The 72,089-nt window shown below is 36.7% G+C and overlaps 5 protein-coding genes across 12 annotated transcripts; 1 reads left to right on the forward strand and 4 right to left on the reverse strand.

Annotated features, from left to right (window-relative positions):
• Positions 1 to 10,038: 10,038 nt before the first annotated feature.
• Positions 10,039 to 17,723, reverse strand: LOC113740302 (uncharacterized). 6 transcript variants are annotated; one of them, XM_072045999.1, is made up of 5 exons: positions 14,523 to 17,723; positions 13,883 to 14,004; positions 12,534 to 12,609; positions 11,503 to 11,569; positions 10,039 to 10,405 (listed from the first exon to the last, which is right to left on the reverse strand). In XM_072045999.1, the coding sequence occupies exon 1, from the start codon at positions 17,487 to 17,489 to the stop codon at positions 14,727 to 14,729; it is 2,763 nt and encodes a 920-aa protein (XP_071902100.1). In that variant the 5' UTR covers positions 17,490 to 17,723; the 3' UTR covers positions 10,039 to 10,405; positions 11,503 to 11,569; positions 12,534 to 12,609; positions 13,883 to 14,004; positions 14,523 to 14,726. The 6 variants fall into 6 exon arrangements, with proteins under 6 accessions (XP_071902100.1, XP_071902101.1, XP_071902098.1 ...); XM_072046000.1 differs by having other exon boundaries at positions 12,525 to 12,609; XM_072045997.1 differs by having other exon boundaries at positions 12,534 to 12,617.
• A 548-nt stretch (positions 17,724 to 18,271) lies between these two features.
• Positions 18,272 to 20,992, forward strand: LOC113739505 (pentatricopeptide repeat-containing protein At1g08070, chloroplastic-like). Its single transcript, XM_027266728.2, has one exon. It carries the CDS (start codon positions 18,624 to 18,626, stop codon positions 20,730 to 20,732), a length of 2,109 nt encoding a protein of 702 aa, XP_027122529.1. The 5' UTR covers positions 18,272 to 18,623; the 3' UTR covers positions 20,733 to 20,992.
• A 2,044-nt stretch (positions 20,993 to 23,036) lies between these two features.
• On the reverse strand, positions 23,037 to 27,552 carry LOC113739868 (protein JOKA2-like). 3 transcript variants are annotated; one of them, XM_072046001.1, is made up of 8 exons: positions 27,457 to 27,552; positions 27,128 to 27,237; positions 25,039 to 26,324; positions 24,831 to 24,960; positions 24,461 to 24,709; positions 24,187 to 24,336; positions 23,500 to 24,102; positions 23,037 to 23,310 (listed from the first exon to the last, which is right to left on the reverse strand). In XM_072046001.1, exons 2-8 carry the CDS (start codon positions 27,149 to 27,151, stop codon positions 23,215 to 23,217), a joined length of 2,538 nt encoding a protein of 845 aa, XP_071902102.1. In that variant the 5' UTR covers positions 27,152 to 27,237; positions 27,457 to 27,552; the 3' UTR covers positions 23,037 to 23,214. The 3 variants fall into 3 exon arrangements, with proteins under 3 accessions (XP_071902102.1, XP_071902103.1, XP_027123061.1); XM_072046002.1 differs by having other exon boundaries at positions 27,128 to 27,218; positions 27,457 to 27,511; XM_027267260.2 differs by having other exon boundaries at positions 23,535 to 24,102; positions 27,128 to 27,543.
• Positions 27,553 to 41,095: 13,543 nt separating this feature from the next.
• On the reverse strand, positions 41,096 to 43,595 carry LOC113738940 (uncharacterized). The gene is made up of 4 exons (XM_027266205.1): positions 43,109 to 43,595; positions 41,908 to 42,958; positions 41,534 to 41,804; positions 41,096 to 41,233 (listed from the first exon to the last, which is right to left on the reverse strand). Exons 1-4 carry the CDS (start codon positions 43,593 to 43,595, stop codon positions 41,096 to 41,098), a joined length of 1,947 nt encoding a protein of 648 aa, XP_027122006.1.
• A 96-nt stretch (positions 43,596 to 43,691) lies between these two features.
• On the reverse strand, positions 43,692 to 44,318 carry LOC113738941 (uncharacterized). The gene has a single exon (XM_027266206.1). It carries the CDS (start codon positions 44,316 to 44,318, stop codon positions 43,692 to 43,694), a length of 627 nt encoding a protein of 208 aa, XP_027122007.1.
• Between the last annotated feature and the right edge of the window lie 27,771 nt (positions 44,319 to 72,089).

Genomic DNA, 72,089 nt, shown 5'->3' on the forward strand with positions numbered 1-72,089 from the left:
AAATCCAAATTCACAACTAGCAATAACAGCAACAGACGATTGATCGAAATTAATCTTATAGATTAAAGAGCATAGTACTACTATAGCATGACAAGAACCTTAGCTCACATGAAAGAATACATTAGCCAAGAATTAAAAGTTTCAGATTCAAATCCCTCTACCCTTCTCCGTTTCTTAATTTACATCCTTCCCTTGTTGGGGAAAAAAATAGAGAATACATTGGCCAGCCGAAACATTAAATTCACAGATTATAAGGGTGAATTTCAATTAATTAGTCCCATTTGCAACCAATCACAGTTAATCCTCCATCAACAGCTATAACCTGTCCAGTGATGCAAGAAGCAGCAGGGAGACAAAGGAAAGCAACCAGGGATATATGAAACTTCTTCTGGTTCTCCAACTCGCCTGAACGGAGTTTTCGACTCTATCTTCTTCAAGAACTCTGGCTCATTGATCAAATATTCAACCATTAAGGTTCTAACAAACCAAGGTGCAACAGAATTGACACGAATATTATCTTTAGCCCATTCCCAAGCCAAATTCTTCGTGAGGTGATTTGTTGCAGCTTTAGTTTCTTCATAAACTGACCATCATTGCAGACTTACTATACCTGCAACAGATGAAATGAACATAATTCCAGCCCCAGATGCTTCCAGAAGGGGATAAGCAAGTTGGGAGAAATGGAAACTAGGTTCAGGATTGGTGGAAATGTGCCAAAAAGATTCTTGTGCTGTATAATCAACTGCTGGCTTCCCTGTGCATGGTGCAACATTGTTTACAGAATGTTTAGCTTGCCATTGAAGATCAAAGATAGCTTTTTGATCAGCCGAATTCTTTCCTCTCCTGAAGATACGTCATAGATAGAACCCGTGGCTTTGAACGCTTTTGAAGACCATTCTTGCAATATTTGATTGAGATGTTTCATTCCTGGAACACATGTGGTAGTGTAGCACCAAAGGAGCAAGTTCTTCGGCGATTGCTCGGCCTATTCCGCGAGTACCACCTCTCACAAGAGCAGTGGTACCTGCAAGAGACCATTTTTAAACTGTTTGCTGCCACCTTTGCCATGGATCAAAATTGATACTTTGATCACTAACACTAACAGGGTGCCCTTATATCGAAACCTGCCAAGTTTAATTAACTTCTGTAATTGGCTACAAGTTGAGAGCCAATAAACAGGCTGAGGTAAGGTGTGAGAAAAGGACAAAGTCCAGTGTGTGGACATTAATTCTTTAAATGATTCCGTTGGAATTTGGATGATCCTTCCATTGGAAACAGATAGATTGACATTTTGGTGCTTTGGCCGTTTGTTCGATTTGGTGACTTGAGATTCTAAAGAATTTGTGATAGCTGAGGGCCTGCAGCTATGCAAAATTAATCTCTCGAGTTTCTTTGTGTTAAAAAATTTCAGGATTTTAAAGATAGAGAAGTAACATTACATTTTAAGTTCAGCTGGTAGTTAAAATTTCATGATAGACAATCTGTAAGAATCACTATAAATCGTCCGGTGCTCCAACTTTAAAACGGGATTTGTCTTCGCTTTTTCTAAACTTTTTCTGACTGGAAAAAGAGAATTTTCCTAGATGCTACATGTGTATTATTGATTAAAATGTCCTGTGCAGTTGTTGTTATGTAAAATATGCATTTTTGGGAATTACATGTCTCTTAGAAAAGTTTTTACAGTATCAGCAGGGCACTTTTTCTTTTTTCCCCTGCCCTTATTCCCTCAACCTTTTCAGGTAGATATACATGCTATGAATGGGGCAGCCAGAAAATCACACTCCTGGACTAGGGCAATTGCTGTTATAATTAATGTACGATCTTCTGAGGGGCTAATCTTTCCCGAAAATATCCATATTTAGTCTTGTATTTTTTTTTTGAAAAAATAATAATAATATTATAAAACACAAGGAAGAGATTTTCTTGGATGCTACAAGTAAATTTTTGTTTCTTATTATTACTTAATTTCTAAAAGTCATCCGACAAAATTGTCTTTATACTTCAATTAAATTTAATTACGAGCATGAAAGGAACTTTCTTTTTCACTTTTTTTAAGGAAACACCATATACCGATAGAAAAATAATGGACTAAGCCACCCATTTTTGTGATGCTCATTAAAACTTCATCACCATTACAATCTCTTATGTTGGAAAAGAGGGTTTTGCCAAGCAAATATAAAAGATGTCCACTTGAATACTAATTCTACTGTCAGGAAAAAAAAAAACAACCTGCAGCCACCCAAAATTCTTCAATTGAAATTCCAAGAATCTACACTAACGTTATTTATATTTCAGTAGCTTCATTCCAAACCTATTTCTATTTCCTACACGTTTGCTTCTTTAGTTGTTATTGTTTAGTTTCCTTTTCTTTTAAAATTAACTCCAATCCAATTCTATTTAATTTGTTTCATAAGGAAACTTAATCCAATAAATTTCTTCCCAGAATAACACCTCAATGCCATCATTGCACAAATACCCTAAATAATTTTAGAAAGGGCATTCCAATTTGGAGACAAAATATAGTCTTAACTTTTTTATGGTAAAGATGTAATTGAAAAATAAAGCTAAACCAGTAAATGAAACTTGCATTTTACACTAGTTATAGTATAGGTGTAGATTAGCATTTTACTAATAAAGTGAATGTTTTTCTAAACACCTAAATCACACATTTGTTACCAAATAAATACACAAAAAAAAAGAAAGATAAATACACACAGAGCAAAATACAGCTTCTGCACAACCAACTCCGTCAATCATCCATCCAGTCTCAACCCCCCATGCTCTTAATATGCAAACTATCATCTATACCTGCAAACAACGGATCCGATACTGTCCTATTCAAAACTCAGCTAAACGTGCTCATCAGGTGATCCCTTCCTCATCAAAGGCCTGGCTGAAGATTTTTTGATCAAACATCCAACCCAAACTAAGTTCCCAATTTTCCCTACCCGTCAATATGTATCTCCAACCATTTACCACTAGCAGGATCACATAAACTATGAATTTCATAAGATTTTCTGCACTCCAAGGGTTATTAAATGTGTATGCGAGGTGTTTGGAAGTTTAAAACCATATTGCTAAAAAATAATCCCAGTTGAACGTTAGTAATCCAGGCCAATGCAAGGCATCTAATTGTCCTTCTCTGCTGCAGTTTTTGTAGATGTAGATACATTTTTCCTGCAAGGTATTCCCTCGGAATTCTAGATAATGGGTTTGAAAACTAACTTTTCGTCCCCTGTATAAAGACCTTTACAAAATTCTCAGCCTAGCTGGTAACCGAAATATGATATTGTGGTACAACTGCAATTCAGAGTGTGATGCTCTAATTCCAGCAGATGAACCAAAGTTGATGAGTTATTGTTGAGTTATGCCAGCTTTTCCTACAGATTTTATCAAATTGAGTTTGATATAAAAAATTAGTTATTAGAAAAATAAGGATATTTGTTAACAAAAGATCATGTTGGTTTGTTAACAGATATTTTAGATAAGATTTGCTAGTAGAAGGAGATTATATTTTGTTGAGATTTCTAGGATAATTGTTAGTTGGATATTTTGTTAGTTTGTTTCATGTAATCACTATAAATAGTGAGTTGATGAATGTAGAACTATAAGCTGATTTTTCACCTTCAACACAAGTCTCTTATAAGCTTTTTGCAACACTAAGGTGTTGTTTCTTAGTTTATGCCCCAAAAAACCAACAAAGTGGTATCAGAGCCTAAATCTTAAGGGTCTGTTTCTTTGAGAGTTAGTGAACCTAGTGAGAATCCCTTTTTCACACTTAAGCCTTCAACGTCAAAATGCCAGGAAACAACTTCTTATCCAATCCTCCAAATTTCAATGGTGAAAACTACCAAATCTGGGCTGTCAAAATGAAGTCCTATTTGATGGCTAATGATCTTTGGGATATGGTAGAAACAGATCATGTTCCTGAATTGTCGGAAGATCCAACTATTGCAGAGATGAGAGCCTATAGGGATGCAGTCAAAATGAGATCAAAAGCTATGACATGCATTCATTCAGCAGTTTCCGATACAGTATTTACAAAAATTATGACTTGTGAAACTGCAAAGGAAGCTTGGGATGCTCTCAAAGTGGATTTTCAAGGCAATGATAGAACAAAACAGATGCAAGTTTTGAACCTTAGGAGAGAATTTGAACTCCTTAGGATGAAAGACAAAGAAAACATTAAAGAGTACTCTGACAGACTCTTAAATGTTGTGAACAAAATCAGATTGATTGGAGAACAACTTCCAGATAGCAGAGTTGTGGAGAAAGTCTTGGTGAGTTTACCAGAAAGGTTTGAAGCCAAGATTTCCTCTCTTGAAGATTCAAGGGATCTATCTCAGATGACCTTGCCAGAATTGATCAATGCTTTAGAGGCACAAGAACAAAGACGAGCCATAAGAACTGAAGAAGTCGTTGAAGGTGCTTTTCAAGCAACAAATGAGGATCAAATTCGACAAGGTGAGAGAAATGATCAAAAAAAAATTTAGCAAAGATGAGAAGAAAAATGGCAGAAATCCTCCGTGTCCACACTGTAAGAAAACCTCACATCTTTCAATATTTTGTTGGTTTAGACCTGATGTTCAATGTAGGTTTTGTAAGCAAATGGGACATATGGAGAGAGTTTGCAAAAATAAAGGAAAAAGAGAACATCATGCTCAGATGGTTGATGAACAAGATAAGGAGCAACTTTTCGTAGCCACTTGTTTTGCAAGCAATAATTTCAGTACTGAAACTTGGCTAATAGACAGTGGTTGCACTCATCACATGGCTTATGATGAATCTATATTTAGGAAACTTGATAAATCGCAAATCTCCAAAGTCAGAATTGGAAATGGAGATTATATTGAGGTGAAAGGCAAAGGTAGTGTTGCTATTGATTATGGTTCAGGTACCAAAATTATTTCTGATGTTTTGTATGTGCCTGAAATTAATCAAAATCTATTAAGTGTTGGACAGTTATTGGAGAAGAATTATTCTGTCATCTTCAAAAACAGGACTTGTGTTATACATGATCCAGTTGGGAATGAACTTTTCTCAGTGAAAATGAGAGGCAAAAATTTTGCTTTGAATTTGTCAGAAATTGACAATTCTAAGGTGCAGTATTATGAACCAAAAAATTTAGATGATGCTAAAATTCAGGAGGAGATCATTGATGAGACAATCGAAGGAGGCTACATTGTGGAAATTCATGAAAAGTTACCCAAGGATGATGGTAGTGACAAAGCTGATGAAAGGCCATACAAAAATTTGAATGATTGTTTTATGTCTCTCATAGCAATCTTTTTTTGTATTGCGAATTTCTGTTTCAGGTTCATCTATTGCGTATGGGAGTTTCACTTTCAAGTTGCAAAGAAGTCATTTGAATACATCAGAAAATTTGATATTGGTTTTGAAGGTTGTCTCAAGAAACATTGCAAGACTGAAGACCAGATTGCAGACATTTTTATGAAAGCCTTGTCCAAAACAAGGTTCAAAGATTTGAGAAGAAAATTAAAAATCTGCAGCAAAAGTGGCAAGGAGGAGTGTTGAGTTATGCCATCTTTTCCTACAGATTTTATCAAATTGAGTTTGATATCAAAAATTAGTTATTAGAAAAATAAGGATATTTGTTAACAAAAGATCATGTTGGTTTGTTAACAGATATTTTAGATAAGATTTGCTAGTAGAAGGAGATTATATTTTGTTGAGATTTCTAGGATAATTGTTAGTTGGATATTTTGCTAGTTTGTTTCATGTAATCACTATAAATAGTGAGTTGATGAATGTAGAACTATAAGCTGATTTTCCACCTTCAACACAAGTCTCTTATAAGCTTTTTGCAACACTAAGGTGTTGTTTCTTAGTTTATGCCCCAAAAAACCAACAGTTATGAATAATGTACCAAAGTATTCCTGATTGGTAGTGTTATTGGTCCAGTTTTTACATGCAATAGGCACTCAATTTTATCAAAGAAAGCATGCGAACTGATTAAGAAGTAACTTCCTGCAAAACATCCATGTCCAACTATGCGTGTTCATCCAAACTTCTTTGAAGGTTGCCCAGTAGTAGAGCCTTGAAGTTTCCCCTCTCTTTCTCTTTCATGAACCCATATGATTCAGTATCAACATGTTGTCCATCATTACTGATTTCCTCATGATCCTACATATTAAACCTTATCCTGCAAATGATGAACTTCATTTTCTAGATGATTTGAGATCACTATGGAACCAAAGCCGTGTTAGCCTACTTCTTTCACTTAAACTTACTAGTAATAACTCAGTGCTTTGCATGTGAATATATTTTTTCAAGATATAAAATCTTTAATATATGAACTTTTTGTGCAAAACTTTGATTATTGGCATAAAATAAACTAGGAATTATATAATGAACAAAATTAACAATTGGTGATTGTACAAAATGTTTATTGTGTACAAAGCAATTAAAAGTTTATTGTGCATTCTACAATTATAAAAACTCTCAAGATGGAAGATTATCATATTTAAACTAAGTTGTTGATATAATATTGATTAAGAAACTATATAATAAACAAAATTAAGCAATTGCTTGTTGTAGAAAACATTTATCAGATACAAAGTAATTAAAAGTTTATTAAACTTTGAAGATAGAAGATTATCAATTTTAAACTAAGTTGTTGCATATTCTACTTCTATTGTAAAATAAGAAGAGGATTTTCTATGTTTTGTCAAACCAGTGTATACAACAAAGCCTAAGCAAAATGCATACTAAAACATTATGATTTGGATACAACGAATTTTATCAATTTTAGTAGTTGTAAACCTTTTCTGTTATATTTTTATAATTATCGATAATTTTTTTAAAGTTTTCTTAGTCAATATGACATAACATAGTGAAGTTAATCATCAATTTAACCTTTTGTTTTCTGATCATTAACTGTTTATAACCTTTTGAATTCTTGTTAATTGTGATTTTCTTCTAAACCGATATGTATATAAAATATAGTTAGCTTTAATTATCACATATAAGAATATAATAATTGGAGATAATTTTAACACATACAACAATTGGAGATGATGAAAATGATTGGTGAATATAGTTGTAAGTGGGCAGTTTTTAATTGTAATTACCAACATTTTTTAGATGTAATTTATTGAAACTTTCCATTTTCATATTAGTGTCATGATTGAAATGCAATAATTCTAATTAAAAGGTATGAGGGTAATTTAGGCATAACAAAAACTAAGATCAAAATAAGCTTATACTTGTACTCCCTATTGCCAAGACTCATTATGCTTTTTATGTAGCAATGATAACTATAATGATGAATCCTTCTTACAAAATGATGAATGTAGCATGCGGGGGAGAGATGGGTTGGGTGGTATGAGAAGGGTAGTGTAAGTGAGAGGTCCTGGATTCGAGACCTTCTACTTACACTAAAAAAAAAAAAAAAAAGAAGAAAATGAACGTAGCGGGCAACAGATGCTTGAGTCCTTGCCCGCCGTGGGAAATACTGCATGTTGTTCTGTTTATTAGCTATGCCTACCATTCATGCTAATAACCTTCAGTGTAAGAGTCAGGCCCTTCATTAATGTAGTTTGTTTTCTTAAAAAGACTATAATTGAACATCTAAAAGGTTGCTTCATCTTCATTTCAAGAACCCAGGGAATATTTGCTCCTCCTACTGGTTAAGTAAAAGCTTAAAATGAGTATAAATCGAGTTCCATGCTTTATCACTGCTGTAGGGTTGGACTCTGTATGCTTACCATTTCAGATAACTGGTCCTATTCAAATATGCATTACCATATAGGGATCCAAAGAATGAGGGAAACATCACATCCTTAGGTTCCTTTCACCTTCAAGCTTTCATCAAATTGGCAAGATATATGCACTAGTAGTACTCCCTCGGAAAAAAAAAACAGAAATGACATCACTGCAATCTATTTAAGATATTAGCATATATATCTATTTCAAGTTATAATACAAACCATCATAGTTTACTCAGTTATATATCAAACACACTATTTGTATTGGTTTAAATAGCAGATAAAACAGGCACGTTATTCATATTCAGCTTCTAATAGCTTCAATAAGATGCTCTCATACTGTCCTGCCAGATAGTCTGATCCAAGATCCAATCTTTAACTTGCTTTAAATGACCTCCACTTGAACAACTCGAAGTTGCCGTGCTCCTTTTTGATGAATCCATCAGCTTCCTGGTTGATATCTTCTTTTGCACGAACCTCGTCTTTGGCATTCTTAACAACTTCAGTAGTTTTCTCACTTTCACTGAAATGGACTTTCTTTTGTGCCTCTGGTGCCTGATGCTTATGATGATCCACTTGCTGGCGATGATTCCCAGATTCTCCCTCAGAGATGGCTTTATTTTGGAAGGGCTGATAGGTGGCTTTATTTTGGAAGGCCAAGTGAACATTTGGGTGGGGAGGGACATCAGTTATCACACTCGGCGTTCTTTGCATCCGATTAACGTGTTCAAGATAATCGGGGGAAGTGGTATTCCAACCATACTGTGGATTGGAGTAGTAATCATAGCCTCTATACATTCTTCCTCTTGTTTTTCCTGTATGGCCTGCAGATGTACTGCTAGCTGAAGCTAACCATTTATAGAAGAAACTTGTCTGAATGCTACAACAACAACTAAAGTTGTGGTTGCACTGTTGCATTTGAATCTGATACCGCTTTTAGTCACTGTCGCTGAAAGCTAATGTTTCAGAAAGAAGGCTCAGAAAGGATCCCATAAAGCCGACATGATTGAGGCCTGGTGGATGCATATTTATCCTTTTGATTTTAATTTCCCGGCGCAGAATTTACAGTTTCATTTGTCGACTATAACAGCGATCCTGATTAATCCTTTCTTGAACAATTTCTGTTGTGATTTATACAGATGAAACAGTGTTGTAGGATTATTTTACTTCACAGAGTTCCAATATTGTTCTACAAGAGATTCAGCTTTAGTTTAATGCTTGTCACATTCTTATCAGGTCTAGGATTAGGACCATGGAACCATATACCCCTAAGATCAGATAAAGATGGAGTTCCCATTGTATACACGCTATAGAACACTATGAGAGAATTACTTATCACAGAATCAGATTACACGCTAGTATAAGGAATCTGATAGATTTTCTCTACAATGTATAGCAGCACCTTCCCTGTAATATCACCAAGATTATACTCTGCAAAATATCAAGAAGAATATGCCCTGTAAATTATCATGAAGAATTTATCCTAAACTACTGAACATCTCTTCAATTGAAACACTCTTCTTTCACATAGTTTTTGCTGATTCAGAATGGCATTTCTGAGTAGCAAACTTCAAATTAATGCAGGTAGGCATTAGTCACTTCTATACAAGCCATGTTATAAGCTAGTATAGCTTCACCTTCCATTTGATCAGGGGTCAAGAAGAACATTTATTTTTACTTAACCAGTACAGACACCTAATTCACGTTATTTTTTCACCATAGCTGTGGAAATTATGGATCATTATGCACAATATTTTCCTGAACATTTAATGACATCAAATCACGAAACCAGAAATTGACTGTAGATTTTATTCTGTCGTAAAGTAAAAGACAGAGAGATGCTAATTTGTAACTTACCAGAACTAGAAAGGCTTCTCGTTCAGTAAAAAGTCCCACCTTATCACGAAAATGGTCACCAGGAATCCTGTAACTACGTTTTTTTTTTCTCTGAAAAATTTTCTGTTTATTCGTGGAACCTTTTTCTTAGAAAATAAATTTGGTGTACGTGAATTTAGAAAAAAGTAAAGAGATATGGGAAACAAAACCATACATGGCAAAATAATTCATTGACTGATTATTTACAACTAAAAGAGATAAGATAAAAAAAAAAAAAAAAAGTTTACTCAGGCAGACCACATTAATGTAGTACATAATCTTTAATATATTATTTTAAATCGAACTATTAAATCGAACTGGACTCCTTTTTTATTATTAGTTTAATTGCATAAATATAAACAAAAAAGGACGAACTCCAAAAGACAATATATGGCAATATATGGTAAAAAAAATTAACTATTCTAGAAGACGATAATTAGTTAAATCTGACTTGTCCTCTTGCCTTACATTCTTATCAGTACTCAATTTAATTGCATGGATAGTCGAAAAATCCACAAACTCCAAAAGCCATTCCACTGAAATTGGAAGTTCAAATTAGGAATAAAAGAACCAAGACTAGAAGCTGCTTGGTGAACCCTTCTACTAACAGTAACCATATAATGCAAGATGCAGATACAGATGTAGATGAAGGATCTCAACTTAGATAAACACACAACTCATCAACCTAAATCTCTTGAGGCATACTGCATCAACCTACTCGAACCGATTTGGTCGAAATCCCATCTCCACAAGATCTTGGAGAGCTCCTCATTACATTTGTCCGTGAAATGTAGAGCAGAAATCTGAGAAAGAGAAACAGAATATGGTAGGATAAGCAACTGATAAGTACCAAGATCAACTGAGATATGCAACTGAAGGACGATCGGCAATCTGGTAGAATAAACAGTAAAAGGTGAATCCTTCATGAAAGCCATTCAATCTCCTAACCTCTATAACCATGGTTCAAAATTGGTTCTCAGTTCATGCCTGCCTACCATTCTCCAACCAGAAAACATCTTTTAGCAACAATCATCAAATTATTTCTAATAAACATATAATTAGTAGAAAACCAGAGACTTAAAAAAGAATTGATGAATAAACTGGCCCCAGGGCTTCTGGTGGTAGAGGACATCAAAGGGAAGGCGTAGTATCTAAGGAGGCTTGGACCATGGATGAAGCACTCAAATCATGCAGACAGGAATACCATAGACTGCAGGAGGAATGTAGCCACCTAGAGGGGCCATAGGCTGATATTAACACAATAAAGAGATGGAAATATTCCTCCAAATTAGCCATCTTTTTATCCAATTCAATCTTATTCTGACTAGTCTGAGTTAGTCACCTTACATAGCTAAGATGTACATTGGTAATACATGATCAAACCTTTTCCAAAGAAAGAATATTTAGTGAGTAAGGAGATCAAAATCCCACTAGACTTTTTACTGTGCAAATGTGTCAAAAATATAAACTTTCTGCCATAACAAAAGTCAATTTTTCAAAGTCTACTCTCACAAGAAGGTGCAAAAACTGATAAAAGCTAAAAACCAAAATAATTAACTCAGCAAGAACTTTATAGCACGCTGGCAGTAGTAAACAGGGGACAACACCAAAATCTTATTTATCCTTGCGTAGTGAACTATGTTCAGCCAAATAGTTCAAAATAGAAAAGAAACTTGTAGTTTTGCTTCTTTCAGAGAGATGAGAGGAAAAATGTAGCACAGCTGCTGTAGACAGAATGTAATGACTAGAGGAAAAAAATATTTTAGAAAAGAAATACTCAAAGAGGATGGAACACTTGCAAAAAAAATGCAGGACCTATAGATAGCAGACGAATATGAGGATGAGCAACAATATCAAAAAGCAAGGAGTTCAATGGTGCATTCAGTTACCAGACTATTACCTGTGCTCTCAGTCATCTTGCGTCATAAAATGCATTCTGGCAACTGAATTTGCAATATCAATCATACCTGGAGAAGAAAACAGTACACTAAGAAATAAAAAAACCAAATAGAAGGTAAATATAGAAATATTAAATAAAAAATGTGATGCAGGAAAATTTGCTTTTCAGTTAGTGTCGTTTGCATCAATTAATAACTGAACAAAGCAACAAATCAAGAAAAAAATCTTGAGTAAATAAAATCAAGTTCTTCTCGGTTCAATTACAATATTCAATCTATATACTCCATCCAAATGGACCACTTTAAGCCATATAGCCTTAACATAAGTACCCCTTAAAAATCACAGATAAAAGTCCATGACAAACAGAAACTCAGAGCATAAGACAGGATGTTGAACCACAAAAATACAAAATTGTACCACCAAACAACTGTAAACTAACAGCATACAATAGGAAAGCATAAATCAAACCATGCTTTCTGCTTGTATTCGTAAAGCTACTACTTCCAATTAGCACAAAGAAGAGGATGGGATTTGATATGCTTTTTTTTCTTGAAAGTGAAAGCAGTTGGTTATAACAGACCATCTGACAGAATCTTCCAATCTCTTGAAAGATACTTAAAATCATCCCCAAGAAATAGTAGACAAAAAGCCAGATGGCTGATAACACAATTTTGTCTGTCTGCCTGTGTGTGTTTGCTTAAAGTTTTAAGTGCAATAGCACCAGCAGTCAGAAATTTCATGCTACAAAAGAAATAAGCTTGTTATCATATTAAAAAAAATGAAAGTAAAACATTCTGGCTTTCAAAAACTATATCTGAGAGAAAAAAACCAGGTGTGAACATGTAGAATTGAGAAGAAAGATAAATAAGAGCCAAAAAAAAGAATCTGATGATGATTGACAAGAATTTTATTCTCATACAACTGAATGCGGGTTCTAAATCAAGCAGAAACCAAATACTAAATCAGAAGGTAACTAATCATAGAATTATATCATAATAAGAAAGAAAACCAACAGAATAGAACCTGCTTCACCTGGAAGGAGCAATAAAATCAACAGCAAATGAAAAAGCTCCGGGTCCACAAGCATACAGGTGGTGGTGGAAGTAATCTGGCGCACTTGGAGAAAATAAGCTTTGTTATTGAACTGCACAAAATCAGATGATGAAATGCAAGGCCAACAATCAGCAATATGGGAAAGGATGCAGACAAAAGAAACTGAAGAAAGAGGAGGAAAATTGAACAAGACGAGTAACTGCCATTTCACTGTCCACCTCTTCCTCAACACAAAATGTGTCACTTAGTTTATTAAGTTATATTTGCCAGGGTAATGAGGAAGAAGCGGCCACACAACAGAACCGCCATTCATCATCCACCAAAACCTGGTAAACGGGGCCATGATGGCACTATGCTCTAAATTCACATAGTGAATGAGACTGCTGTCTACCCAGGTACCACATCCCAACCTGAAGGCCAATGTTCGTGATAGAGGATTCACCAGAGTATGGTGGTGCATGGTTGCATCAGTTGAAAAATGAAGTTTACAGCAGTTAATACAATGAAATCAAAATAAAAAACCCTCCCCATAATCATAACCCTGCCTTCCTTCCCCTTCCCGTCCCATTTCCCCCTGCCAATGAGTAAATTCCAGAAAAATGGGACTTTTTGAAAGAAAAAAAAAAATCCCAGAAGGTGAAAAACGCATTCACTAAATGAATGTTTCTATAAAAGATGCATTGACAGAATGCGTTCTTTATTGTCTAGCATTTATTTCTTAAACAACACATCCAGTGAATTCATTTTTTAAGAAAATACATATTTCGAATACATTTTCTCAAAACTCACCATTTGGGAACTTCTTTCAAAAACCACAACATTTTGATATTGACTCCCGCCCACCCTTCCCAACCCCCATCTCCTCTCCCCCCTCCCCCCCCCACCACCCCCTAAATAATGACTATCAGGACTCTGATAAAGATACGTATTTGGTCATATATCCCACGAAATAAAATGAGTGGCAACAGGTTAGGCATAATTTTATTCCTTGTCATTTTCATACCACAATTTTTTCATAGGTGCACAGCTTGCAATCTTCTTACATCCAGGCACAGAAACAGAGATTACCTGCAGATCTTACTTTTTATCTGACAGCTATGTCAACCAAATAAATTGTCCTTAGATTCTTTCCCATAGCCAAAAAAACAAACTAACAAACTATTCTTTCCCATAGCCACTGCCACAAAATATGATCATAGGAAATAATCCTAAAGTTCTTTCTTGACTGGACCAGACAGCAGTGAAGTATTGAGCATACAGTGAGTCAATTCTTAGATGTAACTGAGAGAATGGATACTTGTTAATGGTGCATAGAACAAGATTTCAACCTGAACTCCTGAAGACTCCCAATCCTTTCTGAAACACATTCCTGGCTGGCAGTAGCATCAGTATCTGACAATTCAGGTTGACCACATCATATTCCCAAGGAAAATGGGAAAGCATTGATACCCTGCGATTTAATAAACTCAAAAAGTGAGTCGCCTTCTTGCTATCACCACGTATTTATAACAGGAGGAGCAGTCATTGACTATAAGTTCACAAAGTTCCCACTTGGACTACATTTAGTGGACTAGCTAACCTTTTTCTTCCCACCAACATCAATCTGACATGTAGCAGCTCATTCAGGATTCAAGCATCATTAATGGAACTTTAAATGTATATATCAATTACAGTATGATATGAATATGAAAATGAAAAGAGTATAAGAAAATCTAACTATCAGCATAAAAAAAATGTTCAAACAATGAAGTTAGCTCAATGAACTCTATTCTTGAGTTAAAATTACTTTGCTCCAAATCTTTTGAAAGTCTCAAGTTTTTTAAAGTTTTGACTCTTTGTTAACCACTGAAGAAGAAAATGAGAGGACCAGATATGTAGAAAATACATATAACTTTCAGAGATCCTTTTAGAGCTATAATAGCATAATCACCAGGCAATATAATAGATAAAATAGCATCATTCACTTACTTTTAACCTTTTTCTTCAGAAGCCACAGCTGGCATTCATGTTCCTGGAGGAAAACGTGCAACCTGTGGTGGTCAATCATTCAAAAATTTCCCCTGGGAAATGGTTGAAACTTGAAACACAATCCACAACCTTGATCCACTTGGCCTCGTGCAGCAAATCTACTCTATTTCACTCACTTTTTTATCTCCAAAAATGCCCACTTCTTCAGCACTCTGATTTTTTATCTGCCGGCCTGCCTAATTTGGACAACTCTCTTGCTAAACTTGTACGTGTCTGGTAAGTAAAAGTGCAATTCTTGACATCCATTGCATGAAGAAGCTTCATGGAAGTGTCTGCTTCCCCCTCCTTGATTAGCCCATCTATTAATATGGACCAGACAATCTCATCATTGTTCCACTGTTTCTCAAGCATGCTTTCAAATAAAGCCTCAGCCTCTTTAGCCCGGCTTAGTTTGCATAAAGTGCAGATAAGTGCTCTATAAATTGATAGAGGGGGCTCAAAACCACTGATGATCAGTGAGTTAAATATATCTAGAGCAGAATTAACTCTCAAGTCCCTGCAATAAGAGCCTATGAAAGAGCAAAGTAATGCACTGTTAGGAGTCAAGCCTTTCCCTTTCATATGTTTTACCAACTGTTCTGCCTCATAACTTTTGCCTTCTCTACATAGTCCAACAACTAGGGTAGTATATGTGCTGAGACCAGGTTCACACCCATATTCTGACATCCTATCCAAGAGACTATACAAATTTTCAATTCTCAAATCTTTCTCAACTGAACTACGCGTGCAAACTGTTTGATGTTGGGTTGCAACTTTTTCCTCAGGTAACTGGCACTCCTTTTGTAAACCTTTAACCAGCACATTGTAGGTTCGATAATTTGGCTGACAGCCTGCACTAATCATCTGGAAAAGAAGCAAAAATGCATGATTTAGCCTACCGACCCTTACAAACCCATCAATTATTGATGTATAAATCACCACATCAGGTGCCAATCCTTTTCTCTCCATTTCCCTAAGCAATAATTCAGCCTCATCAGACTGACCTGCCAAGCATAAGCCATGGATGAGTGAACTATAAGTGTACAAATTTGGCAAGCAATCTCTTTTTCCCATTTCATGAAATATCTTTAAAGCAAGGTCTGTCCTCTGGCTTTTGCAGAGTCCATCAATTAATGTTGAGTAGGTAATTACATTGGGCAATAGCCCACTTTCGAGCAGTTTATCATGGAGTTTTTTTGCTTCAGAGAGCATACCACTCTTAGACAAGCCATTCAAAACTGCATTATAAGTTTCAATGGCCGGATTACACCCACTGCCCTGCATCCTTTTCAACAAAGCCAATGCAGCATCTACTTTCCCATCTTTACAAAGGCCGTCTATCAAAGTAGTGTAGTTAACTTGGTTTGGACTCAAATGTTTCCTAATCATATCCTCGAAAAGAGTTGAAGCTAAGTCAAACTTTCCCCCTTTGCACAACCCAGAAACAAGAATCGCATAAGTCCATTCATCTGGCTGACATCCATTCCCTTTCATAATATCAAACAATCTCAGAGCATTGTTCAGGGAATGCTGTTGGAGATATCCATTAATCAAAGTATTGTATGTTATTCTCGTTGGAGGTGGACCGACCCTCAACATCTGTTGAAATAGGACCATTGATCTCTCCATATTTCCGACCATACAAAATCCCTTTATAGCTGCATTGAAGGTCTCTGTATTTGGTGAATAACCATGTCCCTCCAACCAGCTAAAAATATTTAAAGCAGTTTCCAGTTTGCCTGCTTCGCAGAATCCACTGATCAGTGCATTATAAGTGACCACGGTTGGGACCAGGCCTTCCTTCAGCATCCTGTGGTACAATCCTATTGCCAACTCAAGTTGACCAACTACAGCCAACCCACTAATAAGGGCTGTATAATTTTGTGCATTCGGCTTACAACCCCTTTTCATCATGGTAGACATAAGACCAATAGCGTCCTTGGCACGTCCAACATCACATAATACATTAAGGGGAACTGTATACGTGTATACAGTAGGTTCAACACCTTTCTCAATCATTTCGTCAAGCATGTCCAATACCTCATCAACCCTCCCCTCGTCGCACAGCCCATTAATGAGGGTCGAATAAGTAACCGAATTCGGGTCAATTCCATCCTTTAACATCCTATCAAAAACCTCATATGCCTTGTCCAACTTCCTATTCCGACAGTGGCCAAGAATCAAAGACGTATAAGTGAATACATCAGGGGAAAATTCACACTGATAAATCCTGCACAAAACCAACTCTGCCTCCTGAACTTTTCCATTCTTGCAAAAAATATTAATCATAGTATTAAAAGTCAATAGACTTGGTACAATTTCACTACTCAAAATTTCATGATACACATTTTGAGCTGCCTCAACCATATCAAACTTCCCTAACTGAATCAACAAAGTATTAAAACTATACAAACTATACGGAAAACCCTGTTTGCTGATTTCATTCAAAAATCCCAAAACCCATTTCATCTCTTCCTCATTCCTACAAGCTTTAATCATCAAAATCCTAACATGATCAGCAGGTGCAAAATTTTTATCAAAAAGAAGCCTATTCAACATTGCCACATAACAGTTCACATCGTGTTTGTAGAATTGCCTCTTAGAAACCCAGTAAAAGAATTGCAAAACAGACTCACTGCTTATTTTGTAATTATCTATAATCTTCGCCACGTGATGGGGCTTGATTTTGGGGCTCAAAGCCTTGAGCTGAGCGCTTTTCTGCCATGGCAAGGACTTATTGGACAAAATATCACAAATTGTGAACACCAAGCTTGGATGATGTGGCTGCCTTTCCGATAATGCTGGAGAAAGATTTAATTTTGACGAGAAATAACGAGAACCCAGATGGGGAAATTGCCTAAAAAGATCGATATTCTTGAGGTGGATGAGATTTGGAAGACACTGGCAATTGAGGGGCTTAATAACCATTTCTTGATATGATGCTGATGAAAGGGCTCATGGGCTCATCCGCTTCACCTGCTGCTTATTATAGTTGCTGAAGCGATGATTCTTATGGTGAAAAGTTGGCAGATTGAGGCGTTTGAATAAGATGGAGCCCTGGAGGCGGAAGGGAAGAAGGCGTGTGGTTTCTGAGACCACATATTGCTCAGTGTGGGAGCGAGTATTGAGTCATTCAACCATCGTGCTAACGACTTTTGGTATTTTGGTGGTATCAATAGTCATATTGGCTGATTTTATTCTAACATACATATATTGACGAAAAAACATTTATAACCCTCAAAAAAAAAATACAGTTATATGGAGTAATATTTTTATTGGAGATATAAGTTTTATATAGAGCAAATTTTTGGGCAACATTCAGAATTTTTGAACATAAGCTTCAAGTGCGTATCAAATGGTTGACTAGATTCGAATTGAGTTCAAGTAATTTAAAGTTTTTATATATAAATTTCAAATTTTATATTAATTGAGTCAAACTTTAATCCAAGTTTGATATTTTGCCGAATACAAAGTTGTACTCATAGTTAACTTAATTAGTCAGTGAACGAAACTTAAACACTAATCAAGTTTAATTCGAGGTTAATCTGTCTTGCAATTCTGCCTGAATAATCTATCTATTAATATAAAAAAAATGAAACATATGTTTTTTAAGTACTTCTTGTTCTTTCAACTAGCATATTATTCTTTCAACTAGCATATTATTCAATGCATCTTACGAAGTGCTAAACCATTCAATAAAGTGCCCAAGTTTTATTGTGAAAATTAGGCTTAAATGAAATAGCAGAAAACTAAACACAAGCTGGATTTTGGAACACAAGGGGTGATTGCCCCTTACAGTTTTGTGGAAATCAGCCTGAAAGAAAGCACTTTCGAGAAACCTGAAAGAAAGCTAGAAAACCTTTTACAGCAAACTTTTGTATTACTACGTAGGCCATAAAAGTGAAGGAAAAAGGAGCTTTATAAGTTGACATCCTCTTGCATTTAGAGCCTACTGTCTGAATATATCAATCGAACCCTCCACTCCATTGCCAAAACTCTCACGTAGAGATTTGTACAATTTCCAACTTTCCAACCCCAATTAACCAAAAAAAGAAAATACCAATGGCGTTTACACTTCCAGATTTTCCCGCCAAAACCATAGCTACCAAAACTACCACCATTTTACAAGTTCCAGACAATCCCAAAACCTTAATTCTTGAAAAATGCAGGACTACTAGGGATCTCAACCAAGTCCATGCCCACCTGATCAAGACCCGCCTCCTTCACAACCCAAATGTAGCCAATCCCCTTCTAGAATCAGCCGCACTTCTCCTCCCAAATCCCTCTATCAACTATGCGCTTAACATCTTTCGTGATCTTGAAAAACCCGACTCAGCGGCCTACAATGCCATGATCAGGGGCTTGACGTTGAAACAATCTTCTAATGAGGCCATCCTTTTTTTCAGGCAAATGATCGAACACTTAGTGAAACCTGATAAATTTAGTTTTTCTAGTGTCTTGAAGGCCTGTTCCAGGCTTAAAGCTTTGATGGAAGGTCAACAGATTCATGCCCAGATTTTCAAATGTCAGTGGAGTTGCAAGCATGAAGAGCTTGTCAACAATGCGTTGGTTTATATGTATGCCAGTTGCGGTGAGATGGTGCTTGCGCGTCGGGTGTTTGATGGTATGAGTGAGAGAAGCACGATCACGTGGAATTCGATGTTTTCTGGGTATGTTAAAAGTGGATTCTGGGAAGAAGTTACACGGTTGTTTAGGGAAATGTTGGATATGGAAGTTCAGTTTGATGGGGTTACACTGATTAGCGTTTTGACTGCCTGCAGGAAGTTGGGGGACTTGGAATTGGGACAGTGGATAGATGACTATGTAGAAGTAAATGGACTAATGGGAAATGCTAATTTAGTTACCTCACTTTTTGACATGTATGCAAAGTGCGGTTGTGTGGATGCAGCCAGGAGATTATTTGATAGGATGCCTCGGAAGGATGTTGTCGCATGGAGTGCCATGATTGCTGGCTATAGCCAGGCAAATCGAGGCAAGGATGCACTTTCTCTGTTCCATGAGATGCAAAAGGCCAATGTGGAACCAAATGAGGTTACTATGGTTACTGTGCTTTCGTCCTGTGCTCTTCTTGGAGCTTTAGAAACTGGAAAATGGGTACATTCCTATATTAAGAAAAAGAAGTGGAAGCTCACTGTCACTCTTGGGACTGCATTAGTGGATTTCTATGCCAAGTGTGGTTGTGTTGATAGTGCAGTGGAAGTGTTCCAAGAGATGCCTTCAACAAATGTATTGTCATGGACAGCGCTAATTCAAGGTCTTGCTAGTAATGGACAAGGGATAAGGGCTATGGAGTACTACAGTTTGATGCAGCAACAGAACATTGCACCAAATGATGTCACATTCATTGGTGTTCTGTGTGCCTGTAGTCATGCAGGCTTAGTTGATCAGGGTTGGGCTTTCTTTACAAGTATGACTAGAGATTTTGGCTTTGAACCAAGGATTGAACACTGTGGTTGCATGGTTGATATTCTTGGTCGGGCAGGAAGGATTGAAGAAGCCTACAACTTTATCAAAAGCATGACTACCAAGCCCAATGCTGTAGTATGGAGGACATTGTTGGCTTCATGTAGATTTCATAAGAATGTTGAAATTGCTGAGGAATCACTGAAGCAAGTTGTGAGATTGGAGCCTGCGCATGCTGGTGATTACATACTTCTTTCCAATGTCTATGCTTCAGTTGGTAGACTGGAAGATGCTTTAAGGGTAAGGAGTCAGATGAAAGAAATTGGAGTAAAGAAAAGTCCTGGATGTAGCTTGATTGAACTAGATGGGGTCATTCACGAGTTTTTGGCTGAAGACAGTTTACATCCTGATTTAGAGGATATTTACACGGCAATAGATCACATCATGAAGCGGATAAAATTGGCAGGGTATGTCCCAAACACGGCTGAGGGGAGGTTAGATGCAGAGGAAGATGGTAAGGAAGCTTCCATATCTCACCATAGCGAAAAGCTGGCCATTGCTTTTGGCCTTCTTAAAACTACTCCTGGGGCTACGATTAGAATATCCAAGAATCTTAGGATATGTACAGATTGTCATAATGCAGCAAAATTGATATCAACGGTTTTCGATAGAGTACTTGTCATTAGGGACAGGAACCGTTTCCACCATTTTGTAGGGGGGACATGTTCCTGCAATGATTTTTGGTAGGATATTTAACAAACAGGGACTCAAATCAATCCTTTTATGGAGAGATTAAGCCAGTAGATTTAGCACAGTGACAACTGTCTTCTTAACTTTTTTTTTCTTCCCTCCTCTTGTTTGTGCATTGTGGAAAACTGTGCAGAAAAGCAGAACAGCACAAGAAAAAGTGATTCTGAAACTTGAATTGTAAAGCAAAATAGAGTATCTTTCTGAAAACTTTGCACGAGTTTGTGCTTCTAAGCTTTCTGAGAATTTCATCTTCTAAAGATTTATGAGTTAGAGCTCCTGAAGATTTACATGGACACTCGACCTTTGCGATGAGAATGGAAGTCCATTTACTTCCATGTATGAATTTACATGAACCATCGATTAAATTCAGGTAGTATAACTGACTAGGTTCAGGTAGAGCATGAATTCTTTTTTTTTTTCCTTTCTTCAATTGTGAGACCAGAGGCAGTTGATTGATTAGCGTCAGGCATCGTTTGAATCTTTTGTTTCTTGCTTCAATTCTGAGGCCAGCAGTTTGTTTTGCATTTACCAATTTGCTGGTCATAACTGAAAGTTGCATTCACGTGGTTTGCTTGTTCTGGTGTTGATGCCTTTCATTTAGAATTAAGGGCTGTAAATTTTTTTAATATAAGTAAGCGAGCTTAGTGGTTTGTGGTTAGTTATGATTGTGATAGATGTTGATGAAAGCTTAGTTTTGGTGGTTTTGTGAAGTGATTTTCTTGTTCTGCTCTTCATGTTTTCCTGTTTATAATTAAGGGCTATATTTAACATAAGTAGTTGAGGTTACTTGTTTCTGTTCAGTTGTGATTGTGATAAATATTCATGAAACCTTAGGCCTGGTGCTTTTGTAAGGTGAACTCCTTTCTCTGCTTCTGCCTTGATCTTATTTTGTCTGCTGCACTGCTGTTTTCTTGCCACATGTGGATTGCCTCTGGCTCTTAAATCTGTTCATTTGTAACGAGATTCTGTGTGCGAGGTTCATTATAGACTATTGGTGTTAAATTTGTTGATCTGTCATTAGAAAAGCAATTGGATTTATTTGCCTGAATCAGAGGGCAAGCTTCTGTTCAAATCTGATTTGCAGAGGTAGTAGTGGATGTACATGGGTTATAGTTAAACGCCAAAATTGCTCCTTTTTTCCTGGAGTCTGCTTGAGTTATAACATAAAAGCTACCTTCCATAATCCTGGAGGAAAAGAAACATGCGAAAGGATGTTTGTAGCATCCATCAAGATCAATGTGTAGGTTTTGTTTCCAATAAAACAATTTTCCATCCCAGTGCCTTGAACGAGTAAGCCACTCCTTCTGGAAGTCATTGTTCAGTGCTTGTAATCATCTTGTAGTTTCTCTGAGATTGGGATAGCCCATTAATCCTGTACTAGATTGTACAAAACCTCTTTTACCATTTTATCAGAGCCTGGCAAAGGAGTGTAACTTGTGACTATCTTAGCAATGCGTGCTTCAACTTGCTTTTCATTTCCTTAGGACTGAGTTCATGTGATACAAATGGTTTATGTTTCAGATTATATTAGCTGGAAACATTCATCTTTATTCATGACTAATTGAGGTGCATAATTGATTGATAAAATTGTTGTTAATGTTTCAATTTGTTATTAAGGTGATAAGGTAAAATATGCTACACATTGCATGTTTGAAAAATTACTAAAAGAAACAACACCCACCAGGATAATAATTTCGACTATAATTACTCGAGGCATATTTTTTTACCATACTACAAATAATTCTCAATTTATTGATTTTTTTTATTATGTAGAAATGTGATTGATGAGTGTTCTTTTCAAATTATTGGCACCACCAATGTATTTATTCACAATAGCTTTCAGAAGGCTTTTTACTTGTTTACAGTTAATTTCATTCTTGCCTGTATACAGATAGCATGAGCATATTTTTAAGTGTTTAATATCCACCATATTTCTTATATTTATATGTTCTTGTATTGTTCAAATGAATGCATCATTTACTTGTAATATCAAGAACTTGCAAAAAAAGACCTTGAGCCATTCATTGACCATGTGGACAAATTACAAACCAAATGAGTGAATGAATAAGCAGGAATCCAAATCGCCTAAAATCAAATGTCCCACGGTTACTAACACCTATCATATGTATCAAGTATTTAAGCATTTTACACTAAATTACTTCCCTTCATTGATCCTCGATTAACACAGATATCCCTGCGCGATATTTTAAAAAAAAAAAAAAACAAAAAGAATAGTGTGATAAAGTGCACAATAAACTTGAATGATTACAAGTTATAGATAAACATCCAGAACAGAAGCACTTCATAATAGTTCATAATGTATATATAAACAAGATAGCAGCACCAAGCAGGTTTTACAGAGCCATAGAAAACCAAATAAAAGGACCAATATTCACACAACTAAGTTCAAAACACCAAAGGAGACGCTACGACAATATTTATTTATCCATAACATGACTCGTCCTCAAGCTGACTAGAATCACTTCTCTCCAGCAATAAGATCCATGACTACACGCTTGATGCTTCCATTGTTCTTCTTCAGCAATTTATGGTTTGTTGCTTTATCACAGAAACCCTGCATGCACAGTTTGTATATATCATAAACCAATAAGCTGACCTAAAACAGTGCATACTCAAAAAAATGAAATAAAATAAAATAAGATATATGAACTATTAACCCCCCCCCCCCCCCAAAAAAAAACACACTCTCAGACAGAGGGAACATTAAATATCCGAACCATTATCCTTCCCAAGTAGAAATTACCATATCACGGAGCTCCTCAAGGATAGGATCCCAACCTGACACGCCACAAAGATCATCAACTGATTTCTCCAAGTTATACCCATTGAGCCTCAGGATCTCCTTGTTCAAGTCAACTTGTTTAAAACCCATGTCTTCAAGTTCTTTAAGGAGGGCCTCCTCCACATCAGACCGTTTGACATATTTAATGAGGCTCTCTTCTGCCTTGGCGGCATTTTCTTTCACATCTTGAGCAGAAGTCTCCCCAATAATAGCTGGTAAAGGAGTGAGCTCAGGTGGTGCAACCTCAGACAGATCAATGATGGGATAGGAACCTAAAGAGGCAGGGACTGCTGAAACAGGGGTTAATGCAGCACCACCAACCAGCAAGGAGTCATTTATGGGAAAGTTCACCTCCTGTTCTTTCTCTGGTGAGGCATCAACAACTGGTTCCACCAGGTGCATGCCTCCACTAGAATTATTGACCTGAGGCAGGCTGTCCACCACCAAAGGCTCGGGATTAACATTAATAATTTCAGGGCCTGATATACCACTGTTAATAGGTGGCAAATTCAGATTAAAGCCTCGAAAACCTTCCTGCTGCAGCTCCTTCGAGGAAGCATTGACCTGTTGTACCATTATGGATACACTTAAACAGAATTAACAATAACACTATAAAAGAAAAGAGTTATAATAAAGATGTTAACTGACATGGATAAGAACCCAAACACGCTGGCCAAACTTCTGACCAGATGGAGAAGCCATCCTCCAGTATGAAATGTACCGACCCGGACGATCCGGAGCAACAAAATCAACTGCAATGTCAAGTTCCTGTTCAACGGGTAAACCAGCAGAAGCAATCTGGTAGAGTATGCAGACAAGCAATACACCAAATGAGGTCCTCAAAACAGACATCAAATAACGCTAACAATGCAAATCAACAGGAGTATTGAACTGAAGGAGAAAAAGTCAAATCATTTCCAACCTCTGTGTCAACAGAAAATATATCACTCAGCTTATCTCCTCCAATCCAAACCAGCTGTGTTCCTTGAGGCCACACCACAGAACCATTGTTCCTCATCTTCCAAATCTTGGTGAATGAAGTTGATGGGGCCATAATCGTACCATCAAGGATATTGACATCCTGAATGAAACGACTGTCTAGCTTATGCCGACTGGCCTTCCCACCACACCTGAAGGCTGGTGGCTGTAGTGGAGCATGCACCCGATTATTCTGGAACCAACAGCAGAAAAACAATTCAAGTAGAATACGATGAATATAATGAAGGTAAAATGGCATCACACACAGAAGTAGAACCTAATAAAAAAAATTCCAGGAGCATTAAAAAACATACGAGATCATAAAATCCCCTGAAAGAATGGGGGTGGTGGTGACGATAGGATATAGGACGATCCATTCTGATGTAATCACTTTCATTACCCATTTGGGCAAAGCAGATACTGCAAAGATCATAATCATCTTTCCTGCATAAATAGGAAGCATCATAAGAATCATATGCTTTCTTACAGCAAAACCAACCAAACAGATTCATCCTTTCTTACACTTTGGACTTGAAGCGAGGGCCAGTAATTGGATGCACCCCACAGCCATCACATTGAACACCACGATGGAAAGCAATTCCAGAGTCATCAGAGAGTCCATGATTCCTTCTAGGCTGGACAACACAAGGAGGAGGCTGTGGAGGAAGAACTGGGCTGTTACCCAAAGGTACTCCTGAGAATGGACACTCATTCACTGGAATTGCATTTGAGCCTAAAGAGCTACCAAAACCTGTCTGCAACACATTCTTGGCCCCACCAATAGTGTCTCTAAGGTGAGAACTCAGGTTAGACCACACTGCATTGGGAGGGTAGCTTGGGAAAGCAAGTGCACCAAGAGGCTTCATTGCCATTAACTCATTAGGATCGCCAGAGGCCTCCTTGTTATCACCAGTAACTGTATTTGAAGTGGGTGGAACACTTGTTGATGAAAACGGCACAAACTTGCCAAATAAAGGTTGCTCATCAGACTGACGATCAACCTCCTCCTTACCCGCATCAATCTCAGTTGCATGAGGTGGCTTATGATTAGCTGATTCAAGAGCAGCCTTAAGAACCTCCAATCCAGGAAGTTCTCTAGCTAAGGCCTTCACACCTCCACTGCCATTGATAGCATTCTCCTTTCCATTTGCTGGACCTTTTGATTCGATGGAAGGATAGACCTCCTTATTTCTTGCAGATGGATTTTCAGGTCCAAATGCAGCAGAAACATGTGCTTCTTGAGAAGATGCTGGAACATTTGTGGTGCATCCAGAAGCCCCATCCTGCTTACTAACATTAGCAGCAGCCTGCAGATCTGATAGTTGATTCAGATAGGGCAACCCCATCTCTGAAAAAGTTCGCACCAAATCAGTAAGAGTTTGAGCAGAGGGAGTGCCTGTAGATGCCAAGTCATCGCATATCTTTACAATGATCTGACGGATCGACACAGGTACAGATTTTAACAAAGAATTAGAGCTGAGGTTCTGCAACAGCTGCGGCATTTGAGGAGATCTCAGAGGTGTAGAGCTTCCACTAGTTCTAGCAGAAGACATGCCACTGCTTTCAGTACTCAACTTCACAGTAACCCTCAAAGGATTCAGGGATTGCCTAACCACATCACGCAGATCTTCATTGTCACCAAGTGTTACTATGTCACCATCCTCATCCACATAAGTCAGAGTGAGTTCAGCATCAGGGGTGAACTTGAAAAGGCCAATGATCTTCTCTCTCAGCCCATTAAAATCAAGGTCAAGTTCCCCATTCAAAATCCGACAACTGAAACGCCTTAGTGTTTCTCCATGCTTAACCTGCAGCAAATAAATGGGTTAAACAATAGTGAGCAAGGAGTCAAGGACCAACAAAAACTGGTCCTTGGAATGCCGAAAAGAAAAATTACTAGTATTATTGCACGAATCTACTTCTACATGGCCTTTAGAAAATTCCCTCAATCTGAATTACAGGGGGTGTACTACAGGGTCAGAAAATAGTTTAGTCATGCATTCCTTGTCAGAAAGAATACACCTTTCTAATATAGGGTCAGAAAAACCATCAATTAAAGAGCTAAACCCATCAGAGTAAATGTATAAACATTAGTATACTTTCAACACATAAAATTCACAATCCGATATATTAACAGCACAAAAGCATCGCCTCAATGAACGTTATTTCTGATCTAATATATATCATATCCCGGCAACACAAGCGTCATATTGGTTACTAACGCTCAATCCACAAAAGCCAATGAGAATTTAACCACCACAAATTGCCAGTCACCACTCCCCCTTCAGGATTGGACTTCTAAACCCACTAGGGGAGGGAAGAAAAAAGAGAGCAAACGAAACCTTCCGTTATGATTCAGGGAAACAAACCCAATTCGTGAACGTGAGTAAACTTTCATCAATCACTCTCACCAAGTATCAAAAACCCTAATAATCAGTTAATCCACTGAATAATTATCAAAACCCCCAATCAGTAAAAACAAATTAACCACAAAATCCATCCAAAAAAAAAACAAATTAAGAACCGAAGAAACCAAAATATAGCTGTAAAGGTAACCCCATAACAAGAGAATATAAATTTAAAACAAAAAAGGATAAAAGAACCAACAAACCTTGATCACTTTAGTAGACTCCATAGTCGCAGTAAGAAAGCGTTCCAGGTAAGCCGCAAAAGCGCCGCTTTATATCTCTACCTCTTCTTCCCTAATTTTCCAAATTTTTTCTACGGTTATAAATATAATCGATAATCAGCAGCGATATTAACAGACCATTTACACTTTGATACAGAGAATAAAACTCCAAATCCCAAAATCAGAAATTTTTGGCAGAAGCAAGAAAAATTCAAAGCAATCGTTAAGATTTAGGCGAAAAAGTAGTGAAACTACTCGAATTTAGATTTTCTACAACTTTTTCACGATTTTATCAGACAATATTCGCGTACCAGTGAGCCGCGACTGTATTTCTAAATTATTTGTTACTCTCTCTACAATTCTATCAGAAGCAGACCTCTCATTCTATCAGCGGCCCTATATATATAGACGGAGTTGTATGTATTTTGTATTTAGATTTCAGCGTATATTTTATTGTTATTTTATTATTCTTATTATTATCTTGTTCCCAAAGAAAACCACTAGGCGAAGGAAACTAGTACTAACAAGCTTGCGCAAAAAGAGTCCGAGACTTTGACTTTTGAGTTAAATGCGAGACCAAGACTTTTTAGGCAAAAATCTGAGTAGTCCTGGTCTACGGGCCCACATCTAGACCGTGCGGTCCACATTTTGCTCACTTGCTCCTCCTGTGCCACCACTGGCACCTCTTACTAGCTCGTTTCTCCTCAATCAATAGATTCTCCTCACCACGATTTTATCCCTCCGTTCCTCCCAGTAATAAATTTTAACCAGATCCATCTTACTTTTTAATTTCCTGAAGAAATTTAACACTTACATTTCCATCTTCCTTTATATTCAAGGTTTTTTATTTTTCTTTTTTTTTTTTTGTCTTGTTGCTCTCTCTGTCTCTAAGGAGTGGAAGTGAAGAGAATATATTGTGGTTAGGTTCCTACGGATTTGGGCTGCTATGAATGATAATAGCTGGCTTTTTTCTTTTTTCAATGCCCCGATAAATCGCTGGTTTCAGCATACAATAATTGAAAATGCAAAATTGGTTAAGATTAAGTAACATATAATAAAAAGTACAAAAAAGAAAAATTTTGAATTTCTCACTATCCCCAACAAACTCCAGCGAGCAGACGGGCATCATCCGACTCCTCTTATCCACTATACAGTTTTTGATTGTTGGCTTACACTCATCGTATCAATGGATATTGTTGCTTTTTTGGTTTTGAATTTCAGAATCAAACTCTTTTTAGCAATTGGCTAGTTCCACCAAACAAGTCTATAGGCCAGCCAAGCGATGATGATATTATTATTTTCTTATTTATGTGGTTAATGTAGTATTTTTGAACATGTAGGTTCATGAAAATTTTTTGGTCTTTTTTTTTTCCTTTTTAAGAAGTCTGATTACAAGAAAAAGGGTTCTTATCTAATCAGATCAGTCTTAATAACCATTGCCACTGCCTAAATCTGCTGAGAGTAAGGAGGAAGAGGAAGGGATTATGGTGGTAGCGGAGGAATCGGTGGATTTTGGATAGGAAAGCAGGTAAAGAAGATAGTTGAACGAATAGTGTGTCAAAGAGGAAAAAGTTCTTCACTTTTGAATCCAATTCTTGTTGATGACGTGTTGCATTTTAAACCACCCGGTCTACGAGTGGTGCTGTGGACCGGATCTATCCAAATATTTGTCAAATTTTTATTATGTATTTTTGTAGAGAATTTTGTATTTTTTTTTAAATATAAAGTTTGGATGGATTCTCATCCAATTACTACCATGAGTCCGGATAGATATTCGGAACCATTACCTCTTAGAACCCATGACCTTGCGATTACAGGTAAATTGTGAACTTGTTCGAGATCATTATCTTTTAGAACCCGTAATCTTGTAATATAGAGTTTAGATAGATTCACTTCCAATTATTATCACCGGGTCAGGACACGTGTCCGGGATTATTACCTCTTAGAACCCGTGCCATTGTGACTCCAGGTGAATTGTAAATTTGTTTGGTACCATGGGTCTGTTTGGATTGTAAGTTATTTGGAATTATTTGGGATATTTTTACTGTAGCACTTTTTGTGATGTGATGTATGTGAGATAAAAAGATATTGGGAAGATAAAAAGGTGTATTGGAAATTGTAAAGATGATGTAAGCAAATAAAATTGGGGAAATATGAAGCAATCCAAACAAACCAATTATCTCTTTGAACCTATGACCAGGGGCGGACTAGAAATTGTAATTAAGGGGGCGAGTCTCTGTTATTTGGATAAAGTCCAAATAGCTTTCAAACATTATTATTTGGGTCCTTAGGAGGGGGCAAAGTGAAATTTTTTATCAATATTTTGGGGGGCAAAACAATATAAGAAAATTTTTTTTTACTTAGAAATTTTTTTATAACAATTGGAGGAGGGGCAAAGTGAAATTTTTTATCAATATTTGGGGGGACAAAACAATATAATAAAAATTTTTTTACTTAAAAATTTTTTTTTAACAATTGGAGGGGGGGGCGGTTGCCCCCCCCCTTCCCTCCGCCCCTGCCTATGACCTTGTAATATAATAGAGTTTGGATGGATTCGCCTCCAGTTACTACCACGGATCAGAACATGTAGGAAAGAGTAGCAAAATAATTATGACAAATGTTGACATTTCAATTGGTTCTATAAGAGTGATGTTGTAAAATTGTTAATGCTTTAAAATGGCAAGTTCTTGATCTCCAAACACCGACGACAACAGGATAAAATCCTATGGACAGCGAGAAAGATGGGTTTTAAAATAAAGTGTTTGGATAGACACTACTAGTACTGTGCATTTGTTTGGATAGAGTATTATTCTAAATAATTATTATTTGAAATAATTACTGTAGCACTTTTTGTGATGTGATGTATGTGAGATAAAAATGTGGTTGAAAATATAAAAATGTGGATTGGAAAATGTGTTTATGATGTAAACGAAAAATTTTTTTGGAATAATTTGCTATCCAAACATTTGAAATAATTTTTTGAAAAAAAAAACACTATAATAGTTTTTTGATACGATGTATGTGAGATGAAAAGGTAATTAAAAAATGTATTAATGATACAACCAAATAAATTTTTGTATTGATGATGCAGCCAAATAAATTTTTGAAAATAATCCACAATTCAAACAAAAAAAAAGGTAGTTTTTGACTCATTTACCACATAGAAATTAACACACATTGTTGTAAGAAATGGAAGGGCATACGAACTGTGTGCGGTTAACATATTAGAAATGTATCCCTTGTTACCGGTAAGATATACCACAAGGATAATTTCCTTCTTCTCCCTACATTTTTCAAACATATTTGAAACTAAAAATTGACTTTAATTAGTAGTACATAATATAGTATATGGATTTTTCTAATATTGGACAGTTGTTAACATATCTAAACTTCACCTAACTTATTAAGCATATACATATATTAATAATTACTACTCTCTCTTGCATTTATATACTTTTCTATTTAATTTTACCTATCATCTATTATATTTATATATATTTTTAATCAACTTTACATTTTAAAAAATATGACATTTGAAATATATGTATTTAAGGATGACAATGGGAACGAGCACCCGCGAGGGTAAAAATGGGACGGGGGATGGGGACGGGGGCGGGGGCAAAATATATCCTCCGTCTTAAAACGGAGCGGGGGACGGGGCAACATACATACATCCGCCCCGTCCCCGGTGTACATTAATTAATATATATATATATATATATATATATATACAACAATCGTAAATTTTTCTTCGAGCTGCAGGTCAAGCCATCCACCATCAGCTCCTTTTTCTTCCTTTCTTCCTTTTTCTTCCTTTCTTCTTTGTGTGGGACTTGCGTCTATCTTCTTCTATTGGTTTAAAAATATACTTGCAAACCAGTCTGGGCAGTAGATCACGGTTTCTTCCAAATTTGAGTTCAACCCGTCGCCATCATCTCCTCCTCCCTTAGCTGCACGGCTGCTGTCCGCACTGCCTGGCAGCACATCGGCACATCGTTTCCACCACCAATGCAAGCCGCCGCTCTCGCAACATATCCAAATCGTTGGTGTCTAGCTGTTCCAAGGCAGCGATCTCGCCGGCAAGTTGGTCCTCAGCAATTGGATCAAAAGCAACAGACTTTGAGACACATAAACAGAGGTCACCATTTTTCTTGACGGACTATATCTCACCTCCAGATCGACCGCAACTCACGCTCTTGCTCCCAGCCTGGGCACTATCGTCTCTGTTCCATTAGCCACTGATCTAGCAAGAGAGCCTCCAGCGAGTAAAGGAAGCGTCACAAACAAGCCTCCCCTTAACTACAAAGTGTCTGAAGGCACTTTGACAGACGAAGTCTTCCACTTCAATTTCTTTCCCTGCGGGGGACCGTGGGAGACACGGGGCGGGGGCGAGGCGGGGGGTGGGGGACAAGGGGCGGAGGAAGGGATGGGGGATGGGGGGAGTTATTTGACAACGGGGTGGGGGATGGGGGAAAGATCCCCCGCCCCATTGCCAGCCTGATATGTATCTAGGCACCCATTAGACAAATTGATAGAATATATACTTTCTTTGATGGGAAATCATCCCCCGACCCATTGCCACCCCGATATATATCTAGGCACCCATTAAACAAATCGATAGAATATATACTTTCTTTGATGGGCAATGATTTCATTTGATAAATTAGTCTTGACAAGTTCTAACTTATGGCTGGGTCCTCAAAAAACAAACAAAATTTCGGCTGGGCTTCTCTATCGCGCTTGCCATTAGTATTTCAAATGGGCAAGCTCACATTTATACTTTCTTGGATAGGTAGTAACGGAGCCGAAAAATTTTGAGGCCCGACATAAAAAGCCTATTACCATCATAAAAAGTGCCCCAAAACAACTGCACATGAGGTCGTTAATCCTCTTGATTATCTCATTTAGGTCCTCATCACTCGAGCTTGGATCGCCATTCTTTGATGAAAAATTATTTGCTTGCATTATACATATAATTTTTAACACATTTTTTTATATTTATAATTATTTTTTGTCTTACATACATTACATAATAAAAAGTAGTGCAATAATTATTCGAAATAATATTTCAAATAATCTCTTGTCAAAACACTTGCCAATGAGACGATCCCAAGTAATAATTGTTAGTCCCCGTTGTGTTGATTTGGACCAATATTAAGGACTCACTTCGAAGAGATGCGATTTGTGAGCGTATATTAATAATTAGGTATCACATGAAATGTCAGGTAATACTTTTCAGGTACACAGTATTATATAGTGAAGATTTAACCATTTGAAAGTGTTAGAATACAAGTAATCTTACTTTCGAGATCAATACAAGTAAAGTCATCTTTTAATCAAAACAAGTAATTTAACGTTTCGAGAAAAAAAAAGTGTTAGAATACATATCCATCTCAAAAATAGAAAAAAAAAAGAAAAATGTTTGCACGTTGAAGGCGCAAGCAATGTATGATATAGACACGTAATGCATACAAAATCTCTTTAAATAGGTTGAGATCTTGTCACCACAAGTTCAAAAGATGATGGTTGATTGAGTCCATGGCAGTTATATTCATTAATAACTAGAATTTTATCCGTACTTTAGCACGATTTTTTTAAAATTTATTATGAATTTATACAAATATGAAATTTATCAACAATCCTACATGTTCATTCATATTAACTTTAAAAAAATTAGTGTATTCGAAATGCTCAATTATTTACTAATTTTTAAAAATGCGTTTACATACTTTCACTATAATATGATAGTATAGATCAAATAATGTTTTTCATATCAAAAACTTGGTAGATATTCTTTTTTATAAATATTCTTTTAGATAATTTAAATTTTTATAATGACCATAAACCTAGAAGTATATATTCACATTTAATTAAGTAGAAAAAATCCAGCAATCCAGCAATCTGTTGGTGTAACAATTATTTCTTTTTTTTTCACTAAGTTAATTCAAAATTAAGGGAAAAGATGATGAACAATTTGAATACCAATTAGATATGGTGTTAAAAGGAAGTAGTTTATGGAATATGTAAGATTTTAATAATTGTGATTTGAAAAAGATTTTACTATAGTTCTATATAATAATTTGATAGAAGACATATGCCGTTAACATAAGATTAGTTATTTTTTATAGTTATTTTAGATATCATTAAGATAAGATTAGTTATTTTTTAAAAATATTTTAAAATTAGGGATAATTTTTAAACATATAATATAATATTTAATATGGATAAAATCCAAATAACCCATAATCCGTTAATTCTCTTCATTGATGGGACTAAAAGCCTACAACTGTAAATTGAGTGCAAAGTTAGTTGGGATTCTCGATGCTATTATTCGATGCCAAATCCAGTGATAATCTCACTTATCACGTAAGGGCAAAAAAAACTTAAATAAACAGTTTACTTGACATAAATATAAAAGTGACATTGAGTAGTCTGAGCTGCAATTAGAAAAGTGATACTGAGTATTTCATGCGGTACAAAGTATCGGCGATCTTTAAGTTTGATGAACATGTACACTGAGTATGCTGCTGGTTTATGATGGCGGTGAATCCAAAATCATTTCTCAACCAAAGGATAGGTTAGTAGTCGATTTCGTGAGTTGGCTTGACAAGTCTAAGCCTTGGGTTGAAAAGTGAACGTACGAATGCTTAATTTGGATATACATACTTCCAATGAAAAATGCTCAAAATTTTAACTTGCCATGTGATATGCTGAAGAGAGTATCCACTGTCTTCATTTTTTTCTTATAGAAAATCAACAACCCACATACTTTTTAACTTTCTAATCATTATATAGTATGCGATAGACAAAAATTTACATTTAAGTATAAAAAAAATATCTTATTCAGGGCAGACTTACAATAGAACAAGCTTAATATAGCATAGAATAATAGAAATGTCAATGATTTCGAGCTCGAAAAAAAAAATCAAATCTCATGTATGAATTGATTGGGTGAGTTTGGGCTTTAAATATAAGGTCCGATTTAATATTGAAGCGAGCTTCAATTTCATTAAGTTTAGTTCAATTAAAGCACAGTTGAGCAAATTATATTGTAAAACTTATAGAGAACAACGTATACAATTTATAATTCATTTCAAGATATATTATTAAATATGTATTATATATCATTTTGTATTAATTGTGAATTTAATTAACCTGAACTAGACCCGAAATCCTAATATCTTTGTCAGCCATGTATGAACATTACAGTATGGGCCTAAAGCATGAAGTTCTCCTTCAAATTCAACCGAGCTTGAGGTTGTGAAAGCTTGACTCCAAAAGCCCGAATGGGCTGAAGCTGTTTCGGTTCCAAGTTATGCTTGACTTCTATGCTCAAGTTTCAGTTAGCCTGTTAAAATAGACTAGGAGATGTTCACCGTGCGCAAGGTGTAAATATGCCCAGATTGAAGGGAACTACTTTTTTTTTTTTTTCCAAATGATAACAATTGCATTACTTGAAAACAGAAGAACCAAGGTTTGGAGCAAAGGCCCCTACATCCATTTTGGCTATACTACTCAGCCAACTTGGAAAAGACTCCTTCCAAGCAATCTCAGAAACTAATTTTAAGGCAAACTTTGCCAATTGATGGGAAACATTATTCCCTTCTCTTTTGACAAACGAAAACAGGCAAGAACTAAAGTCCTTGCTGAGTGCCATAATATAAAAAAGGACAGCACCTGCTAAATGGTCATTCAACTTTCCGTCTCTAATCTGATCCACAATTCTCTTGCAATCAGTTTGAATAATAATGTTTCTCCACCCATTCTGCTTGGCCAAGACAAGCGCATGCCGGACAGCTCTTGCCTCCTCAACAATTGGAATGCCCCTCCTGTCTTCACACCTAGCCCAAGCTCCTCTTAACTTCCCTTCCATGCATCTAGCCACAACTCCCCAACTGGCCTTTGCACCAATTTGTTTGATAGCTGCATCAGTATTTAAACATATAACATTTTCTGGAGGTGGCTCCCATTTCACAGGTCCTCTTTCAATTCCCCTACCCTTTTCGTCATCCTCCATCTTTACTATGGAAACATTCTGGAATTCTAACCATTCCTGAACAGCCTTATTACTTGTCAAGCCTGGACATCTCCCTTCCCTATTAAATTGAATCAAATTCCTGGACTTCCAAATCTGCCAAAGCACATTAATGGTCAGCTCAATGTGTTCCCTTCCCTCCTTTCTAACCTGTGCTTCCATCAGACTACCCCACCAATGCCAAAAACTATATCTGTATTCATTCAACCCCTCCCAATTAATTGGAGCAAACTTCCAAATCAGTTCCGCATGCTTACAGAAAAAGAACATATGCTCAAGAGTTTCTGTCCTTTCTCCACAGCAACAACACCTATCATCTCCTTGTCCAGTCCTTCTCCTAACTGTTTCATTTACTGGCAAAATTCGCTGCAGGCATTTCCACACAAAGTGTTTCAGCTTATGTTTAACGTTCAAACCCCATAGCAATTTCCACACCCCTGACTTAAATTCATTCCTACTACTACTCCCCTGTTGCTGGCACACCCCCTTTTTTTTCCACTGCAAGTCTTTAGCCACTGCATAGCCAGTCTTCACAGTGTACTCCCCTGAATTAGAAAAACTCCATACTAGCCTGTCCTTACCACCACACTTACTAATTGGAATATCAAGTATTCTTTGACAATCCTCCTTCTCAAAAACTTCTCTAATCATATCCACATTCCAATTCCCATCAGATATCAACTCATGCACTCTTTGTATATGACACGGTTGAGGTTTACATGATCTGATTTTCCCATACTCCTGATCTAACAGCCACTTATCCTCCCAAATATCAATCTGCTTGCCATCCCCAACTCTCAACCTCACCCCTTCTTCTAGCAACTCCCTAGCACTGAGAAAGCTTTTCCAAACCCAAGAATCCCCAGCATTGATATTCACTTCCCAAAAGGAGGATCCTCTAACATACTTCCCCCTAACAATCCTACTGACTAACAGATTTGGCCTTGTCAAAATCCTCCATAATTGCTTTGCAAGCATTGCTGTATTGAATTGCTGCAAATCTCTAAAACCCAACCCCCCTCCCTTTAACCTCAGATAACTTCCCCCACTCCATCCAATGAATTTTCCTAATATCATCCCTATCCCCCCACCAAAATTTTGCCATTTCTTTACAAATGTCCACACATAAACCTTTTGGCAATTTGCAACAATTCATGGCATAAGCTGGTAAAGCTAAAATCACAGATTTTAAAAGAACTTCCTTACCTGCATTGCTCAACAACCTTTCCTTCCATCCCCCCAATCTTCTAATGACCCTTTCCTTAATGTAGCTGAACACTTGTTTTTTTGGTCTTCCTATAACCAGTGGTAGGCCCAGATATTTGCTCTGCTTAGCTTCCCTCATGCCTCCCAAAGTATCCAAAATTTCTGCCTTTTCCCCTTCCTTTGTGTTCTTACTAAAAAAGACAGAAGACTTTTCAGCATTTATAATTTGTCCAGAAGCCTTCCCATACAGCTCCAACAGCTTCATCACCTTTGCAGCTTCCTCTTTGTTAGCTTTACAGAAAATCAACGTATCATCTGCAAAAAAGAGATGAGACAGTGCTGGGCTATGCTTGGCAATCTTAAGACCAGAAATTTCCTGCCTGACCATAGCACTGCTGAGTAACCTGGATAATCCATGATTGAAGGGAACTACTTCGGTTGAAAGTTTTTTTGGATTCCTAGCATGGTTATAGAAATGTCTAAGAAGCCATGTGTTGTGGGTAATTTTTTCAGCAAGAGAGTTTTTCATTCGTTAAGTATAAGCTGGCAAAGAAAAAGAAGCTAAAGAGAATGGAATAATATATAAGCGAAAGGAATCCTTATAGTAAACGCTTGAAAAAAAGAAACATGATGCAGGGAAGCTGCTATTTTTGATTGATCTAAATTGATTCATTCTTCATGGTGGAGTAAACATGGAAACTGTGATACCATGAGAACTGCTTTTCTACACCATATTTGTCAAAGATTAGAACATTGTAGGTGTAGCTTGATTCAGGAAGGAAAGCTAAAATTTCACCCAGTTCAAGTTGGTGCTCAACAGCAAAAATGTCCCAGTTATCTATAAACTGCCTTCCATGCATGGTAACAGTTATTGTTTTGTTTCCAGTCCTCAGAGTAACAGAAGGTGTTTTGTCACCAGGTAAGCAGTGAAGCGTAAATCTGGGAATTTTCTGGTGGCACACTCAACATCGTTAACATTGCTGCAGAATAATCAGGGGAAGATGCATTTAAAAGTAAAAAAAAAAAAAACTTACAAATTTATGTCGAGTGTTCCCTGTAACAATCTGATAGAAACACGCTCCTTCAATTAAGTTATTTGCAAAGTCTGGTTTCATTGATAATAAAACTCGCTGTCGTACAATTCTTAGCTTTCCATTTACTGCGAAGATTATATACATATGAGGCAAGCAAGCAGAATCGTCTGAAAAAAAAAACAAATAACGAGTGCAATCAGACAAAAAAGAGCAAGGCTAACTTTCTGATCCAAAGGACGGCTTTAGATGTAGAATATTAGGCAATGGATCTGTCCATGGCATGCGTGCTTGCTGACGGTCCTCTGAGAAATGAATCACATCAAAAACTAAACTTCCAGAATGACGGAGCAAGAAAGAATCACTTTGCCTGAGGATGTTGCTGCGACAGAATTCCTGCCATCCATCTCCAAACCACTGTCTGTTGAGTTTAATGATCCATGTTTTGTAGCCCTCACGCAGAGTAATTTGATTGCACTGGTGCTTAATGAGGATTGCTTGGAACTGAGGAGGAAATATCTAAAATTTGTAAAGAAATTCAAACATTATGAAAGCTGAGATAAGACATATTTGCAATAACGACAGCCAATACAGACAGTAAGGATATACCTGGTCAGGCACGTTCAATCTGAAAAAGAAGCAGCATGAATGAAATGTAGTATTTCTTGCTGGCGAATTGGATGAGGTAACAGTCTCACGGGACTGCTTTTTTTTTTTAATTCCTAGCTAAAAGTGAAATGCAATTTGTGCCTCTTTACTCTATGTTGCAGTAGGTGTTTTGCTGTTTGGGTATATATAGGAGAAGCACGTAAAATCGAATAAGTTTGTTGTGATGGTGTCAGGTGAACAGTGAGATTAAATTAAATGATTGAGTTAATACTTGAAAGCGTCCTATTGGTTATAGAGACAGCATGCTTAAAATTCTTGGGACTCATTAACTATTTAATGACAACAGTTGAACCATTACTGGTCATTGGAAAACAAAACACGTAAAAAATCACAGCAGGCACACTAATGGTGCTTTCGTTTTTTTGGAGAGGATAGATGAGGTAAGTTGGAATAAGATTGTGATATAACAAAAATGCAAGGAGAGTTTTGCTAATTGTAAAGTAACAAAAGTATTGAGTTATGCTGGAAATATAGACGAAGGCAAGTGCTGCATTGAACAGCAGATCAATGCGAAACTATACTTGCAGACGCGGCACAACAGAAGACATTGCGAAGGAGCTAACAATTGAAGCATTCAATACTGCAAAACGATAAGCAAGAACAACTAATGGATATAGTCATTCTGAGGTTGGCAGAGCGTCAAAATTACTGTCAAGGCCAATACAAAGCATGAACCGATGCAAAATGAGTTTCAAAATCAGATTTCATAGACCTATCAGTAAACATTCACTATGAGACATTTGAAAAAGAGGAGTTTGAGTTACACCATGGATAGGCGCTTTAATTCAACTTAGGTTTTTTTAGTGCATTGGCCTCGACAGTACGCAGGTCAGCTTCCTGAGTATCATCAGATTCACTGAATCTCTGAATGAGAGAAGTTTTAGCTCTCGAAGAGGAGCATTCGGCCGGCATCTTTGCTGGAGGAGAGTCTATGCTGGAATACTCTTTATAGTGCTGCATTGTATAGCGGCATTTTCCATCTGCCAGTGGGGTCTGGACAGGCTTGATGTGAGCTATAAATATTTTTGATTTGAGCTCCTGATCTAGCTTCTCCAATGGAACCTCTATATTCTGCAGAATGTTCAAAAAGACCAAACATTGGGCACGGCTAAACTGTATCCATATTTTGTTGCTAGATATGATAGAAAGCTGACCTGATTAAAATGTTCCATTACTTCAACAGCTGTAAATGACAAAAGCTATTCAGCTAAGTCACCAAAGAGCGTAGCTGTAATGGTTCCAGTGGCATCAGTTAAGTCAACATCAAGTCGACATCTGTTTGGGGAAGTTTCCAAATCAGTGATAGATATAAATAAGTTGAAAAAAATGCATCTGGAAATGGAAGTAATAAGCTGCACCACGTAAAAGACCTTGGTTGTGCTTTATATTTTTTCTTGCAAGTATTACACATAAAGGTAACTCCATGATCAGCAATTGTCAAGCGAAAGCATTTTTCACAACCCATATACCAGAATTTTTGAAAGATATTCTCAAACGAGAACAACGCTTTCACCCAAACAGCCTGAAAAATAAGAGCCAAATGAGTAAAGCAGCTGTTCAGTTGCACTGGTATCAACAAATTGTTTGATAGAAATGAATGCATTACCCTTTGGCTCGGCGTGATATTTATTATATCGGTGATCTTCTGATCCGCTTGGAAAGAGATATCAGGGTTATAACGGTTATATGTCTCTTGGTTAACAATATTTGTAAGCATTTTGTAATTTCTCATTGCCCTGCAAAATAAGCAACATTATGAGCAAGAAGGCAAGCTAACTAATAAAGCTTCAACAAGCAAATCACTAAAAAAATAACAGATTAACCAATTCTTCATCGCTCTGGCTTCTTGTACTGGGGGGTCAACAAGAACAGCTGAGTCAAACCAAGTCGTCAGAGCAACGCCTATAGGCAAAAAAAGATATTGTTATACATCTCATGGCAAGCACGTACAGTAAAAAAAAGGATGCATTTCAGTCACCATTGTAATTGGATATTTGAGCCTCCTTCCAATGATAACTGGATAGTTTCGAAGCTCAGCTATAATTTGTGCACCCTCATTTTCAATGAAAGCATCCCACATCGACAGCATGATTGGCTGCAGGCTGTTGAAAACGAAAGGCTACTGATATTTGCCAAAAGACTAAATTTCAAAGCTTGTATAGAATGTAGAATGAATCAACAGAATTAGAAAGCCTACTCTTCATTGACAATTACAAACTTTTGGACATATGATTCCTCTGATTTTCGAACGACAAGCTTCTTCTCCAGTGCAGTAACAACGATTCCAAGAACATCTGATAATTTACAAAAAAAACACCATGTAATGCATAGATAGCTGAAGTAAATGTGCATAACAAAAAAAAAAATCTCACCAACAGATTTATCTTTTCGATCCATATATTGAGATAGATCTTTGAACTCTGTATAGCTAAATTTGCAGGCCATGAGATCCTCTTCCTGCATAACCTCCTCAATAACAGTTCGAGCAGAAATAATCCGTTGTGTACTTATTTCTGGAGTTTTGAATTCAGCAGGGATTCTTTTAACCTCAGCATTGGAAATGAGATAACTCTTATAAACTTCAATCCTTGGGCTCATGACAGGAATATCTATGTTAAATATAATCCCTTCAACTTTTGATCCCTTCAAAAGAAAGACATAAATGATATTTGTGTCAATGGCACAGTTAAACAAATAAGCGAAGAGGCCACATTTGTCGATAAAGGAAAACACGATTACTACCTCTGAATCAACGAAAATAAATTTTTGTTTCTTTTTTGGCGTGTTTCTTGCTGAAGTCACCTGCTGCTTCTCTTGGACAACAATCTTTGATGTCCATTTATGCATTCCAAATGGAACATCTTCGATAGGTACGACATTAGCCATCTTAGAATGGATAGCAAAGGAAAAAGTAAGGATAAACATTAATAAAAGAGTAAAAGTATAAATAGACGAAAACAAACTAAGCTTAAATTAATTATCAAAGATAGTTCATTGAAGCATGCACAATCAGCCAGACAATTCTAAAATTTCAGTAAAGACAACATTTCTTGTCTTGCAATCCAGTTTCACATCATCAAAAGTTCCAGGCAGTATTAGAACTTTCACTGCAGCAGCAGACTTGGCTCTTGACAGGGCAACGTATAACTGGCCATGCAAAAAGACTGGTTCTCGTTAGTAGATACCGACATAGTCTAAGGTTTGACCTTGAGCTTTGTTGATCGTCATTGCAAAACACAGACGAACTGGAAACTGTGTTCTTATGAAAGGGATACCATTTTTTTCAGTATCTGATGTCTGCAATGGGATTTTTGGTATGAAAATTGTTTTCCCTCTGTGCTGACCAAAGGCAATTTCGGCACAAATAGTGTGTCATAGCAGCTGTCGACAATTAAGTCTCGTACCATTACATAGCCGTTCAAGCGGATTTAAATTTCTTAGTAAAACCAGCGGACAGTTCTCCTTTAGCAGAAGCTTATGTGGAGGCAAGCCCTTTGGATTCTGAGAATTTAAAAAATCTTCGTAATCACTCTGATGTCGCTGATCCAAAGTCCTATTTGAGCTAGTGTAAACATGAAGCTGTCCAGGGAATCTGTTGATCATCACCCCATTGAGATCGTCAACAGAAGCATTTTTAGGGGTCAAAATGCATCTATTGATAAATTTGTAAGGATCATTCCAGCAGGCGTTCAAATCTGGAAAAACACAGTGTAGCAACCTGACAGAGAAAGATCATTTGAACAATATGACCAAACAAGCTGCTAGACCACCAACACGGAAAAAAAAATATAAGAAGCAAGAGAATGTAAAACAGAAGTAACCTGTTGAGAGATGTTTCTGCGTTAACAAATGGAACCACGATATTGCTTGGAAGACACATCTGGTTGTCCTCATCCATAGGCTCTAATCCTTCACCAACTCTCAGTAAGAATTGAGAGAAAGAAGGGTCCGAGAGAGCGCGCACGTTTTCTGTCAATCTCAACCGTAGCATTTTAGACCATAGTGTCGAACTAACAAGACTGGAGCCAACTAACTGGTCTCTGGTGGCTCCTTGAATAACAGGCAAAGTCTGTCGATAATCACCACCAAATACAACGACTTTACCTCCGAAAGGCTCATTGGATTCCATTATATCTCTGAGCAATTCATCAAAAGCTTCGATGGTCTCTTTTCGTGCCATTGAAGCTTCGTCCCAAAGAACCAGTTTGCATTCAGCAATTAGCTTGCCAGTGCTGGACTGCTTACTTAGCTGGCAAGTCCTATTTCTTGAACAGTCCAGTGGAATTTTGAACCTGGAATGTGCCGTTCTTCCACCAGGTAGAATGGAAGCTGCAACACCGGAAGTCGCAACAGCAATTGCAATATATCCCTGTGATCTCAAGGTAGCAAGGAGAGAACGATACAAGAATGTTTTACCGGTCCCTCCGGGGCCATCGACAAAGTATGCCTTCCCCTCTGAAGAGAAAACTGACTGGAGGATCAAATCATATGCATACCTCTGCTCTGCATTCAACTTTGAAGATATAAGTAAATCTTCTGGCGTAACTTCGATATTCCTTTCATTGTCAACCTCTTTGGTTACACGGTCTTGACATTTAAGGCTAAAACAATCTGAATGTAAATGATAATCAGTAATATGTCGGCCCATCTGCTCAAGCGTCTTATTAATATCCAGCAATACTTTTCTTCTGATTTCATCAGAACAATACTCATGAGAGGGATGAGATCGCAGAAAATCTCTGGACATCTCAGCTTCAAATTTTTCCCAAAGAAAGCGTGGATTGGCTGGAGAACAACACAACAAAAGAGTGGCAAAGAGAAACCTGAGGGACGAAGGCATTTGAAAGCCAGCGGCTTCTTCAAGTGTATCCTCTATGTACGAATCAGAATTTAACAATTTAACAAGCCAAGCTTTAACGCCGCCTCTCTAAATGAGCTCATCGTTTGGCCTTCAACAGCTAATAAATCATCAAAAGATGTAGGACAACGAACATGCGATAATAACTAGATAATATCTATCACCTTCACTTGGGCTAACGGTAACCAATCTGCCAATAACTTTTCTTCTGCTCCTCTCGGACCATGCTCTCTTTGCTGGTGCCCAGACAAAATACTGAGGAAAATCTCGATATAGGCACTTCAAGTCCTGAGCCTTTTTATTAGTCTTGTTCATTTCAAAAAATTCTGTTAACATAGTCTTTGACAAATCTATTTGGCTCAAAAGGTTTAAAAGATCAGCATTTCTATCAAAAGAGACGTATTGCTGATCAGGAAGGTGCACCTGAAGAGTGTAAACATCAGGAGTCATTTCATTTAAGCGGAAGCCATAGATACGCCACAAAGCCTCTGGAGGTGAAACCCATCTACCCTGCTGGAATTCTCGAATCTCATCAACATCATCAGAGGTATTCTGAGCTATAATGTGAAAGTTAACAAGATCATGCCCTTTGAATATATATTTGTAGAGATACTTAACTAATTTGATTGTGGAGCAGATCTCCACATTCATGTGACAGTCAAATAAAGCAAGAAGATATGGATTATAGGGTACAACCCATCTATTATCCAAATCATAACGCCTCACCTTAACCCTTTTGCCATCATTTCATCGACGATAAGAAGGATAACAATCTTCAGCATGCGACGTTTGTGGGCAGAATTCTTTCGGATAATGATTTTTGCACAGACCATCTCTCATACAAGGGCTGTGAGCATTCATTTTTCCACAAGGGCCGTGGATCATATGTTTGACCACAAGAGAATGCAAGTGAGGAAACTTAGTGGAGTCTGGCAATTCAGCACATACGATCCTATCATAAGCTTCAGGATTGAGTGGCTTAAATCTGTGTTTTAAAATCAGCAGCATATGAGCATGTGGATAACCTCGTTTTTGAAATTCGATGACATAAACACAAGCGGCAACATCCCCAAAAATTTTTTTGTTCAAGATTTCAGCCTTTAGCAACTCAAACTTTGCTCTGAATACTCGGGAAAGTAAATCGGGTCGATCATGCGCCTTTTCTTTATACATCAGATTGTCTTGAATTTCTCTCCACTTTGGATTGCATGTCATAGTTAAAAAGATGTCAGGCTTACCATATCTCTGTACCAAAGACATTGCATCGAGGTACCGACGTCTCATATCTCGTGGACCACCAATAAAAGAGGCAGGCAAAAGAACTCTTCGGCCAACTCTAGAACCTGATGTTTCACCAGATGAAACACTATCCATTATACCTTTTAATGCCTCTGTTCGGATTTCATTTTGTTTCTTTCTGTGGAAAGCAAGTCTTGATGTTTCTATCTTTACATAGATATCAACAGAGTACTATTGCAGCAGTCTCAGTGCATGCAACAGCATGCTATCATCATTCTGCCGCATCTGTAGTTTATAGCAGTAGTATTCCCTTGCAGTGACATTGTTTTTCTGCCGCTTGCCACGCTCAGCAGCTAAAAGCATGTAAAAGATACGATATGAGGAATTAGCAACGAGAAGCACAAAAGATAAGAAGCTAAATAGGAGAAAACCTGCCTCTTTCTTTCGAGTCAATCAACTGCGAAGCATTGGCAAGAGATGCCGGGTCAACAATGGTTTGGTCTTCACACGTACGCGAGCTGCGTTTTTTGCTGTGCTCTTGAACCCGCTGGATACCAGGATGCCATCCACATTCCCCGCGAGGAAACAACAAAGGATACTGCAGAGAGTCATAGCAAGAGTAAAAATGCTTGATCTTATGGCTTGTATCTGAGTGACTATAGACCTGAATATGAGCGGAAGCATTTGTGGATTCATCACCATCTCCAGTCCATATCGCTGCAACCTGTGAAGCGGTTGGGAGATTATATACACGCTGATCCAGACTCACATTGCAGTTGAGAACGATCCTGTGATCATCAAGATTCGGCATGCTGCGTAAATCTTTAAAGAACTTGGCATAAGGGTTGTCTGCAAGGATACGCAGAAGCAGCCTGAGAGTAGGTTCTCTTAACTTAGGAGATCCATCAACTTTTCTGGCAAGCTCTTCATCGGTATCAAAGAAATATAACTGAATACCAGAAGCCTTAGCATCGCGCGACTGTAATCCTTCGAGGAAATGATAGACCTGGCCTTGGACGCGAAATGTATAAAGGCCATTTTTGTTTTTAGTTAATTCCTTATCATACTTTGCACCCAATGATGTAAAAGCAACGTTATTGTTGTAAGTGCTCACATTCCTCCTAAAGTGCTCACATTCCTCATCCTCTCCAGTAAACAAGCGGCGAAGGTCATAAGGCATTGACGAGCTAACAAGACTGACTCCTCCTCCAGAACAGCAGAAATTAGGAGGCTCCATATGGAATCGCTGAGCACCACAATACTGACAGGGCGGAGCATAAGGCAGGGGCAAAACTTTTTCTGCAATCTTGTCCAGCCGAGAAAGACTTCTTTTGGTAACCCTTTTACGTTTACCTTGTAGAAAAGTGAAGCTCCGGAAATTAGCGATAGCAGAAACAAAGGGCAAGAAAGTAAAAAGAAGCAGGCCACAAAAGAGTAATCAGAGCACAACCGACAGTGAGGAACTTGACAAGACCAAAGGAGCCATAACTTAAATGGTAGTGGAACAAAATAAGAAAGCAGGCATACCTATATTAGCAGCTTGCGCTGGAACAGCAGGCAATCCAGAGAGAGATGAAATAGCTATTTCAGAAGCGTTTGGCATACTTGATATAGAATCGGCAAAAGATGCTAGTCCATGAGCATCTATAGCAATTATGTCTTGCTCGACAGAGTCACTTTGTCCAGGAGCTGGACACTGGCTGGCCGAAGCATCAGAATAGACGACTGTTCCTACAGTCGTAGAAGTTGTTTGCTGAACACCAGTTGCGCGCCTTCTCTCTAAGAGGCGAGTTCCAGATCCAGGAACAGGAGAAGGAAGGGTTATATTCTTTTTCCGTGCAGCATTACCTTCCCTGCGGCGCCGCAAGAGATCTTCCTTCTTTTCTTGTGGCATTTCGGCATAACGCTTGCGACGCTTGGCATTTCTATCCATTAAGCTGGCACCACTGAAGTAAAGAATTCATGCACCCCCAGACAGAAGGCATCTAGCAGCTATAAAACAGTAGAACACCGGCAAGGCAGGGACTACATGTTTTACTTTCAAGCCACACAACGGGCATAGCAAACAAGCCATGCAATCGACTCGACAAAAATAATAGCAGCAAGAAAGAAATAGGAAATGGCAGAAGAAGAAAGTAGAAAAACTGGGAAAGGGAAAACAGAAGCAGGTAAAATATTTTGCAAAAGATGGAATGAGCATGAAGGCTAACCAGCAACAAAAAGATTGGATGATGATGAAGATTAAGCAGCAAAGTTCACACAGTGGAGGAGCAGAGAGTATCTGTAACCGTAGGAGTTGGAACGCACAACCTGCATGCAAGAAAAAGAAGAAACGGAGTTAACGTAAATGACCCATGTACTGAGCTAAACAATAGCCGTTCATGCATAAAGAAATAAAAAAAAAATAGTTCGACGAACAAGGACACATGCAATGAGGAAAAAATAAGTAAACAAAACCAAACGCATGCAGATAAGAGGAATAGCAGCAGCTTTAAAAAACCAGCATGGAAAAGCAAGTACAGTATAAATTTTTTTTTTATGAAATGGAAAAATGGAAGTACGGAACAAAGTTATTGCTGGTAAAAAAATCGAATAGGTGATGTGCCAGTTGACGTATGCAGTTCTGGAATTGAACAGCATGGAAAAGCAAGTACGGAGCTAACAAAGTCAACGCACACAACATAACCAGGCTAGCCGCGGGCAAACGTAAACCATTTAAGCAGCAATCACCTTGGAAAAGCAGTGTAGGGATAGGAACTAAGGCCACCAAAGGAAAAACGCTAATCAGTAAACAAGCGAAACTAAGCGCAGATTGATTGAAGCACAGCCTGAGTAAGCATAGAAACTGGATAGGCAGGAAGAAAGAAACGTTCTAAAAAAAGAAGCGTAAAGTAGAAACAGAATGAGGACCTCTTCAAGCTAGTAGAAGCAAGGAGTATATTGATGGTGATAGTAAGAGCGCAAAAGATGCAACAGAACCAGCGAAGGCCGAGGAACTGGTGCAAAATAAGACGGAGAAGAGGAACACAGGGCCAGACGTTTGCATGAAAAAAGTACTAAAAAAGGCTAATCTCCACCCCCGTTTACGAAAAGTCGGGCCGAAAAGGTCAATGAAAAGGCGTAAACAGTGAGCGTGTGTTTCAAATCCGAGGAACCAGTAAGAAGTGTGTTTTAATAGGAAGCTAATGATAACTTTTTCAAATTTAACAGCTCAATAAAAAGCACGATGCTTAGCAATGCTGCTATAATAATGTATAGCCGTCCTACACAGCTGGCGTGTATACGCGAAAGTTATTTATTATTGTTTGACAGCGATATGCTACGGTTCTAAGGTCCTATTATCCACTTTTAATAGAAAGGTAATCATTACCATCCCAATTTCAAGAGCTCAATATAAAAAGCACGCTACTTAGCAAAGATGCTATAATTAGTGTTGGGTTCCAAGGACAAAAGACAGAACAAAAAAAAAAAAAAAACAGACGTTGAGTTCTCCCAAGAAAAAGTAAGAAGAACAAAGAAACAAAAAATTTCCAATCGAAGTAGTTCAATATAAAAAAATACGTTGCTTAGCAAAGATGGTATAATTAGCGCTGGGTTCGAAGGACAAAAAAGACGTTTGATGGAGGATGACGGCAACTGTCAGAACAAAGATATATATATATATATATATATATAATCTTTTAAGGAGTACAACCATGTGTCTGCGTACATACCAAGTTTTATAAAAATCACAATAATCGAAGACAATTGGATAAAGTCAAAACAGTACACCAACCAAAGTTTAAACTTGTCCGGTAGCATATGCACATTTCGCATGCCGAAACATTAGATAGAGCATAAGTTGTTAGCATCTGTGGTTTGAGCTATTTAACATGCCTTGAAAGTTGAAAAGCTTTTCTTGCACATTTAATGGATTGGGCAAAGCAAATTAATGGTAGTAGTACACTTCTTTCTTCTTCTTATTTTTCTTTTCCTTTTTTCCTTTTTTTTTTTGGAAAATGGTGCACTTCAATCTGAGATAGCTGTCAAAAAGAAAATTAAAAAAAAGAAACGGTAGAATGAGTAAGCTGAACTTTTTGAATTATTTTGTCTACTCAGCTACACTTTATCCTTTGATCCATTAATTAATAATTAATAAACTGATTTTTCAACCATGCAAAGATGTTGGGTTCTTCCAAGAAAGAGGACAAAAGAAAGAAAGAAAGAAGAACACAAAAAAAAAAAACAAAGATTTCCAGCTCAGTCCACTTTGACAACCCGCACGTGAGCAAGACATGGAGGACGACCATGCTTTGGCACCCCCTTCCCAGTTTATATACATTCTTTAAACGAGGAATTGAAGGAATACATAAGAGTTAAGACTGTGTGTCTAGATTTTAGGAGTATCTTTGCAAGGTCTTTTAACAGCTTTAAGACGTACATCTTGTTTTTTCTTTATCTTTTTTTTCTAGGGAAAAATTAATTCTTGCTTTTACTATAAAATGAATCAAAATCCAATCACATTTGAAGAACAAAGAAACAATTCACACGAGATCCTCAGTGCCACTTTTCCCGTGACAATTCAGTGCTACTTCCTTATTTATGCCAAGTGTCCTGTTTATTTTTTTTTTCGGTAGGAAAGACTTGCATAAAATAAAAAGGAAAGGTTACAACTTAGCAATGTATCTGAGGAAACAGACTCCCCTCAAATCATCAGACAAAATAGATCCTAAGCTGAGAGGACAGGAATCTAGAAGTGAAAAGAGACACAAAAGCTTTTCACCCAACTTTGCTAGTGCATCTGCTCCTCTATTCGCCTCTCTGTAGATGTACCTTACTTGCATTTGCTGGAAATTAGAAAGAAGGTACCTGCAATCATTTAAGATAGGAGCAAGGTCATGACCTTCAGGAATTGAAGTGTTTAGCATGTTAAGGACAACTTCACAGTCACATTCAACAATCAAACATTGGATATTCAATGATCTTGCGATTTCGAGTCCATCTCTGATGGCCCAACATTTTGCAATCAGATTGTTGGTGTGCCCGAGCTTTCGAATCGACCCTTTAATCCAAGTACCAAGATGGTATCTTATCAGGGTCCCGCATCCTCCGAGACCAGGGTTGGGTGAGCAGGATCCATCAGAAATTAGTTTAAGCCATCCTCTTTGTGGTGGAGTCCATCCAATAAGGACCTGGCTTTTGGGTAGGGGAAGGGGAGAGCAGCTTGGACCAATAGCGACAAATTCAGCAGTAAGATTTAAAGCCTGAATGTGAGGGAATTTCCAAGCTCTAATGGGTTCGAACAAAGTTTGTTTCTATTGTTCCAAAGTACCCAACAAGAGAAAGCAAGAATGACGTTCCAAGAAATGGAACCGTAGGGGGAGGGGGAGGAATTTTTGCAGTTCTGAAGGAGCCAAATGTTAAAAGGTTTCCAAGGGTGGTGAAGGAAGGGAGGCTGGATTTTATCCCAGAACTCTAAGGCTCAAGGACATCCTCTCACCACATGTTCAGCATCTTCTGAGCAATGGTTACAGAAAGGACAAGAGGTGTCAGGGATGATATGCCGGTCGAAGAGGTGTTGCTTGGTAGGAATTCTCTGTTGGGCTAACAACCAAAGAAAGTGTTTAATTTTTGTGGGGACGTGCAGAGACCAGATCCACGAGAGGTTTGACTCGGTTGGGTCTGGGTATTTTTGGAGAAAAGCTAGGGAATAGGCAGATTTGAATGAGAAGCTACCATTAAGGGAAGGTCCCCATCTAATGGTATCAGGGGTGGGGTTGTAATTCTGCCGTGGGATGGCAGACATCCTTTGGCTTAGATCCTGGGGAAGTGCCATAGACAAGGCTTCTTGATTCCAGTCATTAAGGGAATTGAATAGGTCCTTTACAAGCATGGAGTGGTCTTCCAAAGTTAAAGGCCCTTGGATCAAGGATTTGAGGGTACCTTGGGGAAGCCATTTATCATGCCAAACAAATGTATTTGCTCCACTTTTGATAACTTTAGAGCTACCAGCTTTGTACAAGGGGAGGCCTTGTTGAATGCATTTGAAATTTACCGAGCCTCTACGTCTAACAGGATTCCAATCAAGGAATGGGGTGGGATGGAAGTTGGGTAAGTATCTGCGGGAGATGATTTGTGCCCAAGGTTTCGTGGTTTCAGTATGAAGCTGCCAACAGAATTTAGCCATCGAAGCCTTATTAATTAAGGCAGTTTGCTTGACTCCCAATCCTCCCAGGTCTTTAGGCTTGGTAATTTTGTCCCAGGAGACTAGGTGAAGCTTCCTCTTTTGAGAAGTAGAGCCCCAAAGGAAATTTCATTGCTCCTTGTCAATGTCATTACAAAGAGAGGCAAGGAAGGGGGTGCATTGGGAGTAGTAAATAGGAATGACAGCGGTTGTTTGCTGGATTATGGCTTTCCTTCCAGCAATAGAGAGGAGGCTTGCCTTCCATCCTGAGAGTTTTTTTTTTACCTTGTCTAAAATGCTATACATATCACTTTTGATGAATCTAATGGTGACATTTCCATAAGTAGTGGTGAAGATGATGATGTAGGTATTCAAAAAGAACTAAAGAAACTCACAATCACTGACCAAGGCATTGCTTCACCAGAAAATAATTCAAAGGAAGATGAAACTCAAGACAGTCCAGTAAGGGAAGACAATGACAAAGACACTAGTACACCTAACGATCTTCCAAGAACTTAGAAATTTGTTCACAAGTCAGCCTTCACCCTGAACCTTTTCCTACATCCCCTCTTACCCTCTTGCCTAGTAAAGCCCAGTTTTTTAGTCGTATCCCTTCCAGCCAAGAAATCAGGAAAGCCTGCTTAGATTTCAAGCCCTTCAAGGCTCCTGGACCTGATGGACTACTTCTACCAAAAATTCTGGACCCTTCTGGAAAATTCTATTGTTTAGTTTATCCAGGATGCCTTCAACCATTTACCTTTTCCTCAAGGTATCAATGATACTTTCATTTGCTTAATCCCCAAAACAGTTTGCCCTGAACTCATTCAAAGTTTTAGGCCTATTAGTCTGTGCAACTTACTTTACAAAATCCTCTCTAAAGTGATTGTAAACAGACTCAGACCTTACCTAACTAAGGTTATCTCCCCTTTTCAAACCAGTTTCCTACCTGGAAGGAGTTGCTCCGATAATGTCAAACTGGTTCACGAAGCCATTTTCAAGATTAATTGAAAAAAGGCACTAAGAGTCTTTGTGCTATTAAGAACGAGAATGGCACTTCATTAGGGAAGCCCTGGTTTTCTTTGGCATTCCCGAAGCTCTCACTCAAGTTATCCTCCAATGCATTTCCTCTCCTAGACTTGTCGTCCTGCATAATGGTAAGCCTATTGATTGGATCTCCCCTTCACGGGGTATAAGGCAAGGAGATTCCATCTCCCCTTATTTATTTATTATGTGCATGGAATATCTCTCCTTATCTATAAACAAAGCTATCTCTGAAAAAAGATGGAAGCGACTTTCTTTTGGTCCCAACACTCCCCTTTTATCTCACTGCATTTTTGCGGATGACATTACCTTGTTTGCTGATGCTAACCCAGGATCCATACTTTCCATCCAAAACATCCTGGAAGATTTTTCCCTCCGATCTGGTTTATCTATCAATCATTAGAAATAAAAAATTTTCTTTTCTCCTAATACCTCTCCCCCCCTCCCCCGAATCTTAGACTCTCTATAGTCAATCAGTTAGGCTTTTCTGAATCTCATGAGTTTGGAAAATACCTTGGTTTCCCCATTTCTAGGGATAGGGTTAGCAGAACCAGCTAAACTTCACCAACATGATCTCTGATGGCAAGAATTCAATTTGTTTTCCTCTGCACAACGGTTGTGGTATGCAGAAATTTAACATTCAGGTCATCCCAGATGAGTTGGTCAGTTCTTGACTTAAGAAGCCAGAGGTCTTTTTCCATCCTTAAAGTGTCTTCTAATTGGGCTGTGAGGGAACTTTCCAAAGTGGATAGGTAGACAGATGGGTGATTTTGAAGAGATTTTTGGATCCATACTAGTCTATTGAGGATTTTTTTTTTTTTTTGTGGAAGATGTTTTCAAAAGAGGCTCTACTCCAAACCCTAATGGCTTCTGTGAAGCATTTAATGGACTCAGTAACAGGGGTTGGAGGGGAAGACCAGTTTTTTCTGATGATATCTGGAAAAGAGGGATGAGAAAGCCAAAATTTTTCCAAACGGAAAGGCTTTATAGAAAGGTCTGGAGGTTGAGGATAGAGGTTGACTAGGAGTGGGCAATGATCAGATCTAGTGCGAGCTAGGTGCTGAATCGAAGCTTCAGGAAAAAGGTTCCTCCAAAAAGTGTCCTGTTTATTTAATTTGCTATATGTTGTTTATTTAAATTTCTTCTACCATCACGTGATAAGTGGAATTGGTACTGGATTTAGCATCGAGTAGTGACATAAAGGATCCCAACTGGAAACAATTTACACCTTGTAATTGTTATTGCGTTAGAAAATAACCCAGAAATTGTTACCACAAATTTGCCTTTTTAGCTTAATTTGTTTAAATAATTGATTGGCTTTTATATTCAATCTTGGGAAGAAGAAAATATCAATGATATCCCACGATTCAGAGGAAATCTAATCAGGTGAAAAGAATACAGAAAAATATCAATCAATTATGGGCAATTATTTCGCCACAACCTTCTGAAGAGGAGAATGCAGCTAAATGCTTGACAGTTCATTACAATAGTTTTTGATAATATTTTTTCTTTGTGATAATGATAAAGAAATGCCTGTTTGCACATGGTTTCCTGAGTACATTCCCAATAACAACGTATTAAAAAGGGGACCGACAAAATTCATTGACAAGGTTAAACGGATATTGCAGGACATATTTATTTGTGAGTATGTATTTTAGTCACATTATTCAATTTATCTTTTTTCAGCAAAGGATATTAGGATAGATAGATTTTAAACTTTAGAATACCCTTTCTTTTCCTGTAGAAGCAATGGTAAACTAGTCAATGCATTAATTGTTATGTTTTAATTTCTTTTGAGTATTTCAAAAATAAAACCCTTGATTAAATGAAGAATAAAAAGATAAAAAGCTTTTCCAAAGTAGGATTTGATTATGTAAGAGAGATTTGTAAAGGCTTCATGCTTCATTTTGTTGACAGTAAAAATAGGATATATTAGTAATTTATCATTCAGTCATCTCAAAGCACATAGCATTGTTATGATTTGTTTGGATGGGCTAAAAATTTCACCAAATCAGGGGAATATATATTTGCATAAAAGTAGAAAAAAGGGTATATAAACTGATTTCTTTCATCTGTCTATCATAATGACCACAATAAAATTTCTAATTGCAAGTTTGCATTACATAGCCACAAAAGGCGTACTCACAACTCAAAAATTCTTGGAGAGATATCCACTCCATATAATACAACACAAAATTTTCACCAAAAAGAAGAAAAAAAAAGAGTGGACTATACAAGAGTAATACATACTAAAGTTAGAAGATTAAACAGGTTAATTATGATCTAACTCTAATGACAAAGATCAAAGGGGTTAATAGTTTATACAAGTTTTCTTAACCAAGCCATGGCTATTAGGCTTGCAAATGTTACACAGGCAAACACAGCAATACCTCTCTCTTTGGCAACAACCATGGCCAAGTGCATTGCAACATCTAATGTAATTCTTCTGCCATTTTTCACAAGAACTCGCCGACGATTACCGGCAAAAGCAAGGAGAACCAGCAGTGTAATCCATGTTACTATGGTCGTCCGAACAGCTAAGATGATCAGTATTGCAAGAAGAAGAAATGCTGCAGCAATGTGGAGGATTGATGCATAATCAGTTGATGAAGACCCTTTTTTAGGACTAGCAAATTGGACCACGAAGAAAGAAATCAAGAAAAACAACACACATGTTGCCGTTCTTGTTGCTTTGGATCTATTGATGCTCATGTATGCCAAGATGAACAATCTTCTAATTTGCCACAATATTTGAAGAAAATGTTGTAGGAAATGAAGGAAGATTTGGAAGATGAAGGTTGAAGAAAGAAGAAAGGAGTTGGAGTCCATGTGCTGCACATGGCAAGGTTGGCAACAATGGCAACCAAACAAATTAATTAACTTAATAATTCAAGTTTAGAGAATGAGCATTGTCTCTCTGCTATTTCCTTGAATCATGATATACTTTGTTTTTGATGTCGAAATGCAGACATCCCAATTGAACTTTGTTTTCTTTAACTTTAATTCTGCATTATTGGCCATAATACATTGTTAATCCTAAAGTGCGTTGATTACAGAGCTCAATGTTACCTTTCTTGACCAGTCTTAAGTCCCCTTTTTTTGGGGATGAGGAGACTAAATTATGATAGAATTGGGAGATTAGTATAAAAATAGTATGTAAAATGTAACTTTCAAATTTTAGTTTCTATAACTTTTCCATTTTCCTTAAGTTGTACAGACTTACAAACTGGCCCTTGAGGTATTAGAACTTCTGTTTCGGTCTAGGAAAATATTAACACTTCCTATGTCAACCAGTAAATGTGATTTTGCATTAAGGGAGTAATTTCGTGAGGTAGGCTGAAATTAAACACCCTGAAAGCCTTGTTGATGCTTATAACACCTAGAAATAAATAAAATCTGAAACAACTTAAATTATCGTACGTTCCCCTTCAAAAAACAATTGCTTGAGAAGGGCTTAATTAAATACCATGATTCTGACGAAGTCAGAGTTTAGGTAGTTAGAGGAGTCAATATTGAATAACCATTTCTAAAGTTTGGTAAACTTCAATATTCTGAAAAATATCATTAGAGAAATGGTCTGCAAGTTAGTTGAATTATGTTCAAAGAAAGTTTTTGGGGCATATTCATGCATTTGCTTCTCGATACGGGGCAAGAAAAAATAAATGCCATTTTCCCACGCTGTCGGTTTTTTGGCAAAAAGCCTACCTGTGCTGTTTACCTCGGAGTGAACCCCAAGGTTTTGGATCTAAATCTACCACGAAATGCAATGTATTTGGATTTTCGAGGTGTCAAATATCAAATGCCTCGGTTTCATCTGTAAGGAAATTGGCTAGACCAATTTTACCAACTTTGACACAAACTTTTCTATTTGGATAAACATTTGTGCCTCATTTTTTAATTTAATTACTGACAAGAGAAGCCATATCTTGCAAGATTTGATTTTAGTATACTAATTGAAGTAGTATAATTATTTCAAAATTTCATTGACTTTGGCAATCAGTTCTAGCATATAACAAAGAATTAGTTCCATAACAAACATAATTGGAGTTAGAAAAACACATTAAGTGTATTGTATCCACTTCCATTGTCCATTGAGCGTATGGTATCCATTTCTTTGACCGGCAAACCAAGGGAAATGGTCCAAGTTAATTCACTACTTATGTGACTTTTGTTTCCATAGGAATCCCTGTCTCTCCAACTCAGACAATGAGGAAAAGATGATCAGAGAGTTGGTGTTTGGTAGAGAAAAAACAGAGTGGATTGAAAATATTTAAGTGTAAACAATACAAATTATCATTACATTCAAAGGCCAATATTGTAACCTCTCGTGTTTTTATCATTACATCTGCTGTGCATGCTATGCCAATTATCTCGAATTAGAGTATGTTAATTTTGTAATTTTTAATTAGAAGGTACCATTTTATATCACCCTCTATCAAGTATATACTCATTTACAAATTAATAACTCAATAAAGACTAGCCTTTGTTAAAAAATAAAAAGAAAAGGGATTCCAACTTTAGTAATACATGTTTTAAGCTTTATTTTCCCATAAAGCTGCGTTTTTACACGGCACAATCTCATTTACAGGGCAGACTTACCTGATAATTTCTCCCTAGCTCACCAAATAATATGTCTCCAGAGGCATGTAGTGTTATTATGCACGTCAATTAGGTCGTTCATCATGCATTTGTTAACTTTGATTCCTATAGATTCTTTGGCCTTGCTTCTCCCTTTATCAAAATATTGGGCAGTTATCGAGCTTAGTAGTTAGCATTAATTAATCAGGGTATTTCGGGAGTATGTTTATACCTTGAACTTGAGAACCAAAAATTTGGATCGTTGGAGATATTACGATTCAAAATTCTACAAATAATGAAATTTTGAATCCAAATGTTAATTACATTGATGAATGATGCAGAATTTGAAAATATAAATTTTAAATTAATCTTATTAGGAATGGAAAGGTCCCTAATCCTTAAATTTGTAACCAAACTAATTGAAGTAAAGAGTGTGCACACAACGTCCAAGTGCAACAATTGCAAAGTTAAATTAGTCATTCTATTGATATATAATTGCAATATTATAATTTAACTATTAGTCTTGCTTATGGTTTTAACTATTTATCGCAAATGGGACAGATTCGCGAGTTTAACATGTAATTTGTCTTAATTAAAATTTAAGGACAAAGTGAAAATCATGTATAAGTTAAGAGGTACAAAATCAAAATTAGTCCTTAACTTTGAGCAGCACGGAATGAGGTTTAGTTTGTAATTGTAACATTTATCTGAAGCAACATGGTTCTCAAAATGCAGTCCTCATTTCATTATTTCCATCTAGGAAAATCATGAATCAGACATGCTACATAAGCCAAAATTTTCTCATTAAAATGTCAATCTTTAGCTTGTTCATAGGACCAGATGTCTAAACTTCTGGGAAGTAATAATGCCGATTAATTAAATGCATGCAAAGCAGGAAAAACTGCAAATTCAGTAGAATACATCTATATATTTTGTTGTCACAAGTACATTATTCATCACATCACATACATTTCTTCCTGGCACTAGGTATGTATCTCTTTTATCAACTTGCATGTAAATGCCAATCGGATTATTAATTATGGGTTTTTTTTTGTGATTTATGGGATGCTAAAATACATATCAGTTTAACTTATAGATTTGAATATTGATGATCCTTGACTAAGTATATGTTTAGATCTTCAACTCTGTATGTGAAGTTGTTGCCAGCCTATACATAAACAGAAAAATCAAGCTTTTGAATCATGCCTATACATAAACAGAAAAATGAAGCTTTTGAATCATGATTGAAGTTTTATAGTGAGAATCAAACGCCTTAAAAAGCTTTTATGATTTATGGGATGTTGAAATACATATCAATTTAACTTATAGCTTTCAATATTGTTTTTTTTTATTAGCTTTCAATATTAATTGTTGATGATCCTTGATTATTGGATCTTCAACTCTGTATGTGAAGACTCGTTATATCACATACTTTGACAATAGGGACTAAGGATGAGATTTTGAATTATGATGGACTTGCCTGAAGTTGTTGCTAGACTACACAAGAACAAGATTCTGATAGTGCTTAAATTTCGATTTGTGTGCATTATATGTGCATGCTTAATTTGTCACTAAGAGGTATACAGCTCTCCCTGATCTCTTGCATTTTATTGCTTGTAGCCTTTTTTCGTTTGTCTAATTTTCACTTTTAAAATTGTTTAAAATAAATTGATGAGATTTTCAAAAAGTTGAGAACCTGTATCTTTTTCTCTTAGGACCATTGTAAAAGTAATTTTATTAGGTGATTACACCTAATAACACTAAAATCAGAAGTTAAAAGCATAGGAGAACAATTCAAGATATGGGAAAAATCTAATCGGCCTAATTGGTTATCAAAAGATTGTATTAAATGTTGAATGCGTGCTTTTCAACCTCAAAATTTTGCTTAATCAAAAGGTAGCTCAAAAGCATGTTGATGTGCTTCTTAATATTTGCATCGTAAATTGGACTTAATAGCTCAAGATGATTTGTAAATTTAAAAATGCTTGATAACTATTCTCTAAGAATTAAGCAATAGGCCCCCTAGGCATTTTTCAACTTCGAGGCTAGATCAATACTTTGGAAACAATTTGATGGAAAGAAAAGAACTCTATTTCGGTTTGTAGATGAAATAATTGTATTTATTGACATGATCTATCTATATTCTATGTGTAGCAGGCAAGAAAATTATAACAGACAGGCAAATGTTTGTGTGCAACCCGCAATTTATTATTAACCTGTCAAACTTTTACAAAAATTTTAGAAAACCATCCCTGAATTTATTGGTTAGATTACTGAAGTATCATCTTGAAGCAGAAATTCGTGCATAACATGTGTGAACGGCATTATTTCTCTATACTTTATACGTACAGGCCTTGTCTAGATTGTAATTTTTCACATAAATATTTTTCATGAATATATTTTTTAATTTAATTTTTATCTTATATACATCACATCGTCATTCCTATGCTACATTTTTTTATAAAACTTATAAAAAGTAGCAATCCAAACGGGCTCGTATATATATATTTTTTACCTTGCATTCAATTCTCACTTTATATAAGGGTCCTCTTGTGATTGTGATCACAGGCTTTTACTTGAAGAAAAAACCAAACGAGAATGGCAAAGAAACAAGGTCTTGAAGACAGGAAGCCAGAAGCCCAGAACTCGCATATCCGTTTTATATTCTAATAAAGAAAGAAACCTCATATGTTACATCCCTATCCCGTATTAACTGCTGATATGCCGATCGAAGTTCCGCTGGTGGGATCAAATGGAATCTAGTATGCTTTTCGGATAATTTATTCACTTAGTTTGGTGAAAATAGCCAAGAATGTTTGTAGATTTGGTACATTTTGGAGATTGCAATTTGCTCCAACAAGAGTCTCTGGAAAATTCTAAGACTTAATTGAGTTCGAAAAGTAACAAGAGCTTGGGATTTTTGGAAAGTCTTGAATTTCTTGGAGCCAGGATATAATAAGAGGGGATGAATCAAATTTGAGCATAGAAACGTTATACATGAGTTGAATTCCCGAACGTGAGTCTTTGGCTTCGCTTATTCGCTTTGGACAAGGAAGTCACCAAATGGATTTCGCTTGTCAAGGCCTTGGAACCACCTTAGTCATTTTGGAAATCAAGACCTTTGTGACTTTGCAAAACTTCATTTTTGTTAGAGGATGCACATTATTTGGATTCAGAGGTTTAGGTTTGAGACTGATGGAGAGACAACTTTTGCTTGAGAAAGCTTTGTAGTGGGGTTCAAAGTGGAAATTTCAACATGATGGTTGCAAGTAAAAGTTGATTGAATCAAATTGAGTATTTATTTTTAGTTTTTATAGGAATAAGGAAAAAAAAAGTAGAGAAATTGCATAACTGGTACAATGCTCCGACTAGTTTTAGAGAAAAGCAAAAAGAGTGATAGCATGAGAATTATCAAAGGGGAAAAATTCACTTTTTGTCCCTAAACTTTGACACGAAGACATATTTAGTCCCCAAACTTTTCGTCAAAACACATTGAGTACATGAATTAACGATTTTTTGTCACATTTAGTTAAAAAAAGGGAAATTACTCAATTTGGACGGAAGAAGACCACATGGCCGTTAACAAAAGCCCAAATATCTGTGAAAACCAACAAAATAGAATCTACATTTTTACTCTCTCTAACCCGTTGCTTTTTTTCTCCAAGTTTCCCCCTTTCCCACTGGTTGACATATTTCCATCCTTAGAATGGAGCTTTCTAATTTGTGATTGAAGGCCACCGAACATGGAGAAAATGTCTATTCGGAAGAAAGAATTCAACGATCGTGCACCTCCAAATTACGTAAAATTTCTAGGGTATTTAAATAAAGAGTTATATGTAAAAACTTTTAACTTTTGTGAGTATAATATTTAGATGTGGTCCCTGAGGTTTGCATTGTGGGTATATTCTGGTTACTTTGATTGTATTGGGTTGAAAAGATTAATTATTTTTAACCTGATTGTTGACAGGTCGTCAGCCTGTGCAATAATAAAGTTAAACCTAATTGCCAGTTAAAATGACCAAAACCCAATTCCAAGTACTGGAGCAGGGACTCTAGGTGTGCAATGTGTTACTTGATTCACCCTGTTCCCGAAGAGTTTGCTTGATCCGATATACCCGAATGGAATGGTTATTCCTTTTCACAAATGATTATGAATTTGTAGACAGGGCAAGTAGGGTCGTATCCACAGAGACTGGGTATATTTGTTTCTTAAGAAATCCAAAGTAACACAGGGGGTGATTTTGTAGGAACGACGATAATTAAATGAATTCAAATGAGAAAGTAAAAATAAACAACTAACTAAAAATTAAACCACAATTTACTGAACTCAGGATAACAATGATTAAAGGCCTAAATTAATTAAAACAAGGAAACAATCAAAAATAAAATAAAGTAGGCAATTAAAAGTCAAATGGCAATCCACTACAACCAAGGAAATATTAACTAAAGATCTAGCCAAGAAGTAACTTCAGCAATGGTTCACCTAATTGATCATCGATACTAAGCCAATTCCAATTATTTCCCAATAAATGGGTTATAACTGTCAAACAATCGATGACAGTCAACTCCTCCTTACTGCATCGGTGATCAAGGTACGCCCGTTAATCACTTCTCTAATTGGAAAACAATCTCAGGTACGCCCGTAAGATTTAATTTTCCAATTGCCTTACGTATTAGAGGAGCCCTATTCTAACCAAATAACGCACTACCAGGGTTATTTTAGATTAGCCCACGTATTCCCCTAATACAAATCTAATCATGCCAGTTGTCACTATTTTGAGGTAATTAAACAATTACGGATTTAACACCCCAATTGACAATAGATTACCCAATCAATTAATTATCCGGATCCAAGACAACCAATTAATTAAATAACCATGAGCTTAGCAATCAAGGAATATGCAAATACTGATAAATAAAAGGAAAAGATTAAATTAAAATGATCTCACAATTTTAGGTGACCCAAAGCATCCGTTGCTCCTTGACTAGAGTGGAAAAATTAGTTCATAATGGATGAACTAAGCCCACACAAACTTGCAGAGAAACCAGCGGCCATGTCCGTTGAAATTTGGCAAAATCCAATTCGTCTCAATATATCGAATGAACAGACAAGCTACAAAAGTTCATAGTTTTCACTTCGTCTCAAGCTAAAGAAGAAAAGTCGAAAGAAGCAATTCTCCAATGCTCCTGCCATGCGCAGGATTCAAAAGAGAGGAAAAGGAAAAGTCAAAGCCCAAGGCTAACAAATGCCTTTTCTTCCTAACATCCGTAGGCTTCTCAAGCCAAAAAGTGAATTCCAAGGGAAAAGTCAAAAATTGCTGCTAAGCTCCAGACGGAAGATCCAGAACCCGCTAGCTCTCCAGGCTTCCTGCCTTTTTTTTTTTTTTTTTAATTGCGGCGGGACCTCCACAGGAAGCGAAGCCCTCCGTCCGTCATTCCCTTGCGAAAATTACCAAAATGGGCATGACATCTTCTCTTCCAAAAGTGCCCCTGGGACAAGCTTTCTCATCTGAATTCTTTTTTTTTTTTCCAATTTGGCACCTGTTATCATATTTATATTCTACTCCCTGAAATAAACGTCAAATACTAAAAGTGAGTAGAATCCAGCAAATAAATCCACATCAAGTCAGGTAATATGAGGAATTAATAATAAAATAAATGAATAAATTGCAACCTATCAATTGTCGGAGCTAACAATGTTTGAATAATATGCATATGTCCTTATTTGTGATTATGATATTAAGATGGGCCCATAAGATGTGGTCATTATTTGTGATTATGACATTTATGCATTATGGAGTGCATTGTTGTTAATGTTAATGTATGCCCTGTTGGTTATTGAATGATTGATATGTGCATTTTTTTTTCATCAGAACAAGGCAGCACACTTATAACTCTAAGGTGTCACCATGGAGGGTTAATTTTCTACACTCTTCATCCACGTTATGAGGGTAGAGATGCATGTGTCATTGACTATGTTGAAAGAATAGGTTTAAGTGTCTTTGAAGTAGATAGATTGACTGAAAATGCTGGTTTGTATGGACACAAAGTGTATTATGGTTGGGAAAACAGCAATTTTATAAGGATAGAAACAAGTAGACAATTGCATGGATATATCAAGAGGAATGGTCGTTTAAATAGGGAAATTATTTTGTATGTTGAGGTCTCATTCCATGAAATCTTTGTTCAACAGTTAGGCTATGATCCGTATCAGATTGGTGAGAATGAAGGGGCTATTCGTAATGACAATTTTAATACACCTAATGCTGACCGTAGAGGGAGAGGGAATGACAGTGAGGCCAATGGGTCCAATAATAATGATTCTGATTCAGGGAGTGAATCCTTTTTTTCAGCAGTGTATTCTTTTTATAATGTGACTAATACTGATAATAATGAGTTGCATGACAATGTGGACAAAAATGCTGAATAGTTAGGTGTAGAGCACCATAAGAATTTTCAGAAAAATAAGCCAACTGAAATTGAAAAGGATGACAATTTGGTGATGCCAGAGGACAATGATGTTGCTGTATCTTCTGAATCTGATTTTGAAACTGTGAATGAACACAATGATGAAAAAACCAGTAGTGTATATGTACAGTCTTCAAGCCTAAAGATATTGACAATCCAAAATTAGAGTTAAAACTGCTGTTCAATAGTGCAAAGGAGTGCAAGTTAGCTATCACAAATTATAGTGTAAGATAGGATAGATCATGTAAATTTGTGAAGTAGGACAAAATAAGATTAAGGGCTAAGTGTAGAAGTGAAGGGTGTGACTGGCTTATTTATGCTAGAAAATTGAGTAGGGAAGGTAGCATGCAAATCAAGACATTTGAGAACACCCACAAATGTAGTTTCACCTATGACAATCCACTTGTTAATTTTGGATGGATTGGTAGAAAGTATACTGAGGAGTTTAGGACTAATCTTAAGGTAGATATGGAGCATTTTAGAAAGACTGTAATGAAGGATAATAAGTGTTCTTTCTCCAAAAAACAAACATACAGGGCCAGGAGAAAGGCTATGAAGATTATTCATAGAAGTGAAACTAACCAATATAGTAAGTTAGGAGCATACATGCATGAAATTCAGAAATCCAACCTTGGAAGCTCCATTATATTGAAAACTGTGGATGGATTTACAAGTACACCAACATAGCAGCAAAGGTTCCAAAGGTTGTACATGTGTTTTAATAGAGTGAAGTAAGGTTTCTTAGTTGGATGTAGGTCTTTGATTGGAGTAGATGGTACATTCTTGAAAGGGTCAGTTGGGGGAGTTATATTGATAGTTTTTGGATTAGATGCTAATAATAGCATTTATCCAATTGCATATGCTGTAACAGAGGGAGAAAATAAGAAATCTTGGGCATGGTTCTTCAAATTACTCAAAGAAGACTTGAAAATTGAATGGAATTATGAGTGGACTATCTTGAGTGACAAGCAAAAGGGACTGATTCAGACATGTGACAGTGTTTTTCCAAATGCATCTTATAGGTTTTGTGTGAAACACATGCATGACAGCTTTTTATTTGCTGGATTCAAAGGAGAAGTTCTGAGAAAAGCCTTATGAGCTGCTGCAAAGGCAACTACTTCAGTAGAATTTGCTTGCAGAATGGAAGAAATGGTAGCAATTAACATACTTGCAGTTAAGTGGTTTGATGATAAACCTTTGTCTCAATGGAGCAGAGCCTACTTTAGTACTTATCCAAAGTGTGATATCTTATTGAATAATGTGTGAGTGTTTCAATAGCAAAATATTAGATGCTAGAAAGAAACCAATCGTTGAAATGTTGGAATTGTTAAGATTGTTTATGATGCAAAGAATGTAGCAAAATAGGGATTTGGCTCAACAGAAGTGGAAAGACTATATGTATTGTCCTAGGATTGTTGAGAGAATTGAAAAAAGGATGGAAAAGGCCACTCAGTATTTTCCTTTCAAATCCAATGGTGATTTGTATGGGTTTCTTGCCCATATGGTGATCATTATGCAGTAAACATCAAAGACCATACATGTTCATGTAGGAGATGGAAACTGACCTAAATTCTTTGTCCCCATGCTATTTCTGCACTATGGATAGCAGAAAAAGATCCAATGTTGTATGTATCCAATTGGTATACAGTGGAGAAATACTTGAAATGCTATGAAGGCTTTGTGTGTCCAATGAGTGGGGAAAGAAATTGGGAGAATACTAATCTTAAAGGTCCAAAACCACCTCTGTACAGTAAACCAACTGGAAGACCAAAGAAACAAAGGAAAAGGAGCACAGATGAGGTAGAACAAGCAAAGGAAAAACAGAAAAAGAAAATGAGCAGATTTGGACAGGTGATAAGATGCAAATATTGTCTGCAAAGAAGTCACAATATGAGATATTGCAAGCTTAGAAAGGATGAAAAGCATGTAGCATCTACTGAAGCAGTCTATGCAGCCTCCCAAGTTCTTTAGAATACCATTGCAAATGTTGAAGACATTTCTGTAGACTGCAATGAAGCTGAAGCTGAAGCTGAAACTGAAGAGCTAGTTACATTGACAAGGCAGCTCCAGTGCCTGTAAATATTGTATTTGTCTCACTTTTTCTTAATTTCAAACTTTCTTCAACTTATTGTAGGTTTATGTTATTGCTTTTGCAGAAAAGAAAGAAGCAAAAAAAAGGGGATGCAGCTAGACCAACAGAAATAGTTGTTGATGTTGGTGTCAAATAGCCTGCCCCATCTTCACCTAATTTGTATGAAGGTTTTGGTCTAAAAAGGTCTCAAGTGAAGTATAGCCAACCATTACACCCAAGAAATGACAAGGATAAGATGCCTCTCAAGATTAGGACTAGATATATGGACGTGGCTGCTACCAAACAAAATGTTGCTACTTCGTCTAGGCTAAAGGGACAAAAAAAACTACTGTAAATATGCACATGATAGCAGTCTTTTGCTGATGCTTTTTATGTAATAGTCTTAGTGTTAGTGTTAGTCTTTTGTTGATGCTTTTTATATAATAGTCTTAGTCTTTTGCTGATGCTTTTGAACAAGACTTGTCTTTTTGAACAAGATGCTTTCATTATGGTGTTGATGACCTTTTTGAGAAAGTCTATGGTCCTTGAACAAGTTGTCCATTTTGGTATTATTTTAAGTTCTTACTTAATGGAAATGATGCAAATTTGTGTATATTGGCTTGTTAATACATCACATAAATTTCACATTAGCTTGTTATTGTTACATACAAACAATTTATCTCACTATGCTGCTAGTCATCTTTTTGATGTTATTCTTATTTTGTCCAAATTGCCTTACTATCCTTCTGCTAAAACAAAGCAATTTCATTACCAAATTTTGTATAACATACAATGCAACAGCCATTCAAATCCAAAAGTACGGGCAGTAGTACATAACATAAACATTTTAAATCAGAGCTACAAATAGCTATTTCTACATTTACAGAATTGCATGCCATTATTTACAATATCCAAAAGCATGCTACTTCTATGTTTACAAATTCTGTCAAAATTTTGTCCCATGAAAGGAATGAACCATAGTCATCAGCCTCCCATTCGATAACTCATTCCAAGCTTAGTACCAAATTTCCTTTTCTTGCATGTCCCCTATTTTTCCCAGCAACAGATATCATAAGTAGCATAGCGAATATCAAGATAATACAAATCATAATTTTTTCCCTTCTCAGCAAACCTGGTATTATGCTCTTTCCTCTTGCACAAATTGGTTCATCAAGCCATTCAAAATATTTGCACCTATCAGGCCTCTGCAAATACAACCATATTCTTACAGTAAGGGCATTTCCACACTTTACTTACAAAAAATTACACTACACTTACCGCCATCTTGGACAACCATAGAATCTTCTTCTAGGATTATTATCCCGCCAAGAAGTTGCCAATTTGGGTCTTAATCCACACCCATAGACACGACTACTGCTATTAGACGAAATCGACGATTCTAAACTTCGTGACATCATTTTAGGACAAGTACGAATTGAAGATGAAGTTTTGTTGCTTGATATGGTGGATCACTCCATTAGCTCTACTATGAGAAAAACAACTTTTCACTCCATTAATTCGGTAGGAAAGGGGGAAACTTGGAGAAGAAAAGCAACGGGTTAGAGAGAGTAAAAATGTGGGTTCTATTTTGTTGGTTTTCACAGATATTTGGGCTTTTGTTAATAGCCATGTGGTCTTCTTCATCCAAATTCAGTAATTTCTCGTTTGTTGACTAAATGCGGTAAAAAATCATTAATTCATGTACTTAATGTGTTCTGACGAAAAGTTTGGGGACTAAATGTGTCTTCGTGTCAAAGTTTGGGGATGAAAAGTGAAATTTTTCCTATATATATATGTATGTATGTATATCTACCTTATATATAGGAAGGAAGAGAGGTTTAGTGCTTCCCTCTTTCTTACCACATGGCTTTTTAATAGCTTGACAAGTGGCATGATTCTAATATTTCTTATGCCTTGTATATTTTTTTTGTTGGGTCCCTTTGTTCATGCCAAACCAAACAAATCTAACCCTTATGTTGTCATTTTTAATCCAATGAGTTTTTAACCTATTATATAAGAAGACACGAGAATTTACCGTAACACCAATTTTTTAACACGTGGCATAGCTCTCCTTTAACAAAATTATGATTGTTTTTCCTATTTTTTATTTCCCCACTTCTACCTTGGTGGGCCAAGACAGAAGGTCTACTATATGGGTTAAGACAGAAGATTTTCACTGCAGATCAGTTTGCTTAACCATATGAACTTCTACTGCTTTTACGTGTTATCTAATATATGACTATAGGATCAAGTTTTACAAATTAATGAAAAACTTTTAGTCCTTGGATATTGATTAATTATGTTTAATTAGTAACTCGCCCAACTCTTACATTTAAACAATTTCTTTATATGATCGATTAAAGTTTCTTTCCTATTGTACTATAAACCATTTCTCAGAGTTGCATAGAAAATCAGCTTTCTTTCTTTCTAATTGTACTTAACCATGTACTTGCTTTATTGCCTTCCTTCATTAACCTCAAGATTAGTGATTGATTTGATAAATCCTTTTTTTACCTATTTCTGATAATCATAATATGGTTCTTCACTTTTGCTTAAGAGAAATTGCAGACTCAATTGACTACTTTGGTTTAATTACAATCAAAGCCTATATTTACTGTCTGTCCTTTTTTGGTATCGTCATGTCACTTAATACAGGTTCAAAATTCTTTGTTCAAATCACAATAATTAGGGGGCTTATTTCATTCCTTGTAACATTGGGGAGGGAGAAGTGGCTAATTTCATAAATGAAATTTCTCTTCATGACAAATTTTAATTATTTTGATGCTTAATTTTTCTTTTATATTTTTGTTTATTGTATACTAAAAAGAGATGTTACTATATGTTCAATTAAGCTTCTGGGGCCCAGACTGTGCAATCTAGAATAATGTTAGTGTTAGCATTAATCTACTTCGTTAAAGCACATATACTTGAATAATTGCAGGAGCTGGTTATTCACTGTATCAAATATAAGAATCTTACACAATAAATAACCCAAGAATAGTGCCGTTGTTATAGGCTTCATTGATATAATAAAATTATAATCCTAATAAAGTTTTATCCGTAGCCATATGCACGAAAGCCATTTTACGGCATTTTCATATTTGCCAACCAAACATCAAACTGATGCTTTAGCTTCCAATACTAGTTTGTGTTGTAAAGTCACTTTGGTTGAGTTACCCGTAAGTTCATCCCTATCAATTAAATTACATGTTAAAATTTTCACAAGTTTTCTATGATTTATCAAATTCAATAAATTCTCATAAACAAACATGAAAGATTTGTAACAAAAGTTGTTCATGTACATGATGTACATCCTTGGGTGATTATTTAGATTAGATACAGCTACATGCATTCACTATCATGCACCATGTTTGCAACTGCACATAAAAGACTTGCACGTACCTTAAGCTAGAAAGATTCCGTTGCAAAACGTTGCAAGATTTGACCTATCGCATAACAAAGTTAAATCTTACAACTTTGTTCATCCATGTAATGTTATAGCTTTGTTTATTAATTCATAAACTTTTATTTCTGTTGCATGATTTTTTGCGCTAACACTATCTCTCTAGTTTAGACAATGAGGTAAGATGATAGGAGAGTTGGTGTTCAATAGAGAGCAAAAAAAACCTGGTTGAAATATAAGTTTATATGTACTACAAAACCTATAGGCATATTTGTATCGGGTAGTATTTGCAAAAAAAATTTTGGATTGCATTATAAGCACATTTTCTAATCATTTTTTTTGAATCCCATATAATATATCATAAAAAATGTTAGTATTATTCCAACAGAAATTTTTAAACAATCTTCCAAGCATAATCACATTAGTGCAAACTTACTAGATAATTTGCCTCCAGCTCGATGAAAGAAATAATTTTTCCAGAAGCATGTAGTGTTATTATCATCACAGTTTGAAACTTATTGCGGCAAACGAAAGCACGTCAAGTTGTTCATCATTCATGTGTTAACTTCAATTCTTCGGCCTTGCTTGTTATCAAACTTAGTAATAATTCAGTTGTATTTTGGAAGTATGTATATGTCCTGGCCTTGAAACCTTAAAATTGGATGTTGGAGCTAATACGAATCATAATTTTGCAAATAACTGAATTTCGAGTCCAAATGTTTGCTTCTATATGCTGGTTGGAATAATCGTCAATCTACAATATTTTCTTTTGCTGAAAATCCCAATTGATACCGTGCTCTCATGAATTTTTGGCAATTTTTATCTGTTGGCTGAACTTTATCCCAGTTTTTTTCATGGTAACAACGACATTTGTTACCTTAATTGGGTCATACTATACAGCAGTTTAACTCAGAGTTTCAGATGAAGAAAATGTCCTGATTATCCATTAGTTAAACTGAAGCTGTTTGTCAAATTTCCAAACAAACATCAAATCATACATTATGTGGCAATTGCATCTAATCTCAGTGTGGTATTAGGTTCCGTTGAACATGATCTTTAAAAATAAAAGGTTCCTTACATATGCTGTGCAATCCCATTTTGATCAAGCTTTTCAAGGAAAAATTCACTATTAAGCACTTCATTAAAACTTGCAAACGTTAACAATACACATGAATATCACCAAAAACAACAGAACACGAATGTTTAGAGCTCCCAGGGATGCTGAACATACCTTTTGGTCATAGCCGCACAAATCTACAAGGTCGAGCAACTAAGTTTTACTGGTTTGTTTTTTTGGCTGGATAGAGGCCAGATATAAGAAGTGAAAAAGGGACATGATTTCTAATTCTGAGAATCTCAACGTCATTGTACCTTTTTTCTAAATGAATGATGTGTTGAAAACCTATTTCGTTTTGAAGGTAAATTCCACGGTAAGGGCCTAATGCAGAGAAGAAAAAAACAAAATTCTATTGTAAAGATCGGTAAGGAGGGCAATTCATGGCCGTGATAGGCTAATGAAGATACCTCAATTCTACCATAAGATTTTCTTATCAATGTCACTGGCAAAAGTGAGTGCTCCAGGCTTGATAACTTTTTCAATTCTTAATGCTCAACTTGGACTGTCGGGTGAAACCAAGGTGCTACAAAAACGTGGTTATGGTCAAGCGGCGATAAGGAATGAACATACTGCATCAAATCCTAAAATAGCTCATATTCTTCAAATAATTACTAGCATTCTGTTAATATTTCATCTCATGTTCTTCTTTTCCCCTTGTAATGATTATAGTTTCCATTCTGTTAGAAAAAAATGTTGTTTAATAAAACTTGTGAGATCATGTTTCTGTTTTGTCAATCTTGTTTTATCTTTACTTTTTTTTTTCTCTGGCGTCTTGCTTATTCAACTTCTTTGGAAATCAGGGACTTATTACCACATTCTAGTAGCTAGAGTTTTGGAACCATTTAATTATCCAAACAGTAAACTTTTGGTGTTGCCTTGCACGTTTTAATACCCATGTAAAAGATAGAAGATATGAAAAGGTGAGAATAGCATAATGTTTTGTACCAATACGCATCCTGATTCCCATATATCTTCGATATTTTTGGATTTAGCAGCATGAATACCCTCGTGCTAAAGTTATATCGGGAACTTAGAAGCCATGAAGGATTTGGAAGTGAAATGGGAAAAGGGAAAATTTGAAGTCAAGACTTAACATTTTTTCATTTGTATCCACTGAGATGACTATTCAAAAATGATTATTTCTGGTTTTTATTTTTTCCATTCTTTGTACATTTGTATACTGTCCTTGGAGGAGGACCCATCTAGGTAAATTTGGTGTTCAGGGCCCATCTAGGTGTCATTGTTGCGATGAGCTTGACGAGGAGGGGCTTAACCACACATTTTGTTCGGGAGGGGTAGCAAAGGCTGTTTGGAGTTGTTTCGAGGAGCCGGGGGACAGAGGAGTGTTCACTCTGCGGCACAGGGTGCTATGGTGGTGGTTGCGCCCGGGACAAAATGTGTACCTCAAATTTGTTTATCGGTTACTTCCTATGCTCGTCTGCTGGGAACTATGGAAGGCGAGGAATAGGGGAGTCTTCGAAGGGAAGCATGTGGGATGAGGTGGTGCGACAAGTTTTCCACCACCTACGGGACTTATTTCATTGCCATTTTCCGGAGATACTGTGGTCGGCTGTTTCGTGGGAGGCATTCCATTCATCTTTGGTGGGGATAAGACGGAGGATCTCGATACTTCCGGTCCGATGGGAGGTCCCTCCACTTGGGTACAAGTTGAATTCTGATGGTTGTACTAAGGGGAACCCGGGGAGTAGTGGGGGGTGGGGGTGTGGTGCGAGACCCGGGAGGACGGTTCATTGTTGGATATTCCTGCTTCTTTGGCTACTTGACGAGCTTGCACGCGGAGCTCAAGGCTATGGCATTTGGGGTGCAATTATGTGCAGAGCACGGTTTTCAGGACTTGCACATTGAGGCTGATTCGCTCGTCTTGGTGCAGATTCTGCAAGGGAAACGGGGGTGCCCGTGGCGACTGCAACGGGAGATGAACGATCTACTCAGATATAAGAGATACTTCCGGGTTATTACGCATTGCTATAGAGAGGCGAACAAGCCAGCAGACTGTTTAGCTAACCTAGGGGCAAACACGGAGGAAGATACAATTTTTGAGAGTTACCGCGAATTGCCTGATAGGGTTAGGGGGGAGATTAAACTGGAGCGGTTAGGTTTCCCCAATTTTCGAAGGAGAAGATTGCGGTGAGAGTTGTATTCTGTCCATTTTAGAATTAAATAAAATCATTTTATAAAAAAAAAAAAAAATTCTGTCCTTGGAGATATTAAGTTTGAGCATTAGGGAATGAGATTTAGGTCGTATTTGCACCATGGTGGCATGACATGTTCCAGTTCCCAACACAATAGGGTACATATACTGTTTGTTTAATTACAGTTGGGTTTAAATCTAAACAAAAAATGTATAGTAATTTAACTAACCTGGTATCATTTCTAATGAAAAAATAATCAATTCCATAGATATACTTTCTTTTTTTTAAACCAATATTATCCATACATACATTGTCAGTTTCACCGGATATTTCAGTTGATAAAATTTATCAAATGTAAACTCAACGTAGAGAACTAATTGGATCGCTTATGGCGAATAAGTGGGGATCAAAATCTTTGTCATTTATTTGGTAAGTGACTAATGTAGTAATTATTATTTGTCTTCTACTCTGACCTAAGCACATGTATTTTTCTTTGAATTTATATAAAAAAACCCATATGCACAGGTCAAACAAAGAAAAAATAGAAGGGCAAAAACAGGGCACACATACACAGGTCACACAAAGAAAAAAAAAATAAAAGCCTGTATTTTGGTAAGTAATTTAGATGCCTGCTTAATCTATTTATTGAGTACATTCCTAATATTCTTCCAACGTTTAGTATGTTCAGCGGTTCTCATTTCATTCAATTATTTTCATTGTTGGCATTTCCTTTTAGGAAAAGCATGAATCGTACGTACATTCTACATGAGGCCAAATTCTCCTCACTAAATTCTCAATCTAACTATTGATGTTAGCTCTCCATCTTTAGCTTGTTCATAGTACCAGAAATTTAAATTTATGGGAAGTAATAATGTCATTTAATTAATTGCAAAGCAGGAAAAACTGCATGTA

This window comes from Coffea arabica, chromosome 4c (genome assembly GCF_036785885.1).
Source record: "Coffea arabica cultivar ET-39 chromosome 4c, Coffea Arabica ET-39 HiFi, whole genome shotgun sequence".
Classification (NCBI taxonomy): Eukaryota; Viridiplantae; Streptophyta; class Magnoliopsida; order Gentianales; family Rubiaceae; genus Coffea; species Coffea arabica.

Bases quoted from the DNA above. Each gene is read 5' to 3' on its own strand.
- LOC113740302 (XM_072045999.1), bottom strand. From the start codon at position 17,489: ATGGTTATTAAGCCCCTCAATTGCCAGTGTCTTCCAAATCTCATCCAC.
- LOC113738941 (XM_027266206.1), bottom strand. From the start codon at position 44,318: ATGGATAGTGTTTCATCTGGTGAAACATCAGGTTCTAGAGTTGGCCGA.
- LOC113739868 (XM_072046001.1), bottom strand. From the start codon at position 27,151: ATGGAGTCTACTAAAGTGATCAAG. The intron at 26,325-27,127 runs GTTTGTTGGTTC...TATTTGCTGCAG, and splicing joins AGTCTACTAAAGTGATCAAG to GTTAAGCATGGAGAAACACT. The intron at 24,103-24,186 runs GTCAGTTAACAT...ATGGTACAACAG, and splicing joins GTGTTTGGGTTCTTATCCAT to GTCAATGCTTCCTCGAAGGA.
- LOC113739505 (XM_027266728.2), top strand. From the start codon at position 18,624: ATGGCGTTTACACTTCCAGATTTTCCCGCCAAAACCATAGCTACCAAA.
- LOC113738940 (XM_027266205.1), bottom strand. From the start codon at position 43,595: ATGAATGTGGAGATCTGCTCCACAATCAAATTAGTTAAGTATCTCTAC. The intron at 41,805-41,907 runs GTTACTTCTGTT...TTTCTCTGTCAG, and splicing joins GCAGAAACATCTCTCAACAG to GTTGCTACACTGTGTTTTTC. The intron at 41,234-41,533 runs GTTTTACTAAGA...TTGCATGGCCAG, and splicing joins TAAAGGAGAACTGTCCGCTG to TTATACGTTGCCCTGTCAAG.